The sequence below is a fragment of the Stegostoma tigrinum genome, chromosome 10 (assembly GCF_030684315.1).
Source record: "Stegostoma tigrinum isolate sSteTig4 chromosome 10, sSteTig4.hap1, whole genome shotgun sequence".
Classification (NCBI taxonomy): domain Eukaryota; kingdom Metazoa; phylum Chordata; class Chondrichthyes; order Orectolobiformes; family Stegostomatidae; genus Stegostoma; species Stegostoma tigrinum.
In genome coordinates, this window is record NC_081363.1 from 47096988 (window position 1) to 47169076 (window position 72089).

At 41.2% G+C, this 72089-nt stretch overlaps 1 protein-coding gene across 4 annotated transcripts; it reads right to left on the bottom strand.

Moving 5' to 3' along the window:
- Positions 1–13961: 13961 nt before the first annotated feature.
- On the bottom strand, positions 13962–26830 carry bmp4 (bone morphogenetic protein 4). 4 transcript variants are annotated; one of them, XM_048538247.2, is made up of 4 exons: positions 26602–26830; positions 21229–21345; positions 20254–20612; positions 13962–19618 (listed from the first exon to the last, which is right to left on the bottom strand). In XM_048538247.2, exons 2-4 carry the CDS (start codon positions 21255–21257, stop codon positions 18786–18788), a joined length of 1221 nt encoding a protein of 406 aa, XP_048394204.1. In that variant the 5' UTR covers positions 21258–21345; positions 26602–26830; the 3' UTR covers positions 13962–18785. The 4 variants fall into 4 exon arrangements, with proteins under 4 accessions (XP_048394204.1, XP_048394208.1, XP_048394205.1 ...); XM_048538251.2 differs by having other exon boundaries at positions 20254–20560; positions 21225–21345; XM_048538248.2 differs by lacking the exon at positions 26602–26830 and adding an exon at positions 21780–21960.
- Between the last annotated feature and the right edge of the window lie 45259 nt (positions 26831–72089).

Consider the following 72089-nt stretch of genomic DNA (forward strand, 5'->3'; position numbering starts at 1 on the left):
CCAACTTTCTGGATTACCAACACAAGCACTTTTGTGCTGCATCTGAGGCAGGGGACTGAATTCTTGAAGCGAGGTTCATTTCCTTGATCTTACAATTTCCAGGCAAATGGCCCATAATCTATGCTTCCCTGAAGTACAAAGTGTCAAGGCTTTATTCCTACCTTTTCAATAAAGATGACGAAAGCGGACACAGTATTTGAACAGAGGTGTTGCCAATGCTTGGGTCTTACGCCATTATTTTACTTGTTATTGCCTTTTCACAACATTGTTGATGAATCTCAAGTGATATATTTACTAAACTATTCTGTGATGCCATTTCCTGAAGGCTGATGTATTTTCAGCATTCAGTCTGTCCACATGTACGACACTTCACTTTGCCAAGTTAATCATAATTTACCTGTCGTAAGCCCAGTCCAGTACATACCATAATCTACTTGAAGTAATTGGATGCCTTTCTTGCACCAATCCTAATGTCACTTAAAAATCTCCAGGTCATTCCCCCACCCTCTGTATTCATATTATTAATAAAAAATAGTAAAGAGAAATGTTTCCAACACCAATCCAATGGAACACCATTCCAAAAAAGTCAAATACATGTCTATGTACTTTCTGTTCCAGCTTTTCACCTGTATATATTAGCTTTAATGGCAGAGTTTTTGATCTCATAGGGAAGGCTATTGCATGGTCTTTCTTTAAAAGTTTCTTGAAAGTCAATATCTGCTAGGTTTTGCTCACCCTGGTCTTGGCGACTTCTGGCAGAATTTAAGACATGGCTATTTTTTAAACCAATTTATGTAGCCCTAGTATGTCCCTTAGCACTTAAATAATTATATACTGCTTTATTAATGATTCTTTCATGTGTCTTTCCTGTTTCTGATTTTAAACAAATGTGTCTATAGTTATTTGTTTCTGTATTCTTATCTTCCAATGTATGGGAAAACGTGCTACAGTGCAATGAACTATTGAAAACACTTGCAAAAGGCTTGCACAATCAGTGTGTGATCACCCCTTTGATACCATCCAGCTCTGTTTCTCAAACTATTTTTGGGTTCTGATTTCTCTCTATAACAATTTGTCTCACAGAATTGTTACAGTGCAGGAGGAGGCCATTCAGCCCATTGTGCCCACGCCAGCTCTTCAAACAAGGACCATTTCCACGTCCCAATGGCATTTTCACCATACCCTTGCACACTACATCTATCCAACTAATCATCCAATGCTGCCTTGAAAACCTACATAGTAATGGAATGAGTTCATTTGTTGTAAAAGTAGAAAAGGCCTTATTCTGTTGTATTGCTGCTTCTAACACATCTCGATTGCCCATCCTATTTTTAGTTCAAAATTATAAGATTCCACAAACTCAAACTGCCGATTAGAAATCAACGCTGGCTAACTAGTGCCAAATAATTTATCCCCATATTAGTTTTATCAATAACTGAAGTACTGTTGATCTGTAATGCCCTGACATACTGATTTGTTTAATTTATATAAATTTACATTTGACACCTTGCAAAATAATTCACATTGTTGAAAATTACATTCAGAACTTAGACCATTCCTTCCTTATTGTTTTCCTGAGGATTCAGATGTTAAGCCTCAGATCATGGAAGTATATTTTCTTAAGTGTTTATATCCAAGTTTCATTGAATAATTGCCTCTACTGGATATTTTTCACTGATCTCTGATAGTGGGTACACGTTGTCGACCAGATGTTAACGGAGGCATATATCTAATTAGTACTTATTATATCCATTGACTTTTTATTACAAAATTGCCAACCAGTTTAGCATTCTGCTCTTTTATTCATTTTCTGTCAAAGTAACTGTAAGAGGGGTTTTAAAAAATCTTTGTTCTTGTGTCGACTTTATAAACTCTTCCTTGGGCTTTTAAGAAGAAATGCATTGTATATAATCCTTTAAATCAAAGAATCCCTACACTGTAGAAACAGGCCCTTTGACCCAACAAGTCCAATCTGACTCTCAGAGCATCCCACCCAGACTCAACCCCCTATAACCCACCCATGTGTCCCTGAACACTACAGGCAATTAAGCACAGCCAATCCACCTTGCCTGCACATCTTTGGACTGTGAGAGGAAACCCACACAGACATAGGAAGAATGTGCAAACTCCACACAGACAGTTACCTGAGGGTGGAATTGAACCTGGGTCCCTGGTACTGTGAGGCAGCAATACTAACCACTGAACCACCACACTGCCCCCATATGCATGCCAAATATATATCAGTCCAAATGTTATTATCTCCTATCTTTTTAAAAGTCAAATTTGATCTAACCTCTCTTTTCATCCATGAAACTCCAGCTTTCAATGCAAGTTTTGTTTTGCCTGAAGATGTTGACTCTTTGAGAAGGAGTATTACCTGGTTGGGCTTGGTACACAACTTTAATTATAATTGCTAAGTAGAAAGACACATTTCGACAAACTGTTCATCTTGGACTCGTCAGGAAAATTCTCAAGAGCACAGGTGCAGTCAGAAAACCAATATGTATACTGTATTAAAGGAGAGTGATTTTTTAATATTAGAAATACTGTATATTCCGAATATCATATCTTTAATGTGCTTCAAGTTATTTTAACATAGCAAATTGAGTAATTAATATCTGTAACAAACACAGTCAATAGTTAGTGATAATGGGAACTGCAGATGCTGGAGAATCCAAGATAATAAAATGTGAGGCTGGATGAACACAGCAGGCCAAGCAGCATCTCAGGAGCACAAAAGCTGACGTATCGGGCCTAGACCCTTCATCAGAGAGGGGGATGGGGTGAGGGTTCTGGAATAAATAGGGAGAGAGGGGGAGGCAGACCGAAGATGGAGAGAAAAGAAGATAGGTGGAGAGGAGAGTATAGGTGGGGAGGTAGGGAGGGGATAGGTCAGTCCAGGGAAGATGGACAGGTCAAGGAGGTGGGATGAGGTGGTAGGTAGGAAATGGAGGTGCGGCTTGGGTTGGGAGGAAGGGATGGGTGAGAGGAAGAACAGGTTAGGGAAGCAGAGACAGGCTGGGCTGGTTTTGGGATGCAGTGGGGGGAGGGGACGAGCTTGGCTGGTTTTGTGATACAGTGGGGGGAGGGGAAGAACTGGGCTGGTTTTGGGATGCAGTAGGGGAAGGGGAGATTTTGAAGCTTGTGAAGTCCACATTGATACCATTGGTCTGCAGGCTTCCCACGCGGAATATGAGTTGCTGTTCCTGCAACCTCCGGGTGGCATCATTGTGGCACTGCAGGAGGCCCATGATGGACATGTCGTCTGAGGAATGGGAGGGGGAGTTAAAATGGTTCGCGACTCGGAGGTGCAGTTGTTTATTGTGAACCGAGTGGAGGTGTTCTGCAAAGCGGTCCCCAAGCCTCCGCTTGGTTTCCCCAATGTAGAGGAAGCCACACCGGGTGCAATGGATACAATATACCACATTGGCAGATGTGCAGGTGAACATCTGCTTGATATGGAAGGTCATCTTGGGGCCTGGGGTGAGGGAGGAGGTGTGGGGGCAAGTGTAGCACTTCCTGCGGTTGCAGGGGAAGGTGCCGGGTGTGGTGGGGTTGAAAGGCAGTGTGGAGCGGACAAGGGAGTCGCGGAGAGAGTGGTCTCTCTGGAAGGCAGACAAGGATAGGGATGTATCCGGAGGTTGGTGGGGTGGTATGTGAGAACAAGGGGGATCCTCTGGGGGCGGTTGTGGCGGGGGCGGGGTGTGAGGGATGTGTTGTGGGAAATGCCGGAGACACGGTCAAGGGCGTTCTCGACCACTGCGGGGGGGAAAGTTGCGGTCCTGGAAGAATGTGGACATCTGGGATGTGCGGGATAACCTCCGGATACAAAGTATCATCCTCCGACACTTCCACCATCTACAATCCGACCCCACGACCCAAGCCATTTTTCCATCCCCATCCTTGTCTGCCTTCCAGAGAGACCACTCTCTCCGCGACTCCCTTGTCCACTCCACACTGCCCTCCAACCCCACCACACCCGGCACCTTCCCCTGCAACCGCAGGAAGTGCTACACTTGCCCCCACACCTCCTCCCTCACCCCTATCCCAGGCCCCAAGATGACATTCCATATCAAGCAGATGTTCACCTGCATATCTGCCAATGTGGTATATTGTATCCATTGCACCCGGTGTGGCTTCCTCTACATTGGGGAAACCAAGCGGAGGCTTGGGGACCGCTTTGCAGAACACCTCCACTCGGTTCACAATAAACAACTGCACCTCCGAGTCGCGAACCATTTTAACTCCCCCTCCCATTCCTCAGACGACATGTCCATCATGGGCCTCCTGCAGTGCCACAATGATGCCACCCGAAGGTTGCAGGAACAGCAACTCATATTCCGCTTGGGAAGCATGCAGACCAATGGTATCAATGTGGACTTCACAAGCTTCAAAATCTCCCCTTCCCCTACTGCATCCCAAAACCAGCCCAGTTCTTCCCCTCCCCCCACTGTATCACAAAACCAGCCAAGCTCGTCCCCTCCCCCCACTGCAACCCAAAACCAGCCCAGCCTGTCTCTGCTTCCCTAACCTGTTCTTCCTCTCACCCATCCCTTCCTCCCACCTTAAGCCGCACCTCCATTTCCAACCACCACCTCATCCCACCTCCTTGACCTGTCCATCTTCCCTGGACTGACCTATCCCCTCCCTAACTCCCCACCTATGCTCTCCTCTCTACCTATCTTCTTTTCTCTCCATCTTCGGTCCACCTCCCCCTCTCTCCCTATTTATTCCAGTTCCCTCTCCCCATCTCTGATGAAGGGTCTAGGCCCGAAATGTCAGCTTTTGTGCTCCTGAGATGCTGCTTGGCCTGCTGTGTTCATCCAGCTCCACACTTTGTTATCCTGTTATTCTGTAAATAGTTAATTCTACTTCCAAATGCATGGTTTTAAATCATTTCACTTCATGAATATCAAGAAATTACAAATGGATGCTTCACAAGAAATAAGGTATAATTTTATTTTTCTGTAAGACTTGAGAAGTATAGTATGTTAAGTCTTCTGAGCAACGGTTCCATATTAGACAGGGGTTCACCTGCACATCTATGAACATGTATACTGCATCCGCTGCTCCTGATGTAGCCTCCTCTACATTGGTGAGACCAAGCAAAGACTCAGAGACCACTTTGTAGAGCGCCTGTGATCTGTTCATGACAAACAACAACACCTTCCAGTCACAAACCATTTTAACTACCCCTCCCACTCCCTGGACAATATGTCCATCCTGGGCCTCCTCTAGTGTCACAATGGTGCCACCCGCAAATTGGAGGAACAGCATCATAGATTTAAACATTTTCAAAATCTCACACTTCCCCACCGGCCTCATTCCATGACCAACCCTCCCTGTCATCCCTGCCTGCTTGACCTGACATAACCTGTCCATTTTCTCTCCCACCTATCCACCCCTCCTGCCTCACTGACCAATCCTGCCACTGCCTACCCTCAACCATTCATCACTATCCCACCTACTTTCCCCAGCCCCACCCGTCCTCTTTCTATTTGTTTCTGAGGTTGCTTCCCCCTGTCCATTTCTGGAGAAGGATCCCGATCGGAAATGTCAACTTTCTGGCTCTTCTGATTCTGCCTGACTTGCTGTGCTCCTCCAGCTCCACACTGTGTTATCTCTGACTTTCACATCTGCAGTTCTTACAATATCTGAGTGGTTGATATAACATTCTTGACAAAACTTATGGACTTACTGCATTGCAATGCAAGTACAAGTGGAGCTTAGAATTCATGTTTAGAATAAGTGCTTCATAAATTAATAAAGATGGTCCAAGAATAAAAGTATGTGAAACAATTTTCTGTTGAAATAATGTAGAAACTGAGGAGCATGTTGATGGACAGAAGGCAGATTCTGATTGGTAGAGGCATGGCTGTGGACAATTGATGATGACTGACTGTTAACTACCAAGATATGTTTAAATTTTAAACCAATTGGTTAGACCAATTTTCTGAGAAATGTATCATTGGATGGCTGTCACCTATTTTGTTGAAACCGTTGCAGTGCGAGCGCATGTTCTTTCTTTCTGAACAGAAGAGGGACCTGTGGATTAACCTATGTAGCTTCTAATAGATGCAAGTGTGCCACAATATGAGGTCAATAGATAACTTTAAATTATCTGTTGACATAACTAATTTATCATTATTAACTTTTAACTGTTGAGATTATCTTTCGAAGATGAAGACAATGGGAAGATCAAATTTAATACTTCCACCATGCTCACTAAATTTCAATGACCTGTCCTTGATCATCCTTCAATGGCACCAGTCAGTTATTCACAATCTACTTGTTATTCCCTTTAGAACTTAAAGGTTTTTCTCATTACTTCAACAACCGTGTGGTTTCACCGTTCTATTATCAACCTAACTTATTTAAACGTTTCCCTATTTTCTTAACTATATTTGCTCATCTTTACTTACACAAAAATTGCTGGAGAAAGAAAGATCACTGAGCCTGAACCATTGACTCTGCTTTCTCTCCACAGATGTTTCCAGACCTGCTGAGTTTCTCCAGCAATTTATGTCTTTGTTTCTGATTTATAGCATCCATGCTAATAGAGTCATTGAATGATAAGAGCTGTACAGCATGGAAACAGTTCCTTCTGTCTGATTCGTTCATGCTGACCAGATATTCTGAAAAAATCCAATCCCATTTGCCAGCATTTGGCCCATATCCCTCTAAACCTTTCCTATTCACATACCCATGCAGATGCCTTTTAAATGTTGTAATTGTATCAGCCTCCATCACTTCCTCTGGCATTTCATTCCATACATACACCACATTCTGCATGAAAATGTTGCTGCTTAGGTCTTTTTTAAATCTTTCCCCTCTCTCCATTAAACCTATGCCCTCTAATTTTGCAAACACCCCCAATCCTAGGGAAAAGTCCTTGTCTATTCACCTCATCTATGTCCCTCATGATTTTATAAGCCTCTGTAAAGTCATCCCTCAGCCTCTGAATCTCCAGGGAAAATAGCCTCAGCCTACTCAGCCTGTCCCTGTAGCTCAACCCCTCCAACCCTGGCAATATCATTGCAAATCTTTTCTGAACCTTTTTGAGTTTCACAACATCCTACCTATAGCAGGGAGACCAGAATTGCACGCAATACTCTAAAAATAGCCCAACCAATGTCTTGAACGGCTGCAACATGTCCTCCCCACAACTATGCTCAATGCACTGACCAATAAAGGCAAGCGTACCAAACAACTTCTTCAGTATCTTATCTATTTGTGACTCGACTTCCAAGCAACTATGAAATCTATGGTCTCCTTCTTTCGCGACACTCCGCAGGACCTTACCATTAAGTGTATAAGTTCTGCCTGATTTGCCTTTCCAAAATGCAGCACCTCACATTTATCTAAATTAATTTCCATCTGCCACTCCTTAGCCCATTGCCCATCTGATCAAGATCCCATTGTACTTGGATGTAACCTCCTTCGTTGCCCACTACACTGCCAATTTTGGTGTCATCTGCAAACTTACTAACTATACCTCTTATGTTCACATCCAAATCTTTTGTATAAATGGCAAAAAGTAGTAGACCCAGCAGTGATCCTTGTGGCACACCGCTGATCACAGGCCTCCAGTCTGAAAAGCAACTCTCCACCATCAGCCTCTGTCTTTTGAATCCAAAAATCTAGTCCTCCTTATATTCTACGTGATCTAACCTTGCTAACGAGTCTAAATAAGGAATCTCATCGAACGCCTTACTGAAGTCCATATAGATCATGCCCACCACTCTACCCTCATCAATCTTCTTCATAACCTTTTCAAAAAACTCAAACAAGTTAGCCAGACACGATTTCCTGTGCACAAAGACATGTTGGCTGTCCTTAATGTGTCCTTACCCTTACAAATACATGTAAGTCCTGTCCCTCAGGATTCCTCCAACAACTTGCCCACCACTGATGTCAGGCTAATAAAATGTGAGGCTGGATGAACACAGCAGGCCAAGCAGCATCTCAGGAGCACAAAAGCTTTTGTGCTCCTGAGATGCTGCTTGGCCTGCTGTGTTCATCCAGCCTCACATTTTATTATCTTGGAATCTCCAGCATCTGCAGTTCCCATTATCACTGATGTCAGGCTCACCAGTCTATAGCTCCCTAGCTTTTCCTTATCACCTTTCGTAAATAATGGTACTATGATAGGCAGCCTCCAGTCTTCCAGTACCTCGCCTGTGGCTATTGATTATACGAATATCTCACCAAGGGTCCCAGCATTCACTTTGTTATCTTCCCACAAGAGTTCAAGGGTACACCTGATCCAAGGGTCCCACCTGAATGTATTTTAAGACATCCAGCATGTCCTCCTCTGTGAATGGATATTTTTCAAGAGGTTGCTATTTATTTCCCCATGCTCCCAATCTTCCATATCCTTCTCCACAGTAAACACTGATGCAACATACTTGTTTAGCATCTCACCCAACTCTTGTGGTTTCACACATAGGCAGCCTTGCTGATCTTTAAGGGGCTCTATTCTCTCCCTCGCTGCTCTTTGTCCTAACTATATTTATAGAATCCCTTTTGATTCTCCCTGTCTCATGTCCCCTCTTTGCCCTCCTGATTTCCCTCTTAAGTATACTCCTACTGTCTTTACACTCTTCTAGGGATTCACACCAGCTCCGCTGTCTATACCTGGCAAGCGCCTCCTTCCTATGCTTGACTAAAAACCTCAATTTCTCTAGTTACCCATCATTCCCCACACCTACCAGCCTAGCTCTCCACACTAACAGAAACATACTGTCTCTGGGCTCTTGTTATCTCATTTTTGAAGGTTTCGCATTTTTCACCCATTCCTTTACCTGCAAACATCCACTCCCAATCAAATTTAGAAAGTTCTTGCCTAATACTCTCAAAATTGGCCTTCCTCCAATTTAGAACTATGACTTTTAGATCTCCTCAACCACTTGAATGTACACCTGATAATTCAGAAAGGACATCCCCTTGCTTCTGTTCTTGGGAGAGATCATCCCACTGCAGTCCTTCAGGTCTCGCCACAAGACGTCCCGGTGAGGGGAAGGGTACAAACCCTCCAAGGTCTACTTTGCAGACATGTGGCCGCTGCAGTCTCAAAGATTAGTTGATCCATCCTAATCCACAAAGTGATTCCTTAAATCAGAAATCTTTCCTTTGGCTGAATTGACATGGTGTCCTGATAGACTCCATAATTGGAGAAGAGCTTGGAGACATGGTGAATGAATCAGGTTTCAGTTAAAACCTCAGCAAAGTTCGAAATGTTGCACACATCAACAGGCTCCAGCCCTCTAATGGGGCCATCACTTTGACAGGGACTAATAGGAGGTGAGTTTAACCTTTCTCTCAGCACCACACTGTGAATAATGCATCATCAACTAAACCAAGGTGATAACTTTGCACCACGTATCAATAATTTTTAAATCTTGTTGATACAAAATATTGCACCTTCCAGAACAGCATATTGGAGACAAAGTGAATAGATTTACGTATTGCCACTGGGAATGATTTCAATACATTTATCATTATTTCTGGCACTCAGAGCCTTCAGTGTTACAAGCTTTATAGAGCAAACCCACAAATCAAAAATTATGATGAAAAACTGAATAAGAAATTATCAACAAATAATATTTTGTTTGAGGTACGTAAGAATCATTGATACACTGATGCTTTCAAGAGGAGATAGTGACTAACACCGTCCTACATACATACAAACATCCTGATGAATTAAGAGTAGAAGTAGGCCATTCTGCCCCTCATTCTGCTACACTACTCAATAAGATCACAGCCAATCCGAATCTTGTTTCAACTCCACTTTTCCTGTTTCCTGTCTACAACCCTTGATTTCCTGGATAATGAAGGACTTATCTATCTCTGCCTTAAGAACATTTACACTCCACTTTCACTCCTTTCTGGGGAACAGAGTTAGACAGATTTTTAAGAAGCAAGCAAATCAAAGGATTGAAGAGGAAAGGCAGGGAAGTAGAGGGACTGAGGATCATCAAATCAGCCATGAAGTCACTGAATGGCCAAGTGGAATCAATGGGCCAAATGGCTGACTGTAAATGCAACAGCTATGGCACCATTTGTGGAAAGAGAAAGAGTTAAAATCCAAAGATTTCCTCGGAATATACTTTGGTAACATGGCTGGTAATTCTAATATATAACCTATAAAATATGAGCAGCATGCACAGAATGAAAGACACGCTACCTTACAAAGTACAATCGGTGAGCAGAAACAATGCCTCTACTCCCTGGAATATTCTGGAACAGTTTTCGATATTCGGCTGAGAGAGTGTTATCATTTGTTAGGGTTGACTGCATGTGAATAACTTTGCTATGATGAGGTGTCAACTGTTGCCGCTAGCTCTGCGGCAAGCAGCTGAGAAGCTGGAGCTTGAAGCCAAGAGGCGGCAACATCGACAGCCCCTTCTGACCATGCTGTCCATAAATCATTTTCCGAAGTGTGATACCAGTAACGGCAACTTCAATATTCTGTACACCACCACTCGACAACTCATCTTCCCTCTGTCGCTGACCATCACAACGTTCACTTGGCCATAATGCAGAAGTAAAAGTCAACACAAAATGAACATTCCAAAGCAAACTCATAATTCCATCAATGTCATTATATTGGCAAGTGCCAACTTGTGCATTCCCTCAATGTCTGTCTTCCCTGTGTCTCCTGCATTCCTGCACAATGTTTGCCAAGTGGTTACAATGTGGCTAGTGGAAAGCAGGTGAATGTCAGTGTGGTGGTTGGGGACTGCAAATAGCTGCAGAGCATAACTTCATGCAGCCCTGAGCTTAGAAAGCCTGGGTTCAGACAATAACATGTAGGAGTGGAAGTAGGCCATTCAGCCTGTTGTGTCAGCTCCACAGGCTGTACTGTCTTGACATCAATGGAAGTAATCTGCAATGGCTGGATGGCAGCCCTGGCAAAGAGGCAGGGACAAACAGGACTGCAACCATGGAGCTCTGCCACCTCTCCTCTCATCAATTCCAGTAATCTGGTGGTGTACAATGAGCCAGATGATCACACATTTTGGAAACTATATTACAAAGAACACCACCAATAAATAATCTCACGTTTACTGAACGCTGAGATTAAACCATGTTAACGAGTGGGAAGACATGTAAACTTTGCATTACAGAATCTCAAGTCTTTTTCAAGCAAGTTTCAAGCATTGCATTTTATGTGCAGCCAAAAAAGCAGTATTTTCATTTGTTGAGAATTTGTTTCGTGGTTGTCCCATTAAGATTTTGTTGCAATATAATGGAATGTAAAAGCAGCTGCGGATAAACAAATTAATCATGCCTCATCAAGCCCTGATCCATACAGTAGTTGCAGGATGAACTTGCTTCATAATTTTAACTTAAAATTGAATGGTGCTGGGGATGTTGAGTATCTCCAAAATTTTCTCTTATAATTTCAAATTTCCACCATCTGCAGGATCCTGCTGGAAAAGAGAACTTGTTTGGTTTATCATCGCGGGAACTTGACATTACCTCAAAGACATAGGCTCTCTAGATCCAAAGTGATATAAGATGATATAAAGATCTTTGCTTTTTCTCATTATTTAACTTTATTTGTATGACTATTCAAGATGCCTTTAAATTGTAGAAACTTTTCTTTACACCTTAGTTATTTCTGGCAATAATATCGCAAATGACTTGGAATTGGAAGCGATGCTGTTTTAACCTGCTCCAATTGTTTTGTCTACAAACAAAATCTAATGTAATGTGATACATTTCCGAGTTATGATGGTGAGTGGCTTGGAGGGGAACTTGTAGGTAGTGGTGTTCTGACAAACCTGCTGCCCTTGTCCTTCCAGATGGAAGCAGTTGTGGTTTTGGAAGGTGTCGACTAAGGGTTTTTAATGGATTTCTGTAGTGTATCTTGTAGATAGTAGCAGCAGTGTGTAATGAGCATTATTGGTAGAGGGACTGGTTCTTTTGGATATGGTGCCAATCAAGCGGGCTGCTTTGTCCTCGATAGTGTCAAGCGTCTTGAGTGTTGCCGGCGCTGCACTCATGCTTGCAAACACAGAACATTCCATTACACTCCTGGCTAATGATATATAGATGATGGACAAGCTTTGAGTTATTCACTGCAGTATTTCCTAGCCTCTGACCTGCTCTTTTACCTACTGTGTTTATGTGGCAAGCCCAGTTGAGTTTCTGGTCAAGATTAACCCAAGGATGTTGATAGTGGGGAAACTTGGTGATGGTAACACCATCGAATGTTAAGGGACAGTGGTTAAACTGTCTCTAATTGGAGATAGTCATTGTCTGCCATTGGTGTGGCATAAATGTTACTTGCCTTTTGCCAGAGCACGCCTGGATATTTTCCAGGTCTTGTTACATTTGAACATGGACTGCTTCAGGTTCTGAGGAATCACAAATGGTGCTGAACATTGCGCAATCATCTTTGAACATTCCCACTCTGATCTTGTAATGAATGGGAGATCATTCATGAAGCTGCCAAAGATAGTTGGGCATAGGGCACTACCCTGAGAAACTTCTGTAGAGATGTCCTGGAGCTGAGATGACTGACCTCCAGCAACCACAACCATCTTCCAATGAACAAAAACAGGAGTTGCTGGAAAAGCTCAGCAGGAAAAGATGGCAGCATGTGTAAAGAAAAAAATCAAAATAACCAGTTCTGAGGAAGGGTCACCGGACCTGAAACGTTAACTCTGATTTTTTCTTCACAGATGCTGACAGACCTGCTGAGGTTTTCTAGAAACTTCTGTTTTTGTTCTAGGTTTACAACATCTGCAGTTCTTTCAGTTTTTATTTAGCATCTTCCTATGAAGATGTGTCTACTTACCACACATGGATTGCAGCAGTTCAAGAATTCAGCTCACTACCACTTTATCAAGATCAGCTAGGGACAGACAATAAATGCTAGCCAGCCATGTCCCACAAGAGAATTAGAAAAACAAAACTGAAACTGACAGCAGTAGTGCACCGGTACATTAGTTGAAACTAACAATACTCAGCAGAAATTTGCAGTCTAAATGGGACACTCTGAGCTGCATGGCACCACGCTAAATACTGTGTAAATCGATCATTCCCATTCCTGATGTGTTTTGATAATATTTTCTCAACCACTTTTAGTTGTTGGGTAAATAACAATTCCCTTGACATGAGATTGCCCTCTTAAAAAGAAATGCTGCTATTTTTAAACTCGACTTTCATGTAGGAGGCAAGTGTGTACAAATGAATATTCGAATATATTTACAGCTGGATAATTTCAAAGGAACTGAATGTAATTTATCTGTTTTGCAAAATACTGCAGGAATACCCTTAAGAATTGTAACACTTTACTGTGAACATCATTATGTACCAGTAAAGGAATGCAGAGGCAGTCAGTCCACATAAACAATTCTTGCCAACAACGAACTGAATGGCTCTTGAACATTTCACTGAGTGATTGCAAGGTAGTTGATCTAACAATCCAATTCAATTAAAATTGAGGTGTTACCTAACTAGAAGCTACTGTGGGCACACCATGATTGCAGAATGGGATCTGGTACAAGTTAAAGAATGGTGGCCAAAGTTCCAGATGACCTCAGATTTATGGTGGATAGGATCTGGGCAGTCAGCCAGGAGTGCATCAGAATAGTCACGCCTGGAGGTAACAGACAGAACAGAACTTTTTTTCCCAGTGATTTTTCCTTTTAAAATATCAAATAGTTATTATGAACAGTTCTTTTATGTATTACAGATTCTTCATTCTCCAATATTAATTATTTTCATTGCCATTACAAAGGAACAGCCATTTTCATAAATGGGAGAAAAGTATTTCCCTTCGCTTCACAGTTATCCAAGGATGCATTACAAATGTTGGGGTTTGGTTTGCTGGATGACAGCAAGGATCTATGAAGAACTACGTACATGTTTTAAGTTTACTGCCAGCCATCCACTATTATTCTACATAAATTTTTAAAAGGAAAGAAGTGTCAAAAGACAAATGGTGCTTACTTTTTGTTAAAATGGCTCATTTATTTACTGACTCATAAATATGCATGTCATCAATCCACACACATACTTTCCGAATCCATTTTTTTTACCAAAACAAATAATTGCAGGCATTTATAATCAATCACGTGGATTTGGATTGACCAAATGAGAAATTTTTAAATAGCAACTACAAAAGTAAACATTTTATTGGTAATGTGTTAACCATTTTTCATCTTTAAAGTATGTATCATTGGCGATGCTCCATGAGATTTCACTTGAAATTACCTTCTCTTAACATTTTGTAAGTTATCACAAAAGCAAAGTGCTAACAAATTAATTCAGGTAGAGAATTTTGTAAAAACATAGCAGAGGGGATCTTTACACTGAAGGCTAATGAAAACCAATCTCAATGTACCTCTGTGCAGACAGCTGCTTCCGGGTAATGAGAATAATATGTTGATGAATAATTGTGACTTGAATTCTTGTACTACCATTTCACTGTAACTGTCAATCTATAACTTGTACGAGCAGTATGATATCACATTGCTAAAACCAAATTATTCGGCACAGGAGAAATCTGGCACACTGCATAAAATGGTTAAAATTTCAAACAGATAGAGCAGCAAGATCGAGGTGTCAGGATCACCTAGTTATTTAAATTTATTGTAGGTAGTTTTGAAATATGCCCCAAAAATCCAAATCCAGTTTTACTGCTGGTTTGATATCACACCATATGTACCAGGCCTAACTTTATATTTTAGCTGACTTGAAAATTGCTGTCTAACCACAAATAAAAGTACATTGCTAATCTTTGAAATAAAATCTAAAACTTGATGTTAAATGGAAAAACTTGACAAATTTATGGTGGGACTATGATACTTTCCATCTAAAGGAAAAATTAAATTGAATTGAGTTTGTAGTTTAGAAGATCACAGCAATTTATGCATCAACAAAAATAATCAGAGGGTTAGATAGGGTGGATAGGGAGAGCCTTTTTCCTAGGATGGTGACGGCGAGCACGAGGGGGCATAGCTTTAAATTGAGGGGTGAAAGATAAGGACAGATGTCAGAAGTGGTTTCTTTACTCAGAGAGTAGTAAGGGAATGGAATGCTTTGCCTGCAACGGTAGTAGATTCGCCAACTTTAGGTACATTTAAGTCGTCATTGGATAAGCATATGGACGTACATGGAATAGTGTAGGTTAGATGGGCTTCAGATCGGTATGACAGGTTGGCACAACATCGAGGGCCAAAGGGCCTGTACTGTACTGTCATGTTCTATGAATTGATGATATTTGAATGTATTTGTTACCTAGAGTTCTCAGGTTTAAAATCTGCAAAATCCCAAATGAAGTTTGAGAAAACATCTCAAATTTTTGTACAAAATTTTCATACCTTTTCACCTTCACTATCATTATTCCTTAAACTAAACTCAAAACCAAATCATACCTTTTATGTTAAGCAGAAGCTTATTATTTTGTGGTAATCAAACTTAATAAAGAATACAGTAAATTAAAACATTTGACTGAATTTTCCTTTGAGCTTCATGGCAGCCCAGAAGGGAATCCAAGTGAGTTCCCAGTTTCTGCTTCAATGCAGCTCATGAATTCTTTATTGGAAATGTAGCAGTTTTACAAGGCTGCTCTTGTTTGTGTTTGAATGAAGTTCCAATTTTAGAAAGAGTTCCTTATTGTATTATGTGAAAGTGATTTGTTGCTTATCATTTATTAATTATGCAAATTTACTTATACATGATGACTGTCATACGCCAAAAGTATTCAATGTGCCCTTGCAATACAAAACTGAACATCTAGCATGTAGTGAAACAAATATTTTCCCGCAACAGCCTACTGTGACAGTTTATAGTAGGCTTGAAATGAACCAGCTTTCTACATGTTGGAGCCTGTTGAATGGAACAGATTGGAACAAAGAAGCGATTTTGAAAGTGAAGTGTTTTAACAAAATAATGATTTGATTTGGGTGTACGTAGTTCTGCAAGCAAGACTTAAAGAAAATGAGACTGGTGCAGATATATTTTAACCAAAGACTAAAATTGAAATACAAAAGTGTAATGTTACAATCAGTTAAATAGCTTCAAACGTTTGCTTATGGCGCTAAGAAGTCTAGAGAGGTATGCACATATGCAGGAAGGCTGTCGCTTCATTTCCTGAAGCGTTTTAATAAATGTGTACTTGTTTTCCATGTAGCTCAGAGAATTGAGTGTTGGGAGTAATGAGCAAGCAGACAATTACCATTCCAGATTTTGTAATGGCAGGGCGATGTTATCTGCATGAAGCCTATCAGTTGAAATGTGCGTAATTGCGCTGTCAAAACAGCTGAAGAGCACTCCCCTTCGGCTTATGCCTACTTCAAAATGAAATTCTTTCTTCGGCTTGGTTATGCCTGATATGCAGGCGTCAAAGAGAAGGCAGCAGATCGCCGCCTCGGGCCAGTCGCCTTCTCTGAGAGATAGGACAGGTACAACGATTGTTGGGCAGAAGGGAGAATTGATTTCCTTTGCTGTCATTTTGGAAGCACAAGGACTGTAATGTGGGGGCCGGATTCCGAACACAGCAAGAGGGACCTTTCCGGTACGGACAGCGGGAGACGACAAGTTTGACAGAGGTTTTCTTGTGTTGGAAGTATCACAGGAGGCTGAGATCTAGGGAGGCGTTGCTAGCCCTGCAGCTGTTACAGCTGTGGCAGACTGGGTGTTCTTGCTGCTCTCATTCAATGAAGCGGCACCTTCTGGATGCTTTCTTATTGTTTTGGACAAGATGATGGATATAATTGAATCAATATGGAGCCGGGGCACCAAGGAAATTGGGCCAAATTTGAAGGACACCATTACATGAGAATCAAAGCTTTCTATAAAATAGAACTGAATTTTCAAAAGTAGGTAATTCCCTCAACCATTCATTTTCCAAATCGAGTCAAAATAATTTCGCTCCTTTAAAAAAAAATTCTGGGCAGAAACATTACAAAAAAAGGACATCTACGACAGTAGCAGTTCTGCGGAATGATTCCAATCAAGGTTTTGAATCCAAATGTAAAATTTTCTATCTGGCCATGAGAAAGGTATTGTCCTTACGAATGTGTATTCCAGAGGCATTCATCTCCAAACAGAAATGATCCGTCTGTTTACTAAATATTTATAATTCAAGGATAGAACACAACGGTTGACCACAGGCAAACTTCCAAGGTAAAAATCAGGATGATTTCGAAATAGGAAAAGGCGTCTTGCCTCCACGTGGTATTTTGGTGTAACATCAGTCCCAGACAGCAAGCGTATACTTGACCAAACCAACTCGCCATTTAAATCCTTTCCTACCTCATTTCTGTCTAACAAAGGCTAACATTTGAATTCCTCTTAAACACGACAGTTACATGTATAGTTGCAAATGCGATTGTTACATTAGGTTTTCTTTAAGTCGACGTATAATTCTGAAGCTACGTGACAGAAGTGTAAAGAAATAAATTTGGCATACAATTCTATACTGTTTCTAGTCATTTTTTAAAAAAAGGAACAAAGTCACTTGTGTGGAGCGACCCAAGGCAGACCAGACTACTTGAGGGCTGGAATAAATTCCTAAATATTTCAGACATGAAAGTCGCTTACCCCAACCCCCATCATGGTATACAGTTTAGGAGATATGATGTGGAACGAAAACAAATGTTTCCTGAGGGAATGCAATCATCAGATCCCTTTTAAAGATTTATCCAAGTTGGCCACAGTTGAAAACTAACAGGGCCGTGAGTAAATTGCAGAGCATGGATGAATTTTGCCTGAGGGCCTGATCTGCTTTCTCCACCTGCACACTCCAGGGAGCACAGGCCGAGGCAACTCTTGCAGCTTTCTCCTGGAGTTTGGACCTAAGCAGTCTGCATTTCAACATCCCCAAAAAATTAAAGCTGCATGCAGCCTTGATTAACATCTGCTAACCCTCCCGCTACCTTCCTTCCATTCGTTTGACAATGATTTGCTGGAAGGCAAAACCTTTTTCCATTTGGAAGGGGGATGGGCTGGGGAAAGAGAGGGCACAGATGAAACGAGAAAACCGTAATACAGTAACCCCTGGTGACAACTATATTCTCACTAAAAGGGGATTTCAGCAAATTAAAGTTTAATCACGAGAGAAATTTGACAAATGTTAGTCCAGGGTTTGGCGCAAGGAGCTATTTGATCTGCGTCTAGGTGTTCCTGCCACAGGGTCTGAAATGCCAGGGACATGAAAGACAAACTGTAAAGGAGATCCAGCCGTTTACTGCATCTTTTGCAAGACCACCCTCTCCTTCCCAGCTATTCACTGTCCAATAGTTACTCAGCGAACCAAAGAGACCCATACACAGCTATTAGCATAAGAACCGGGTTTGTTGACATTTTTCATGTCTGCTAGCCTCCGTTCAACCTGTTTTAAAAAAAACACAATTCAGCTTCCCAATAAAGGGACGACAATGCTCAGAGCATTTCCTTTAAGAGAACTCAGTCTTAGATCGATAAAAAAAATCTGCAAAACACTTCCACACTGTGATTTTAACTGAAAAAGTGAAAAATAATAAATAGTACACTTCATGAACATTTATGAACAATATTCTATATTCCAATTTAAACATATACATTCTAATATACAGTTAACAAAGACGTTGTACAGAAATTTATTTTACGTTTAAAATATGACTCATTTTTATTTTCCTTTTATATGTAGTTATAAATATATTTTGTCAAAATATATGATCATATGGTCAACATTTGCACATAAGTCATAAATAATGTAATGGTGAACGCTGTTATGAATAGTGTCCAGACATTTTTTTTTTAAAAAAATCAATTCTTGTTATTTCTCAGCGGCACCCACATCCCTCTACAACCATTTCCTGATAGTTTTTCAGAACAACTTTATCATACTCGTCCAAGTAGAGCATTGAGATGGGACTGAGTTCCGTCGGGACGCAGCAAGCCTTGGGGATGTTAGCATTGACAGAATTGACAAGGGTCTGCACGATGGCGTGGTTGGTCGAGTTTAGATGGTCCGCCAGTGGGAACGGGCAATCCCCGTGACAGTAAAAAGCTTGGTAGCCAGGCGGTGCCACTATCCAGTCGTTCCAGCCCACATCGCTGAAATCCACATAAAGAGAGTGCCTCCTGCAGTGCGACTTGTTTTTCTTGCGTCTCTGGCCCTTGCTGCTCCGTTTCACCCTCCGGGTTAGAGCGTGTCCTTTCCCATCGTGGCTAAACGTTACAAGCAAAGGTCGGAGCTGGGACCAGTCGCCGTGCCTCTGGTGCAGCGATCGGCGGATCCGGACATGCTGGCTTTTAGTCCCGTTCAAGCGGGTGACCTCTACGACTAGCCCGTGGTTGGGCTGTTTCTGCATGGTCCATCTGAGAACCGCCGGGCTCACATCGAAGCTCTCCCACCGTGTCCTGTTCTGGTGAACCAACCTGGTGTCTAAGAGTCTGGTGATCAGCTCCCCCCCCGTCTCGCTCGGGGCTCTCATGATCTCGTACACGTTGATGCGATGGAAGCCGTCGGCCCGGCTCCAAACGCTATCGATTTGTTCCCGGTATAGCCGCAGCTCTGCGGAAGATAGCACCTCGTTGTCGGGCACCACGCTGATATTAAACACAAACCGAAGCTGCGAATCCTCCCTCTGCCCTGGCATCAGCTCCAAGTGTTCTGTTACGCAACAGAAATGAGAGACAACCCTTAAAAATCTCGATTCGCCCACGGATAAATTTGAAATGGCTCGGGACCAACATAAGGTACCCATAATTTAAACCAAAATAAACAGCCTGAGACCAGACCGACTTTACAAAACATGCGCTCGCCTTTTCAAAAAAAAACTGCTGGGTAAGAGGGAAATTAATGCTACCTACTGTTCCCTGCTAAACGCTAATTGCGAATGGCGGCTGTCCTCAGAAAATATTTCTGTCACCTGCCAGAAATCCCCTTTCCACCCCCCTCCAGTAATCACACCGAGCCATGAATTCTAACCAGTGCCATCTAGAACTCCATATAGATACTGTAGCCATCAATTGATGTCAAATAAGATTTTAATTTAAACATTGTAATATACATAATCACGTTTTAAAATTACATACATGGTGTCCTAAAAGAAACACAGGAACAAACAGCGGCTCCCGTAGCTCTAACGCTGAACACAAACTCAATGCAAGGCGATAAATTGCTTATGCATACATTTTACATTAATCTCTCGCCACGTTCTGTTAGCATTGATCCAGCTATCATTACTGCCTCTAATCAATACAATCAGCTCAATGATTCTGCAACAGTGATTACAAGTCCAGTACCTTCATGGTGAAAGCTCCTTACGGTGTTGGCCCGGCTCGTGGATCTCTCAGGATATTCGAAACTAATGTCGTGAGTGACCTCGTCCCCGGACTGCAGTCTATACAGATCCAGCATGTACTGGGGGACAACAGCGGATTTGCTAGGCTGTGGGCGCCGTTGCAGTCCGAACATGTTGAGTAAAGTGGCCTCAAATTCCCGTAGCAGTTCATGGTTTTGCGGAGAGCGACGTCCACCCGCCTGGTTTTGCTCGGTAAACTTTTTCCTCCCTTCCTCTGGTATCAGACTAGCATTACCTCCCAGTAAGACCTGGCATAATAAAATTACCATCAGCATTCGGTTACCAGGAATCATGGTGTCTCTGTGGAGCAAAACAAGCAACAACAAAAAAAACCGAATGAGAATTACGAGTAATCTTCAATCAACGCCCCAGAGAGAGAGCGCACGACACAGAGAAAGAGAGTGAGAGAAGAGATATAATTACTTGGTCTCAACTCGGTTACAGTTAAATAGCCCATAATCAGGCAGATAGCACCATCCTGTTAGTCTTTGTGTTTTCACTATCTTAGTAATTATCTTAGACTGGTTTCTTTGGAAGAAACATGTTCAAAATCTTGCAATGGGCATCTCACCAAACGCCTCGATTTTTTTTGAGAAATGGAGAGAAAAAGACACAATTCGTGCGAAGAGTTTTTTTAAAATTTAAAATGTGTTCACTTTTCTACATTGACTGCTTTTGATTGTTACGGATCTGTCGATTTCCTTCATGACAAGCAAGGTACAAGTGCACCCCCTCAACCGAAACAAATTCTCACCCAACACGGAGCTACAATGTAGGGAAGGACCGCAAGTACATGTTTGAGAGAAATCAAATAAATGGATAAAAAAAAACCACATACATATCGCTACAGTATGAAACCGGGAGTGTGAACCTCTCCTTATTTATTAGAAAAGTATAAAAAGGTCTACTCACTGACAGAAAACAAGGCAGATGAAAACAGTCCATGATTCTTGACAGCCGATCTTGGACAAGTTCTTGAAAAGCTCAGGGACTCTAGAGCTTAGCTGATCGGCTACGTATTATCGAATCCCTCCTGGAACAGTATTTGAATATAATGAGCAGGCTCTCCGTTTCCCCTCGGCGACGTCAGACAGCCCCACCCCAGATGCCAATCAACCCAAATCCCGCCACCGCCACAAACGCACCGCCCCGACGGCCGAGGCCGGCCTCTGCACGGCACTGGCCCCGCCTACAGCCTGCCCCGCCCCCTGCCGTAATACACGCCCCGCCCCAACGATCCAATTTCTAGCCACACCCCCTCCCACAGGCCACTCAGCCGCTGCCCACAGGCCACGCCCTCTGCCGCGCAAATGTCAGCGTGCACCTCCCAAAGCAGCTCAATCACGATGGCCCGGCCCCATCCTGCCCCGCCCCTTTAACTCCCTCCCGGCCGGATCCACACCCGAAACGTCAGCTTTCCGGCTCTTAAGATGCTGCTTGGCCTGCTGTGTTCATCCAGCTCCACACCTTGTTATCGCAGATCCACGCCGCTGCATCTGCCAATCAAACGCAAGTCCCTCCCACTAAAAGTGCCCCAGCTGACGGCCCCGCCTTTACGGAAACCCAATGCGCTGGCCAGAGACGAGCCCTATTGTACACCGTGCTGCCAATCAATACAACCACCCCGCCCAGAATGCCGCCCTGCACACTTTTATCCGTCTACTGATCAATCCAAATCTCCAGTCTTGACGCAACCACCAATCAAAGCCATGACCCACCCTCTGCCAGATCCTCACCGCCCACTCGCTCCCGTCGGAAGCCCGGTTTTTGGCCCTGACACCCATAACCTGACTGTCCTCCATAGGCACGCACCCTCATAGCCTTGCCCCACCCCCCCGACAGGGCCATTTTCCGACCTCAATGTCAATTACCCTATAGACATATGTCCTCATTGTCAATCACCCTATAGGTCGGCTTCTTCACTGTCAATCACCCTACAGGCTCGCTCCTTCACTGCCAATCACTCTACAGGCCCGCTTCTCCACTGTCGATCACCCAATAGACCGCCTCGTTCAGTGTCAATCACCCTATGCGCCCGCTTCTTTAGTGTCAATCACCAAATTAATGTTATAGTTGACAGTGGATGAAGGTTATCTAAAGTTACAAACACTTAGTGATCAATTGGGTCAATGAGCTGAGGAGTGGCTGATGGAGGTTAACTTGGATAAATGGGAGGTATTCCATTTTGATAGTTTTGTGGAACGGAGAGACCTCGGGGTTCAGATACATAATTCTTCGAAATGTGAATTACAGGTAAATGGGTGGTTAAGGCGTTTAGCTTGTCTGCATTTATTGCGCAGGCCTTTCAGTATGGGAGTTGAGACGTCATGTCAAGGTTGACAAGGCCATGGTGAGGTCTCTTCTGGGGTACTGTGTACAGTTCTGCTTGCCCTGCAGAGGAAGGATATTATTAAATTGGAGTGGGCTCAGAAAAGATTTATGAGGATGTTACTAGGAATGAAAGGTTTAAGTTATAAAAATAGGCTGGGACTTTTTTCACTGGAGTGTAGGAGGTTGAAGCGACCTTATAGAAGTTTATAAAATCATGAGGGGCATAGATAAGTAGCAAGGGTCTTTTCACTAGAGACGGGAGTTCAAAACTAGGGACATATTTTTACGGTGAGGGGAGACAGTTTTTAAAAAAGGACTTTAGAGCAGCCTTTTTATACAGTGTGATTTGGGTGTGGAGTAATATGCCAGAGGACATTGTGGATGCAGGTGTAGTTACAACATTTAAAAGACGTTTGAGTGAGTACATGAATTGGAAGTTATTGGAGGCATATCGGCTAAACACAGGCAAGTAGGACTAATTTAGTTTGGGAACACGACTGGCATGGAGGGTAGCAGAATCTAAAACTAGACGGCATAGGTTTAAGGTGAGAGGGGAAAGAATTAAGAGATCTAAGAGGCAATTTTTTTCACAGAGGTTGCAGCGTGTATGGAGTGAGCTGCCAGAGTAAGTGGAGGAGGCTGGTACACTTACAACATTTAAAAGTTATTTGGATGGGTATATGAATAGGAAGGGTTTAGAGGGATATGGATCAAATGCTGGCAAATAGGACTAGATTAATTTACGATATCTGGTCACCATGGATGAATTGGACCAAAAGGACTGTTTGTGCTTTATGACTCCATGACCTGATAGACCCACTCCTTCACTGTCAAACATCCTATAGGTCTACTCTTTCAGTGTCAATCGATTTGATTTTATTGTCACGTGTAGTGAAACACAGTGAAAAGCTTTGTTTATAAGCAACACAGGTAGATCACAGCAAACAAAGGATGAACAAATCAAAAAGACTTTGAGGCATACAGGTTACATTATTTCAGGCTAGAGTCTATTCAACAGCCTGATAACAGCTGGAAAGAAGCTGTTCCTGAACCTGCTCATGCCTGTGTTCAGGCTTCTGTATCTTCTGCCTGATGGAAGAGGCTGTAGGAGGTCATGACCAGGGTGTGATGGGTCTTTGATGATGATGATGATGGCTGCCTTTCCACAGTCCATGGATGGAATATTGGCTTCTGTGATGTTCTGGGCTTTGCACACGACCTTCTGTGGTTTCTTACAGTCCTGGGCAGAGCAGTTGCCATAACAGGCTGTTATGTACCTAGACATTATGCTTTCAATGGTGCACCTGTAGACGTTGGTGAGGGATGTTGTGGCCATGCCAAATTTCGAGCCACCTGAGGAAGGAGTCGTTATTCTGCCTCTTTGACTGTCACACTTATGTGGAAAGTCCAGGACAGGTTGTCCGTTATCATCACTGAGGAATTTAATGCTCTTCACTCTCTCTGGACCTCAGTTCCCTTGATGTAGATGGAGACGTATTCTCCTCCTTTCTTTCTGACATTAATGATTGGACCTTTAGTTTTGCTGACATTGAGAGACAGATTGTTTTCATTGCAGCACATCACCAAGCCTTTTATCTCCCTTCTGTATTTTGAATAATCGTTGTTAGCTATCCATCCTAGTATGGTGATGTCAGCAAACTTGTAGATGGCATTCTTTCAGGATTTGGCAACACAGTCATAGATGTACAGGCTGTACAGTCGGGGGCTGAGGACGCATCCTTTCGGGGGCTCCAGTGTTGAGTGTTATTGAGGAGGAGGTTCAGTTAGCTATCCTCATTGATTGCGGCCTGTGGTTCAGAAAACTGAGGATCCAGTTACAGAGGGCAGAACCGAGATCAAGATCACTAAGTTTTGAAATAAATCTGGAGGGGATAATGGTGTTGAAGGTGGAGCTATAGTCCACAAGAAAGAGTTTGCCATAGATATCCCTGGCACATTTAGACAACAAAGATGAGTGCAGGGCTAGGGATATGTCATCCTCTGTGGGCCTGTTATGTCAGTAGCCAAACTACAGAGAATCAAGGCAGGTCAGGAGATTGGAGTTGATGTGGGTCATGACCAGCCTCTCAAAGCACTTCATGACTTCATAGTCACACTTTTTCACCGTCAACAACCCTACATGCCCACTGATAAAGTGTGAAGCTGGATGAACACAGCAGGCCAAGCAGCATCTCAGGAGCACAAACGCTGACGTTTTGGGCCGAGACCCTTCATCAGAGAGCAGAGATGCCCACCGCCTCACCATCAATCAATTAATCTATAGGCCTGCTGCTCCACTGTCAATCACCCATTAGCCTACTTTTACTGTCTATCCCCTTTGTAGACCTACACTTTCACCATCAATCACCCTACAGGCCCATTTCTTTAGTGTTAATGACTCCACAGGCCCCCTCGTTCCCAGTCAACACCCCTGGGCATACTCTTACACTGTCAGTTACCCTACCGGCCCACACTCGCATTGTCAATCACAGTACTAGGCCACGCCCCCACCACCAGCCGTCGCCCGGGCTCCTCCTCCATTGTCAATCACCAGGCAAGCCCCGCCCTTTCAGCGCCCACAAGCTGCGAGCCAGTGCATGGACCCCATTCAAACCGCTGGGCGAGGAGGCTGAGCACCTGTCAATCACTGCAGGGCTCGTAGCCTCAGGCTGCAGTGGCCGAATTCGGCATCGCGCCGAATATGAAAGGGAACTTAACACATGGCCTTGCGGTGCTTCAGCCGGGCATGCGATTTTCACATTCCGCCAGAATGAACCCACGGGAATGCTATAATAAACACGGAAAATGCTAAGAAACACTCACCTGAAAAGTAGCATTGTTATAGAAGCACTGTGCATTACACAGGGCCACATTCAGTGAAGGATCGTGTGCATTTTCAGTCTGTATAACAAACGGCTAATCGATGCGACAGAATTGATATCACTATGGTCGCATTTTTTTAATCAACCATAACACCCATGAAACTGGCGACACCATTTTTATGTCGGTGTTTCACTGCACAGAAATATCACTGGCAATTTTCGTGTACAAATATTGCCGTCAACCTCCCATAAGGAAACGGTTGTAAGTTATTTAATGGGATATTAAAACTAGGAACTCCGGTATCGTCGTGTCGAGACCCCACAATCATGCACGATATTAAATCGCACACAACAGCATTCCTACAACTTCACAGCAAAACACAAACTCCCAAATAAGTACTAAACGACCCCATCACCAATTTTCACTAAAAGCGTCATGAAAATGTTTCTAAAATGCATTAACGATGCACTGCAAATTACACAAACATTTCACACAGATCACTAAATGTCGGGTAATTCTTTTGAACTTCCAGATAGAGTGTGAAAATTGGTTTGCCGAGGTTTACAGTGAGAAAACAGGCATCTCACCTCAGCATAAAAATGCAACTGGCCTGAACCGCACTCATCCGTTTTGTCTTACGTACTCGTTAATCTTCAATCACTCTCCCGGCTGATTTAATCAAAATCGAAGCAACGATTTCAATACAAAGAGAATCAAAACACGTACGTTGCGAGTGTTTTACACACGATTTTAACACAAGTTGTCTTTCTCCAAAACTATTATTCATAAATTAGCATTGGCAGTTAAATCTAACTCGATACTGGCAATGAACTTTCAAGGAATGAAACCAGCTAAATATTATACACAGGAAAATAAGTCAGTCAATGTTCAAAATACCGCCAATTTCGATAAATACATCCAGTGGATATGTTCATTATAAAGTGAATTTTGAAACTCCGGGCTGACATTAGCGCCCTCGAGTTTTGGTAACTGGAGCACGTGAGATTACACGTATAAGAAGCCAATGTGTAGGTGAAATAACTATTGCCGATTTTTATTGAGTAATTTTCCCATTTGCACAATACAGCAATCTCAGGTTTACCACATATAGCAGCACGAGTTAAAAATGACTCACCATGCAAGTATCGCGTCCGTATACTCCACAATAATTGTATCTAATGCCTCTGCATCTGTAGGTAGAACTTGACAGAATTTTTGAACCAATAAATTCAATTTATCTAAAACGGATTGGATTGAGGTGCCAGAGATGGACGCGCTTGAACAACCCCTCATATTCGACCCATTTTAAGAAACCAAACTGGAACTATCAATTAATCCGACTAATAAAGTGGCCGCCCAGTTTCTGCAATTTGTTGGAAAGTACGTACGTCATTGTGGTATTTTAACCCGAGTTCATAAAGCCTCACTTATGCGATCTCTATGATATTCCACTTCCTTCCTGCAGAAGTGGCTAATAGCAGCATATCGAAGGCGATACGGCGCGTGAACACCGTATATACATAATAAGTAGCATTTTCCTCTCTCACGGTTTTCTTTAAACTAGCCCCGTGGCGTTTCTCTTAACTTTGTTGTGCACAGCACGTTAACTGGTGGCTTGGGAAGCATTGCATTTTATTCAGAATACGCATATCTGTATTCGAGTTCTTCCGGAGCGACAGAAATTTCCTGTGAGCAAGGGAAAATAGGTTTGAAAGAAAAAGGAATAGCAGAAAATGCAGTTACAAAGTTAATTCGTAGTGTTGGGTGGGGTATAGAACCAGAGCACGACGACGATGTTTTAAAGTTAGTTTTGGTCAGTACCAGCTAGCAGCGAATAACTAACGAAAGGTTAAAAGCTTTTAGACGAGACGAAAGTCAATGTTTCGAAGTGCCCTGATTAGTAGGACGTTGGAAAGGCTGCATTGGAAGGATTGTCTCCACAATATGCACAATATCTACACGAGTTCAGTTTAAGGTGCGATTAAAAATACCTACAAAGCAGAGACAAATAGGTGTCAATTTTCCACCAACATCCTCACTTTAAAATCTAGGCCACGTTTACGCAGTCATTCTTGAGGGAGACGGTGTTGTCAGTTCTTGCCACCAAAGGAAAAGAGAAATGCGTGGAAAGCTAGGAGAGGAAACCATGACGAGAAGGTAAAATTTTGAGGGACACAATGTTTTAACCTTAATGCTTGGTAAACGAACTTCACATTTATCGAGGCAGAACCTTCAGCATTTGTGGCTAATGTTCTGCAAACTGTTTTACGTCATTATTCAAACGCTGAGAATAAATGCAATTTTTGACACTTTCTTACGAAAATAACGATGCCTTTACACTGCAGCCTTGAGAGGGTTTATTACAGAGCAGCTGTTTGGAAACCAGGACCTAGACTTCCAAGTGAGTAATACTTTCTCAATTTATTTGGACACTTGGAAATGACTTTGTTTAGTTTGGATAACAATGGAATCAGTGGGATCCTGTTCAAAATGGTGATAGGTGTATGTACCAGGAAGATAATTTGAATTAGGCTGCTGGTGGCAAATTTGAGACAACAGAACTTGCATGTAAAACTGAAGATTAGACGTAGATTAGGAAAGTAAGTGCAATGCTAAAACAATTATTGCTATGTTGACATCTTTGCAAAATAGCTATATAGGTATGGAGTTAGGGGTTGAATTAACATAAGGATTTATCAATAGCTGTGATAAAATATTGTGCACAGCATGATCATTCTTCAGATACTGAAATGATGGAATTGAAATCAACTAATCAATGATAAATGATGTCACTATAGAGTTGGATTTGCCTTATGCCTTGGAATGTGGGAACAGTGACAACATGCACAGAATCTTTCATCAGGACTTTCATCAGGAAGCTGAGCAAGTTCAGTAATTGAGCTGAATACATGAAACGGTTAAATATACCAAATACTTGTATTTACAGTGACAATTTATACTTAGATGGAGGATTTAAAATAGTCACGCAGGGCAGTCAGTGCTGAGTGAGAAGACCATCAGGTAAGGTAACAAAGTGCATATTAACTAGCTAGATTTTGAGTAGGCTTCTAACATTGAGGAGATGTTTAATGATATTGGAGGGATTTAGCAAGAGAATTGCAGGAGTGTAGAGCTATGAGAATGAATTGACAGGAAAAGGGACACAGAGTTCCAGACTCAGAAGAACAGAAGAATCTTGCAGAAGTAGCATAGAGAAAGTCAGTGGATAGCTTCAGTAAATTATTTATGCTTTTTATTCTTTTGGTAAAAGTCATTCCTCAGCTATGAAAGTGGGGAGGTAACCTTCTCCTAGCAGCCTCCATCTGTTATAATGTCTGATGCTCCTTCATCATGATGCCATCTGGGTGTCTCAGCGCAAGTTGGATAAATAGCTCCTTAAACCTGCTCAACTATTCAGTAACATCCTGGGGACCTTCGACCTCAACTAAACTTGGCCATTTCTGGTCTTCTATTTTTTTCTCTTAAATAAATTCAGACCTTTCCATACAAAGAATGACGGATTGTATATTGTATGTATATTTTTCCTTTGTACATGTCATATTCATTGTCCTACCATGCCAGCAATTCATCACATTGTAAACAGAGACATAGAGAAAGCTGTGTTTAGTGTCCTGACAAATATAACCATGTCATTGAAGACTGCTTTTCTCTAAATTGATTTTCAACAATAATTCAAAATAAAAACTGCAGGGTAGTGCAGTGTACAGCAAATTGCTGAGTCAACACATACTACTTTTTACCCCTTATGTCAACAATTACTCCACAATGAAATTAAAATTCTAGCCTTATTTTCAGAGCAAATTTGCCACTTGTTCACATCAATTGCTCAATGCTAGCAGAAACTCCTAAGGCAACAAATGTTGAAAAACAGGGATTATCCAAATGGGAGTGTAGGCTGGCCTAATCGCCAGTGCTATTAAATACATGGCCTTTACTTTCAGCAAAATATTAACATAAAAAATTGATGAAAATGCTGCACAAAGTCACCCTATCCCATCAATATGATCTCCTAATGCACGCTAAGTAACATTTCAAATTTGCAGTTTCTAAAATTTACTTTACAAGAAGTGGCTATAGAGACCCGTCCAACATGAAGTTGTCAGGATTATAAGTGAGACAGCTGTGGAGAAAGTCAATAGAAAAGTCAATGTTATCACTAATAGTAGATTTTAAGAATAGATGAGAATTTGAATGAGCTCAGGGGTGAGAGAAGATTGCTTTTTTCTAGAGGAAGTAAATAGCAAAGGAGAGGTAAAACGTTTGGTTTTGAGACATTTTGAAGGAGCCAGAGAAATGTGCAATAGTCCTAGGTGAAATTTCACAACACCTCTAAGTATGGGATGTTATGAAATGTGAACCAAGAGAGTTTTTCTCGAATGAAAGGAAAAAATCAACAGCAGTGTGCCAGATTTCAGTCAAGCCCAGAATGTTAATTTACTCCTCCAGGATAAGGATATGAACAGGGAGTCTTGTTCACAAATGAGCAAATATTCTGCAGGCTGTTGTAAAGTGGAAGCATGTTTAGACATTCAATTGATGAGCAGAGTTGGAGGATAAAGACAAAGGTAGACTCACTGGGGAGCTGATGTGGTGAATAGCTACACAGGGAGGAAGCTTTAGATTATTGCCAGAGGAATAAAGTGAGTTTAGGAAGTGTTAGGATAGACAAGTGAGATAAATAAAGAAAATGATGTGCGGCTTAAAATTTCCATTACTGTCAACCTCTTGTCCAAGACTTGTGGTATGCTAAATAACGGTCTGCTTTGCTCTCAATTTCAATTAATTAATATTAAGCCAAATTGCTAATATTAGCACAAATACATCACGAGGTAAACACATTTAATTTCAATTAATCTCACTTTGGAATTCGGTTTTGGTCTTCCTATATCATATATTTCAAAGGATAATATCTGACCTTTTACAGTTAAACACTTTAATATTCTGTACAAGTTCATTTAGCTTGCTATTAGTGAAGGGGCAATTATTAGCCGCAGTAAAAGTACTCAATGAAAAAGTAATTCAAAATTAGAGACTGTTAAAAACAGATTATTAGACTAGTTTAACCAAATGGCAGCAGCCTTAACTGTAGGAGAAGCTCACAGGCTCAATTCCCAATGCATGAATTTAAACAAATTAAATAGGCAGGCACTTCAGCATTATGCTGAGGGAGGGCAGCATTGTCAGAGCTTTTCATCTTTCAGATGTCTACCTTTTCAGATCAATACACTATTTTAAACTATTACCAAAGGGTTCGCCTGATGTCCTGACCAAAATTTATGCGTTAACCAACCCCACCATAATAGACGAATTCCTCTTTTTGTATTGTTGATTTTGTACAAATTGACTACTGTGTTTGCTGATGTAACTGTGAACACAATCAAAGTAATTCATTGGCTGTGAAACACTTTCAGACAACCTTTAGACACGAGTAGTACTTTGTGCATGTTTTTTGTTTTAAACGTAGTCTCTTTTTCTAATCAACCTGTTCAGAGATGCTATTACGCACATCTGGAGCAGAGAGGACCTGATCTGGGGCCTCCCAGTCCGGGGGTAGAGATACCACAGCTTATACCATAAGAAGCTTATGCATGTTATGTGGAATCAAAAACCTAATTTAGACTTCAGATACAAAATGTGAAAATTGCTACATGCAGACATGATGGTAAGTGCAATTCAACATCAATGTGTGAAGTGATACATTTTGTTTTAAAATCAACAGTGACTGTATCCAGTATGCTCAGTGTTCTGGAAGAAGTGAAGTATTTGGGCAATAAGCTTACAGTTTATTAAAAGAAATAAACAAGATTAATAAGGAATTTAAAAGGCAAAGAGAATTATAGATTTGATCATGCGGTATATTTAAATTAAATTTTAAAATTGAAATACTATGTGGTAATGAAAAGTTATATAAAACATTCAGAATTGTGGGTAGTATTGCACACTCCACACTATATAAACAATATTAAAGTTTTAGGGGGTGAAACTCAGATTCCCTAGGGTTATTTCTGGTATGAGCAAATACAACTGTGAATACAGACCTGAATAACTGTATCATTTACATTAGAGCAGCACAAATTATAGGATGATATAGTAGTGCATACAATTACGAAAGAATAGAACAAGCTGCTGAGGACTCTTTTCGATACCTGTGGGTGTGGAGTTTGCCATGAACTAAAGATCTTGATCTTTACATTTTTAAATTCAACTTCTACCTTGGGAGTTTGAGAATTTAAGTTTTATATTAAAGGGTCTGGAAGTAAAGAGCTGGTACCAAAAGTGACCATGAAACTCCAAATAGTTGTAAAAAAAACCAAGCTAACATCCTTCTGGAATGGATTCCTGCCTGCCTTATCCAGACTGATTTATGTGACCCTAATCCCACACCACCATGCTTAACTACTCTCTTAAGTCAAGATCAGCAATTCACACAGTTGTATAAGACAGGTGCAAAGAATCAGACAGTAGTTCAAATAGCTAGCCACCCGCCACTTTCTTAGGGCAATAAATGCTGACTTTGCTGTGATGCCTAGAGACGAACATCTTTTCTAAAGAAGATGGAGGGTTTAGAGATACAAAAGTCCATGCAAGTGGTTTTGAATAGAGCATAAGAGAAACCTTTTTACACATCAAGTTGAGAGGCAGTGGAATTCACTCAGTGACTGAAGCAAAAACTATGTCAACATTCGAGATTGAGTTGAATAGATGAATGAACAAAAAGGGCATAAAAGAAATTTTAAAGTATTCTACTGTCACAAACACCAGAGAAACTGATAACTTTTTTTAAAAGAAGGGAATCCCCCAGAAGCCAACAGAAAGGAAACCAATGGAGAAAGCTTCACTTTTTATAGCTTTAACGTAACAAACCAACCATATCAAACATAATTCAAGCAAAAGTTAACTGTCGAAGGATAATTGAGACAAAGGGGCAAATCTTGCTTTAAATGATTAGTATTACGAGCAATACTTCCTGGACAATTGTTGTACCAAGTGCAATCTCACAGACTTTCCAACTTGGCCCCCACCTCTGAAAGATTCCCATTCCATTTCCCATTCAATTGTTTTGGCCCATGAGTCAAATCCATATAGCTGTCTTCCATCTGAAGTGCCTGGACAGAGTCAATGCCATGGTTGTCTCTGATCTCTCGCTCACAAAATCACAATGACCTGATGGTAACAGAAAGCAGTCTTTCAGGATTCTGTACAATTTTAAATGATTTGGTGGTCTTTGGCAACACAGCAACTGAACAGCAGCAACAGTTATTGTCCAAGACACAATCCCTTGCCCGTCCTGTCTTCAGCTCTCTGGTCTCTCTGCTGGATAACACACACAGCAATGGTAAAGTTGCCATGGTCTTACCAGACCACAGGGCTGTTCTGTCATTGGGGAAATAACTACATCTCTCACAAGGGGAGAAGTTGAGAAGGAGAGGCCTTCATGGTTACCTCAGCTAGTGCATGAATTGAAACCATGCTGTTTGTATCACTCTACATCATAACTAGTTATTACTAAATTGAAATCCTCGAGCTACACGGTAATGTGCACTTTGCTCTATTCTCAGACACCTGCTTCATCAGTCGGATGTGTAGAAATAATACCAATGAAAACTGTTTCATTTTGAAAGACACTCGCTTGTTTCCTTTTCTTATGAACTCTCTGTAATCTGAACAGCTGAACAGAAAATACAGACTGAACTTACTCCACTCCAACCGTCATCCTCCAACACTTCCGCCATCTGCAATCCTACCCCACCACCAAAGATACTTTTCCCGCCCCAACCTGGTCTGCTTTCCGGAGGGACCACTCTCTCCGTGACTCCCTTGCCCGCTCCACACTCCCCTCCAGCTCCACCACACCCGGCACTTTTCCCTGCAACCGCAGGAAGTGCTACACCTGCCCCTGCACCTCCCCCCTCACCCCCATCCCTGGCCTGAAGAAAACCTTCCACATCCAACAGATGTTCACCTGCACATCTGCCAATCTGGTATTCTGCATCTGCTGTTCCCGTTGTGGCCTCTTCTACATCGGGGAAACCAAATGGAGGCTTAGGAACTGCTTTGCGGAACATCTACGCTCGATTTGCAACAAACAACAGCACATCCCAGTTGTGAACCATTTCACCTCCTCCTCCTACTCCTTAGCCGACATATCCATCCCAGGCCTCTTGCAGTGCCACAACGATGCCACCCGAAGGTTGCAGGAACAAGAACACATATTCTGCTTGGGAACCCTGCAGCCCAATGGTATCAATGTGGATTTCACAAGCTTCAAATCTCCTGTCCCCCAACCGCATCCCAAAACCAGCACAGCTCGTCCTTGCCTCCCTAACTTGTCCTCCCTCCCACCTACCCACTCCTCCCACCTCAAGCACCACCCCCACCTCCTACGTACTAGCCTCATCCTGCTCCCCTGACCTGTCCGTCCCCTGTGGATTGACCTATCCTCTCCCTAACTCCCCACCTACACTCACGTTTACTGGCTCCACCCCCACCTCTTTGACCTATCTGTTTCCTCTCCACCTATCTTCTCCTTTATCTATCTACTATCTGCCTCCCCAGTCTCCATATTTATTTCAAAATCCCCTTCCCCTCACCCATTTCTAAAGAAGGGTTTAGGCCCGAAACATCAGCTTTCCTGCTCCTCTGATGGTGCTTGGCCTGCCGTGTTCATCCAGTTCTACACCTTGTTATCTCTTGCTCCACTGCTATTAACTTTTTATGTGCCCTTTGCATCTTGGCTGTTTGTCCCAAAGGCAACCTCAGACCACACTTTGACACTTAATGTGATTTCACACAAAACAAATTATCAGCTTTCCCCTAGCACACAGACCACCACACTTTGATTTTTGATTCAACAAATCAATAAATGTTTGTAAAGAGAAGATCAGTTTCAATTAGGAAAGCAATTTTGGAGAGAACAGCTTGAAGTATGTAAACATTTTAAGCTGTGGTGCCTAAAGGACTTGAGTTTGATTTTATATTAGCTCGCTCTTCAGCATCACCTTGCTCATGAAATTTCATGATCTATGTGATGGAACTGATGATATGCAACATTTTTCTACAATGGCCTTCAAAAGATATGATTCTTCCACAGGACATAGGGACTGCTGTTATATGCATAATTTAATTAACATGTTATTCTTATAATACCTGGATTCATTTGGTTTAACCAAATTGTGGAATTTCTATTTTGGCAGCACTTATTGGGTTTAAACCTGACACCAGAAGGCTTATGTATAAATCAGTTGAAATTAGAAATTTGTAAAATCAAATAAAAACACAAATTCTAAATTGTTTCTTAAGTTTCCTAAAGTATTTCATGCTGATCAAAACTTTTTGCATTGAATGAATTAAACTTAAACTTTCACAAAATAACTTACAAAAAAGAACTGTCATGTCAATTCTTCATATGAAAACCAGGCAAACAGAAGAAGTTGAGAGAGGATGTAGAGAAAAAAATAAGACTCCAAAAAGAGAACGTGAAAATATAAACCTGATGAACATTATGCAACTAGCAGAGAACATCCCCACTTCTGACCTTACGATGGAGGGAACGTCATTAATGACACAGCTGAAGATGGCTGGGCCTAGGACACTACCCTGAGGAACTCCTACAGAGGTCTCCTGGAGCTGAGAGGCCTGACCTCAAACAACCACGACCATCTTCCTATGTGCCAAGTACGACTCACAGCAGTGTAGAGTTTGCACCTGATACCCATTAATTCCAGTTTTGCTAGGGCTTTTTGATGCCACACTTGGCCAAAAGCAGTCTCAATGTTGAGGACTGTCATTTCACCTCACTTCTGGAATTCAGCTCCTTTGTCCATTTTGAACTATGGCTGTAATGAGATCAGGAGCTGAGTGGTCCTGGCGGACCCAAACTGGGCATCACTGAGCAGATTATTGCTGAAAAGGAGCTGCTTGATAGCACTGTTGATGACATTTTCCATCATTTTACTGATGGTCAAGATCAGACTGACGGGGCAGTAATTGGCCAGATTGCAATTGTTGAGCTTTTTATGTACAGAACATATCTGGGCAATTTTCCCTATTTCGGGTAAATGCCAGTGTTGTAACTGTACTGGAACAGCTTGGCTAGGGGAGTGGCAAGTTCTTGAGCACAAGTCCTCAATACTATTGTCAAAATGTTGTCAGGGCCGTAGTCATTGCAGTATCCAGTATCTCCAGCTGTTTCATAATGTTACATGGGATGAATCAATTAGCTGAAGGCTGGTATCTGTAAGGCTGGGGACCACAGAAGCAGGCTGCGATTGATCATCCGCTCGACATTTCCGGCTGAAGACTGCTGCGAATGTGCAGCCTTATCTTTAGCACTAATGTGCTGGGCTTTTCCATCATTGAAGATGGGGATATTTGTGGAGCCTCCTCTTCCAGTTGGTTGCTTAATTGTCCATCACCATTCATGCCTGGATGTGGCAGGACTGCAGAGCTTAGATCTGATCCTCTGATTGTGGGATTACTTAGCTCTACCTATCGTTTGCTGCTAATGCTGCTACGTACACAAGTCATCCTGTTTAGTTGCCTCACCAGGTTGACACCTCAAATTCAGGTGTGCCCTGGTACTGGTGCTGCTCCTGGCATGCCCTCCTGCACTCTCCATTGAACCTGGGTTAACCCCCTGGCTTGACTGTCATGGTTGAGTGGAGGATATGCTGGGCCATGAGGTTACAGATTGGCGTGGAATACAGTTCTCTGCTGTTGATGGCCGACAGCACCTCATGGATGCTCAGTCTTGAGTTGCTAGATCTGTGTGAAGTCTGTCCCATTTAGTACATGATAGTGCCATACAACACATTGGAAGGTATTCTCAATGCGAAAGCCAGACATCATCTGCACAAGAACAGTGCAATGGTCACTCTTCCCAATACTGTCATGAACAGAAAAATCCGCAGTTGACAGATTGATAAGGATGATGTTAAGTATGTTTTTCCCCCTTGTTGGCTCCCTCAACACCTGTCGCAGACCCAGTCAAGCACCTAGGCCCTTCAGGCCATGATCAACTGGATCAGTAGCGTTGCTGCCAAGCCACTGTTGGTGGTGGGCATTGAAATCCCCCACCCAGAGTACATTTTGTGCCCTTGTCACCTTCAGTGCCTCTGTAAATGTTGTTCACTGTGGAGGAGTACCGATTCATCTGCTAACGGAGGACGGTATGTGGTAATCAGCAAGAGGTTTCTTTGCCCCATGTTTAACCTAAAGCCATCAGACTTCATGGGGTCAGAGTCAATGTTAAGGACTCCCAGGGCAACAACCTCCCAACTGTAGACCACTGTGCCGCCCCCTCTGCTGCGTCTGTCCTGCCGGTGGGACAGGATATATCCAGGGATGGTGATGGTGATGTCTGTAAGGTGTGAGTGTAACTGTGTCAGGCTGTTGCTTGACTAGTCTGTGAGACAGCTCTCCCAATGTTGACACTAACCTCCAGATGTTAGTGAGGAGGACTTTGCAGGGTCAACAGGGCTGTTTCTGCCGATGTCTTTCCCGGTGCCAACTAGTCTGCTTGTTTTGAGTTCTTTGTGGTGATATCATTTGACTTTTGTCTTCATTTCACCTGCCTTCTCATTTTAGTTGTGATCTTTCTATTTACTATTACCAGATTTACTTCCTTCCGGTTTGAGTCATCGCTTAGGTTCCAATCATCTGAAAAACTAGTTTAAACCTTCCCCAACTGCACTAGCAAATCTCCCTGTGAGAGTGTCAGTCCCAGGGCAGTTAAAGTGCATACAGCTTCTACGAACTGCACAACTGGTCCAAATACCTAAGAAATATGATGCACTCCTTCTTATACCAAATCTCTAGCCATGTGTTCAGCTGATCATTTCTCCTGTTCTTATACTCACTAGCGTATGACACTGGTAATCCTGAGGTTACTGCTTTTGAAATCTTCCTTTCTAAGCTGCTTCCCAAGTCCCTAAAATTTGCTTTCAGGACCTTGTCCCTCTTCCTGTCTATTTCTCTGGTGCCAATGCAGACCATAATGTCTGACTGTTCACTCTACCCCAGAAGGATGTCTCATGTCCCCACACCACAAAATCCGAGAGTCGCATCTTCGGAAGTCAACATAGAAGTGCCTGTTTAAGTGCAGTTATACAAAGCCTTGGTAAGATGGCACATGGAGTATTAGCTGCAACTTTGGTCTTCCTACCTAAGAGAAGATATAGAGGGAGCACAGTAAGGGTTCACCAGGCTGATATTAGGAATGGCAGGGCTGTTGTACGAGGAGAGATTGGTTCATTTGTGCCTGTTTTCACAGGAATTTAGAGAATGAAAATGAACCCAATTGAAATGTGATTCTAACTGGGCTAGAGAGACTAGATTCAGGGGAGGATGTTTTCCCTGGTTGGGGAGTCTAAAACCTGGGGTTACGATCTCAGGATACAGGGTAGGCCATTCAAGATTGAGACGAGGAACATTTCTTCAGTCACAGGTGGTCAACTTACAGAATTTCTGACCACAAAAGGCACAGAGGCAGGGTCACTAAGAAAGAGATGGACAATCTTATTGGAAATTAGAGGCATCAAGGAGTTTAGACAGAAACCAGGAATAGAGGATCAGCCGTGATCATACTGTTTGCAGCAGGCTGTAAGGGCCAAATGGCCTTCTCATGCTCCTGGTTTCTATGTTTTTAATGTTTCAGAATCATCTCCAATTTGCAAGACATATCATTCCTACATTTGGAAATAATCATTTGTAGCTTGAGACTCCCAAGAGGACAGCAGAAATGCTGTAGTTACATTCTCAAAGTATCCGTAAATGGTTTAAACAAATAGACTGCCTCGTGGGAGTCTCAGATTCTGACCAACCTAAATGGAGAAGCTTTTTCCAGAAAAGCACCAATTGCATTGAGAGACTTTGTCGGGAACATACCTGTGAAGATGTGTCAGAGACAGTTGACAAATATCCAAACAACTCATTAACCTGACTCCCCAGGCTTACCCACTCGCCACATGGCAGAGACTGCCAATTGTGCATTGGACTTATCAACAATTTCATGACCATTGAACCAGTGGTGAAATTTATCCTCGACCCCAAAGGACTGGCCCAAGAGCATGAGATTTGTGTGTAACAATACATCTACTTAGTGTAATAATCAAGCTTTAAACTAATGGGGCTGGTGGGGGTCAGGTATGTTTGGTCACAGAGAGGGAAGTTTAGAAATGCAGGAACAAAGTTGATATGATAGAGTAGTCTCGTGAAGTGGTTAAAGACAAGCAGAGTGGGACAGAAACAAAAATTGCATCGAGGAATTAGCTCCATTGCAAACAGCTAAAGTAAGGAAGTAGAATTAAAGGTTCTTTATCTGAATGCGCAAAGCATCCAAAATAAGATATGAACATGTAGATTAGATGTAATCACCACGAGATCATCAAGTATGTAAGGTGCATATGTTAGGAAATAAGTATTCCAAAGTATACAATATTTCAAAAAGAAAGACGGAAGGGATAATGAGGAAGAATAGCCCAGATAGTAAATGATGACACAAGCAAATTAGTGGAAAAAAAATGATCTTGGCTCAGAAGATCACATGGAGGTCAGCAATAGTAAAGTTCAGAAAATATTGGTGAGAAGTATTGTCAGTGGTCATACCGTTTAACAGAGCATTGACCAAGAAATTATCAGAGTTTATAACAAAGGAAGAGTAACAATTGTGGTGCAATTTAGTCACCGTATAGACTCGACCATCATATTGTCAAAGATGCTCTCTGCTCAAATCAATTATTAATGTAATTCTGGGCTCAACAGCTAACCTCTTCATTACCAACTACACAACAATTTTTTGTGTGTCATTTGCAAATTTCCCAATCATGCTGCACATGGTTAATTTCAAATCATTTATTATGACAACAAATTGCAACACTGAGCCCTATAGAATGTCAGTGGAATCTACTTTCCATTTGCAAAAACACTGCGGCCATTATTCTTGGCTTCTGTTACTGAGCCAAGGTTTTAATCCATCTGTATCCCAGGGGCTTTTATGTTTCTGACCAGTCTAAGATAAGGGCCTTGTTAAATGCTTTACTAAAATCTGCGTAAATGACGTCGATTGCACTGTTCGTATCAGTCCTTCTTGCAAATTTATCAAAAATTCAATTAAGTAAACAAGACATAAAATTACATTATTAAAACCATGCTGAGTGTCCCCAGTTAATCCATGCCTTCTTAAGTGATAGATTTCCCTTTCTCTCAGAATTAGTGCTCACTATTAAACTGAGACTAACTAGCCTATAATTATTTGGCCTATCCCTCACACTGTTTCTAAACAGTAGTGCGCTACTTGTGGACCTCTAATCCTCTGCTACCTAGCTTGTGTGTTGTGAAGATTACAAAATGATCTTCAGACCATACTTCTTTTTTCCACCCCAACTTTCTGGAATAGTCTGACCTACAATCCATCTGACCCTGGTGACTTATCCATCATTCAATGATGTCAGTTCCTCTCACATTATGCCTATTGTATGTAATATTCCACACGTCTCTCTTTAAACGGACTGTCTGTACCATTCTTGTTCTTTGTGAAAACAGAAACATAGTGCTTATTAAAGAACCATGGCTATATGTCTCGTATCTACTCATAAGTTATGTTACACACTTCTGATAGGCCCTACCCCTTCTTTAGTAATTTACGTGCACTTAAAGCAATGATAAAATGTCATTGGATTTGCATTGATTTTACCAATGAAGTTTTTCATATCTTTAATTTTTTTTCCTAAGATCCTTTTTTACTTCACCCTACACTTTTCTATTCCCCTCTTAACTTTTTCCAGCATTAACTTTTTAGTGAACACCGAAAATGTTTCTTTTTCCATTTTACCTTACCTCATGTGCTTCTGGATAGCCAGAGGACTGTAGATTTGGCAGTGCTACTCTTTTTTTTACACCATACTGAAAGAGTCTCACTTTTGAGTACTTCCTACTGATTTGTCACTAATTTTCCTTCAAGTAGCTATATCCAATGTGCTTTTGCCAGATCACCTCTCAACTTCATAAAATTTACCTACCTCCAGTTTAAAACTTATACTCGTGTTCTTTCTTTGTCCTTTTCGATAATGATGCCGAAACTAATTATATTATGGTCACTATTTCCAAAATAGTCACCACTGATATTTCATCCACTTCTCCCAAGACTAAACCTAGAATTGCATCCTATTGACTGGGCTTGGTGTGTGCTGACTAAAGAAAGTTTTCTTGAATGCAGTTCAAGAACTTTGTGCCTCTGAGCCTTTCACACTGTTTGTATGCTGTTTGATACTTGGATGGTTGAAGTCCACAATTATTATTGTCCTATTGTTTTTGAAGTCAGAATGTAACCTACTTTTTTGCTCTGTTATCTCCCTCTGACTATTTGGAGATGTATGATACACTCCTTGAAGTATAGCTGCCCCCTTCCTTGTTTTTAAGCTCAACCCAAAAGACTTCATTACATACTTTGTTTAGGATGGTTGTCCCTCCTAACAGCTATAGTTGATTCCTTTATCAATGATGCTACAGCCACATCTCTCTTATTTCACTTTCTATACTGCTTGAAAACTCTATGCGCAGGAATGTTAAGCTGCCACATTTGCTTTTCATCAGGCCACGTTTCTGCTGTAACCGTGATATGCTACGATGTGTCTATCTGTGCTCTCAGCTGATTGGCTTTATTCACGATTCCCCTTGTATTTGTATTCGCGCATGTGCTGTCCATTTTTAACCTTTGCGTCCTGAGATCACAAGATCACATCGTGTTGGAGCAGAAGTAGGCCATTCAGCCCATCAATTCTGTTCCACCATTCATTGAGGTCAGGTCTGATCTGAAATCACTGAACTCCATCTTCCTGCCTTTTTCCTATAATTCTTGATCCCCTTACGAATTAAAAATCTGGCTGTCTTAGCCTTGAATATACTTAATGACCCAGCCTCCTTAAAGGTTGTTAATCTCTGCAGTAAAGAATTCCACTGATGCATTACCCTCTGAGAGAAAAAATACTCCTCACCTGCGTCTTAAATGTATGACCCCTTTTTCTAAGATTATGCCATCTGCTCCTAGACACACTCTGAAGAGGAAAAGCCTCTCTGCAGCTACACTGTCATAGAGTCATGGAGTCATATAGCACAGAAACAAACCTTTTGGTCCAACTCATTTGCGTAAACCAGCTATCTCAATCTGACCTAGTCCCATTTCCCACCTTCTGGCCCAAATCCCTTTCAACCCTTCCTATTTATATATCCATTCAGATGCCTTTTAAATGTTGTAATTGTAACCTCCTCCATCACTTCATATGGCAATTTGCTCCATGTACACAACACCCTCTGCCTGAAAACATTACACCTCAGGTCATTTTTAAATCTTTCCTCCCTCACCTAAAACCTATGCCCTCTATATTTTGAACTCCCCACCCTAGGAAAAATACCTTAGCTATTCACCCTATCACATGAATTTATAAACCTCAATAAGGTCACCCTTCAGTCTCCAACACCCCAGGGAAAAAAGCCCCAGCCTATTCAACCTCTACCTATAACTCAAACCCTCCAGTCCTGCCACCATCCTTGTAAATCTGCACCTTCCCAAGTTTAGCAACATCCTTCCTGTAGAAGGGTGACCACAATTATATGCAGTCTTCTAAAAGTGGCTTCACCAATGTCCTGTATAGCTGCAACATAATGTCCCAACGCCTATACTCAGTGTTCCTGTTTACCTCTCAAGCTACTTTCAAGGAACTGTGTACCTGCACCCCTGGATCTCTTTGTTCAACATATTTCCCTAGGGCCCTGTCACTAACAGTATAAGTCCTGCCTTGGTTTGCCTTACCAAAATGAACACCTCACATTTATCTAAATTCATCTCTATCTGTCACTCTTTGGCCCATTGGTTCATCAGGTCAAGGTCTTTGTACTCTGAGATAACATTTTTTCACTGTCCGCTACACCACCTAATGAACACCAAAAGAATTGCAGTTGCTGTAAATCAGGAACAAAAACAAAGTTACTGGAAAAGCTCAGCTGGTCTGGCAGCATCTGTGAAGGAAAAAAGAATTAACATTTTGGGCCTGGTGACCCTTCCTTACAACACCACCTATTTTGGTATCATCTGCAAACTTACTAACCAGGCTGTCTATATTTACATTTAAATCATTCATATAAATGTCAAAAAGCTATGGACCCAGCACTCATCCTTGTGGCACAGAGCTGGTCACAAGCCTCAAGTCCAAACAACACCATTGTACCACCACCCTCTGTCTCCTACCTTCATGTTAATTTTGTATCCAGTTGGCTAGCTCGCCCTGAATTCCATGTGATGTAACCTTGTTAACCAGTTTACCATGTAGAACCTTGTTGAAAGCTTTGCTGTAGTCCAAATAGACTATGTCTACCTCCCTGACCTCATCAATTTCCTTTGTCACCGATTCACAAAACTCAGTCAAGTTAGTGAGACATGACTTCCTATGCAAAAAGCCATGTTGACTATCCTAATCCATCCTTGTCTTTCCAAATGCATGTAAATTCTATCCTTCAGAATCCCCTCCAACAACTTATCCATCACTGATATAAGGCTCACTGATCTGTAGTTCCCAGGCTTTTCCTTACAACGTTTCTTAAATAATGGCACCATATTAGCAAACCTCCAGTTTTCCGGCACTGCATTGTTGGTGAGGCAAGTATCTCAGCATCCATGGAGATAGAGCAAGCTAACATATCAAGTGTAGATGATGCTTCAACAAAGCTGATGTGAAGTCAGTTCTGTTGATGAATTATCTCGACTCAAAACATTAACTAGCTCCCTCTGGATGCTGCCTGACCTGCTGTGGTCGCTAACATTTGTTGTTTTCAGTGCAGATTCCAGCATCTGCTCCTCCCTTGGACTGCTTGTTGGTTACCCATTCCTTTTCTGCCATCATTCTCCTGAACTGCAGTGTGACCACCTTTCTGAATATACTGTGCCGTGCTGCCTTGAGGCACAGTGGTAGTCCCAACCCCTGGACTAGGAAGCCTGGGTTCAAGTCCCACCTGTTCCAGAGTTGTATAATAACATCGCTGAACAGGTTGATTTGGAAAAAAGATATAGCCTCTAGGTTCGTGTATGCACTGCAGAGATTCTAGCAACTGCTGAAGCTCCAAAACCCAGACTTCAGCTCTTTGCGGTTGGTGACACTTCTTGCATATGGTTGTCTAGGTGACTGATAATATCCATATATTATAGGAAATGTATTCCGCAAGACTGAGCTGCTGTGCAATGTCCTGACTTTATCTCATTTAATTAAAGATTATTTTACTTGGTTTACTTGTATTATTTTGTTTCACTTGAGCCTGACTTCACTTCCCCAGTTGACGGTGTTTCTTACTTCAATCTAAGTTGCTACTTCCTGAAAAATAAATCATCTTTCTCATATAACTATTTGACGACACTCCCTAAGAGCTGTTTCTCATCTATCAGTGAACTTATTGTTTTCTTGTGATGTCACCTTTTCCTATTTTTAGTTGAACTCTGCCAGCTTCCAAGTATAGCACCGTCCCACAGGTCCAGTTCCCTGAGCTAACCTGATGCAATTGTGTTTGCTGAGATGTTTCAACAATAGAATTGGAAAGTGACTATATATGTGCTGCATAGCTATTGTGGAAATCCAATTTCATTTTGTATTGTAGATGGGTAGTCCTTTGTATGCAGCCCATGTAGATTCCTTATCAAAAAAAAGTTACCCTCTATATCAAAGCAAGGGATGACCAAAATGTGAGGGTGATATTCATTTTTGTTCCTTTCAATCAGCTCTATCACATCTGTAAGGTATTTCTACAAGTATGTTTTTCAAGTTTCATACAATACAAGAGGAACTCTCAGAGAATGTTGAAGAGATCAATGAGATTATGTTATCGTGGTTAACACACAAATGAAATCTGCTGGTAAACTATCTCTGCATGACAAATATCCCAGTGTAGCATGTTTTGCTGTCTATCTACCACATCAGCAAAATAATTACTTAAGTAATCTATTTAGAACATGTGTTTGCTGGAAGCATCTTATGTTTTGGCATGGTGGTTTCGGTGAAAGACCATTGTTCTTTTAGTGCATTGTACCCAGAACCAGGACTTACCAAAACATCGTGTTTGCTTCAAACACTTGACATTCATGTGAGAGAAACCATGATGATACATTGCATGCTTCACAATTGTACATTAAAGAGTTCAAGGCACTAGCTTAAAATGCTTTCAAGTCACATTTCAGGTACTACAGGTTCGAACATTTGCTTCTGGCTAACGACATTTGGTTTGGCCGTTTCAGAAATGAGTTTGCTGAATAAATAGGATGCTTGCCTTAGAGGGGGCGGAGAAATACACAGTAGTTAGGGTGGAATCTGGTATGGTTCTGTAAACCAGTTGAACCACCTAGGTTATGGATTAATCAGAAGGTTAACCTATTCGAGGAATTGTTATTTGAAGTTCAATGGGTTGGAAGCAATCCTGTTCTACTATTGCCAAATGAGATCATAAATGAAGCTTCTCTGGATGTTGAAAATCATCTTTAAAGTGTAGAACTCCTCTGATTTTCTTGAGATATCTGATAGGAATGAGGATCAGGAATATTTTTTGACTTGAATCTTTACCTACAAAGATGTTAGTGATGCTTATAATAACAGGAATTATCACTGAAGAACATAAGAATCAAGAACTGTACTAGGTTACTCAATCTACAAAATCTGTTTTAACATTCAATAAGATCATGGCTAACTCTGTCTCAGCAATGTCCTCACACATTACCCCCTTAATCCTGCAGTGACAAAAAAATCTAATTGATCTCTGTGTTGAACGCACTCTATTATTTAGTATCTCCAACTCTCTAGACTGAGAAATTGAAAGATCCGCTATCCACTGAGTGAAGTAATTTCTCCTCATTTCATTCCAGAATAACTCTGTTCTGAGACTGACCCTTCCTAGTTTCATGTCATCGCCCTTTCATCAAAGTCAATTATATAAACTGTAAATAGTTGAGGTTCCACACACCACTCCTTACATCCTGACAACCTAGAAAAGATTCATCTATAACAATTCTCTGCCCCCTTTTTATTTATTGATGGGGTGAGAACATCACTGGTTAAGCTGGCATTTATTGCCCATCCCTAATTGTTAGGAGTCAACCACATTGCTATGGGTCTAGAGTCACTGGAGCCAGACCAGGTAAGGACAACAGATTTCCTTCCATAAAGATCATTAGTGAACCAGATGGATTTTTTCCAACAATTGTTTCATGAACATCAGTAGATTCTTAATTACAGATTTTAAATTGACTTCAAATCGAGCCATGGCAGGATTTGAAACCAGGTCCACAGAACATTCCTTGGGTCTCTGGATTAATAATCCAGTGATAATACCACAAGGCCATTGCCTCCCCTAGCCTAGCTTCTATCCCTGGCGATATGCTAACACAACGCCATGTGCGTTTACTTCCTGCATAGTGACATTTCAGATGTGTTCTGAAAATCTAAATGCAGTATACCTACCAGTTTCCCTTTATCCATGGCTCAAATGTTACTTCCACAAGCCCTTGAAATGGTTAAACTTGATTTCCCTTTCACAATGGCGTGTTTCCTTTGCCTGATTATCTCAAACTCATCGAAGTTCCCTGCTGTATCTTCTTTAGTAACAGTTTAAAACATTTTCCCAGTCACTGACATTAAGCTATCTGACTGGTAGTTTCTTGTTTTCTGACTTTCTTTTTAATATAGGAGTTACATTTGCTATCTTCTGTTTATAACAATCACAGGGAGTTTGGGAAATTTAAACCAATGCGCCAACTATCTCACTAGCTACTTCCTTTAAGACCTAGGATGAAGTCCATCAGGACCCAGGCACTTGTCAGCTCATAGCAACTTACTCAGTACCAGAATTCTGGTGTTTGTAATTTCCTTGTGTTCCTCCATCCTTTCCAGTTCCCGATTTATCACTGCTTCTGGGATACGTGTTATATCTCTTTGATGAAGACTAATGGAAAATATCTTGTCAATTCATCTGTTCCTCTGTATTTTCCATTATCTGTTCTCTGGACACACTATAGGAACAAACCTCACTTTCTTAATTTTTCTTTATCAATATTTATAGAAAATCTTATCCTATTTTAATCTTCCTGGTGAGCTTTTTCTTGTATTCTAATTTTGTCCCTTTTTAAAACAATTTTTAAAATATTCTGTCTAATTTCCTGATATGCCACTTACCTTTGTACAATGTGTTTTTCTTTTAGTTTGTTACTATTCTTGGCCTTTCTGATTAACCACAAACAGTGGGTCGGTCCCTCAGAATTTGTCTTACTTGTTTGAAAGTTTTACGGTGAAAGATTCCCTTAAATATCTGCCACTATGTCTCTATTGACCTGACCTAATTGCCAATTTCCATTTATGCCCTCAGAATTGCCCTTATTTAAGTTTTAAAACATAGTCTAAGATCCACTCCTCTTTTCTTGAAAATTAATGTAAAATTCAGTCATGCTGAGGCCCACCTCCACTGTGAGATGATCATCAATTCTATCTCATTGTGCAATACCAGAAATTATACCATCTAGTAGTCTCTAGAACATGCTGTTCTAAGAAACTGTGTCAAAAACCCATCTAGGCTGCCTTCACCCATCTGATGTTTCCAGTTTACATAAAGGTTGAAGTCTCCTATAATTATCGTTGGACCTTTCAAATGAGCCCCCATTATTCCTTCCTTTATGCACCATCCTAGTGTTTGGTTAGTGTTAGAAGGCCAATACATCACTCCTACAAGTGACTTCTTGCCTTCATCATGTCCCAGCTCAACCCAAACTGTTTCCACATCCTGGTTTCATGCATGTAGGATATCTCACTATATTGAGCTAATACCATCATTAACTAACAGAGACACTCCTTCATCTTTTTGAAGCTCTTCTAAACATACTGCAACCTTCAATACTCAGGTCCCAATCCACGACACCCTGCAGCGATGTCGCAGCAAAGGCTAATAGATTGTACTCATTCATTTCTATTTGTGCTTGTAGTTTATCTGCTTTATGCATTCAGCCACAGAGGGCTAGATCATGCTATTTTTTGGCTGCCAGTTTTGTTGAGTTTCACAGAGGGGCTTTCTCTCTCCATGAAGCTAAGTGAGATTCTTGGAATCTTATCAAACTCACCTCATTAACAACCTACCCTGCCCCTGTGGCACCTCTGTCGTTCAATCCCAGCCCCTCCCAACACCTGCCATTCCTGGAAGAAATAGCAGAGGAGGCCACAACCAGCAACCCTGGATCTTCAATCAGGAGGAATAGTCAGCGGTGCCACAAGAAAGTCAATGAACCTTCTCCGCTCTTCTAGGGTAAGTGCCACAGTCCTGTGAACCGTCTTACCACCATGGGTCATGCTCTACCACGGTCATTATTGCAGGCAACATCTTCCCTTGTTTGCTCTTGCTTAGTGATCAGCAGCATCTTGGGCAGGGAAATGTACGCCACCATACATTCAAATTGCCAGTGAGTTGGAATGCCAGGTCTGTTTACTGTATAGGACAAGCGAGTGGAATGGTCGTGTCTCCAAAGGGCCTTACATTAGTGGGTCTTGCATGCCCTTCACCCACAGGTCGAGACACTTCCACCCACACCAGACGTGGTTGCAATTTTACAACTCGATGGAAGGTGACAGCATGCTTACTTCTGGCAGTGGTTCCCAGCTTCTGGTCCCACATGTCAGTGAGGCGCAATATGTCTAGATCTCCTTCTTAATAGCCTTTCCCAGGCTGTGCAGTTCCCTCGGTCCCCACCAACCCATCTACACAACCTTCCACTTCTACACCTTCCCCCTACCCCCAGAGCCTGATATGAGATGCCTATACCAGCTATAGTCATTCAGTGTATATCACACCACCACCCTCGCCCCAAAACACTTGAAGTTCGGGTGCTCCTGACTAAGACATAGACCAATCCCACATTTTCCCCTCTCCATCTATGTTTTACTGTCTCTCTCCCCTTATAAATATTGTTGACCCCGTTCACCACCATGATTATTCTCTCTTTGTACTGCTTTGTTAAAATGTGTTGACACAAATCCTAATAGACGCATTCAGTTTTGGGACTAGCAAAATAGCTAAGCATCATGTAGTCAGCTGCATGACTATTAAAATAAACCTCTGCAGGTGAATGGACTCCTTCTCAGACTGTAACTTGTTTTTAAGTGAGTGTGGAATTTTCCTAGGCTTGAACAACAGAGGTTTTGGGCATCTGCCATTATTGAGCAGTGTTCAGTTTCCCCAGGTCTTACAAAAGATTCAGGACTTGTTAGTTAATCTCATTTTCTGGTTCGTGGCTGACAACTGAGTGTGCACCAACAGTTGGGTTGTCCTACATATATTCTTGCTGAATGAACATGGTTGATGGTGGATTATGTCAACAATTTACAGCAGAACATAACAACTGTGAGCAAGAGTAGACAATTCAGCCTTTCCAGCTTGCTCTGCCATTGAATATGTTCATGGCTCAGCCTCAACTCCATTTTCCAGCCTACTCTCCATAACCTTTCACCAATTATTAAATAAAAATCTGTCTATCCCGTCCTTAAATTTACTCAACACATCCACCACATTCTGAGGTAGTGAATCATTTTGAGAGAAGTATATTTTGCCTCATTTCTGTTTTCAATCTCTACCCCAATCCTAAAGCTATGGCCTCTTGTTTCAGATCCTCCTACATGAGGCAATATCTTCTATAAGTCTGCATTGTTGATCCCTTTTAGCATTTTATATGCCTGAATCGGATCTCCTCTCATTCTCCTAAACTGTAGAAATTATAGGCTTAAAATACTCAATCTCTCTTCAAAAGACAAGCTCCTCTGTCTGGAATCAATCTAGTGAACTTCCTCTGAACTGCCTCCAATGCAGCTACATCCCTCCTTGATTAAGGGGATATAAAAAAATATAAAACATTTTATGTAAAAAATTCCACAAGCTCGCTCAGTAATACCTTCCACAGTTGTGGCAACTCTTGTTTATCTCTGCCTTCATGTTCCCTGAAGTTGATCTTTGACCTTAAGGCTGCTCCCTCCTGGGCCTTGTAGATGGATGGATGAAAGCTGCAGGTACACTCTCTCAGCCATTTAATGCCACCCACAGCCTCAATGTCCAATTTAAAGTGTGTACCGTAATTGCTGCTAGCAATATTTGACAATCCAACTCTGTGACCTCCTAAAGAGAAATGATTTGCTGTGCAGGAGTGCCCTCAAAAACAAAGATAACTTGGGCTAAATTTTACCATATTTTGGCTACATGTCATTTTTGTTGAATTTTACAGAGGGCATCTCTCGGAGGTCTAGGGTGTTTTCTCTCAGTATTGCCCCAAGCTCACCTTATTAACTGCTTACCCCATTCCTACTGTGACACTCTCGTCCAGTGCTGGCCCAGTCCTTCTGTACACCATGGTCAGGATATCCTTGGATATGGGCTGTCTGTGGTGCCACATTAAAGGTCACAGTGCACCTGATCAGGTGCACTTTCAATCCAGAACCGGTTTGTACGTTTCACAACATTTCCATATCTGGTAATGTCGGATTGGAGGAAAAAGGCACTTTGCTTTGCAGGCAAGGACCTAGTGGTGAGTGGTGCAGAGTATGAGAGACCTCATGTCCCAGGACTGGCAGGGGAGATCACGATACCAGACTGTGCCAGCCTGGTCCAAATGTTGCCACTTGGGTCACTGTGGTCTCAGCTATTTGAAGGAATGTCTAGCACTTAAGGAAGAAGATCAATAATCTTCTCCACTCCTCCAGGGTAAGTCCTCTCTGTTGCCGCAAACTCACTGTATCTCTGTTACTGTACTCCTCTCCGAACAAGGCTCATCCCCAACCACTCTCACTATCCTCACTCGGTCTCACCCATTTCCCAAACCGGTAAACCTGCATTGGCCGCTGTACTGCCTGTTCACTGAATTGAGGCTCCTCCCCAACTTTTCCCAACCTGCACCAGCATGAACAACTGTGTCACTTACTTTCACCTCTCCTAATAATTTGCTTTCTCTCAGTCCAGGAGAAAACAGCCCATATTAGGTAGAAAGAGCCAAGATGGGTGTCTGCCCAACATTGCTCTCCTCTCACCCGATGAGGAAATAATGCTGATGGTGACAAACCAAAGCAACTATCTTGTCATATCTAAGCTCCTGAACTCCTATCCGAGGCTGCCATTGTCTTATTGTGTCAGGACCCCTTGACTGAAGGGTGCCTCCCTTGACTTTACCAAGGACTTCTGACTATAGTGACAGCCTCCTGGCTTTGTGTCTGTGTTCCAAGGCAATCTAGAATTACCGTGAGCCTGGTAGCTTGGGCTGATAGGTTATATACCCCAATAAGGCAGGTCAAGGCAATGCTGTGAGCATCCAGGTAGTCTAACTTATACAGCAAGTAGTCAGCTCTGAGATACAGCCTGGTCTGGCCCATGAACCGCGTTCTGCCTCCTGTGCAGTCACTGTCCTTGTATCCTTGGATTACATTGACAGTGAACATTGCACCCTGAGATTTACAGGGTCCTGCAAGTGGATCAGAGATGTGCCAAGATGGGTGTGGGTAAGTTGGCATGTGTCATGCCTAGGTCGGTGGACATGGAGTACAAGCAGCACTGCTCATGGAACATTATCTGAAATATTGGTGTCACATGCCTGGTATGGAGGTGCAACAGAGTTAATGCTTAGCCTGAGTCATCAGGCACCTGCTCTGAAATTCATTTTGGGAGTTATTGACATTTCTTTATGCTGGGTGCAGGATAGGAAGTTGCATGGTGTGATTTGCAGTTAATGAGGGTGATAACAAGCGCTAATTGTCATCTCACTGCTCCCTAGCAAGTATTTCATCTCGATGCCTGGAACTTTGTTAGAAAATGCAACTGCACAACATTCAGCACCACTCACTATTCCTCACACACTAAAGTGGTGCATGGCTAAATGCAGCAAGACCTGGAAATGGCACGTGACGTTCATGCCACACAAATCACCAGCAAGACGGAATTTAACCATAACATATCCAGTGCCTCCAGCTATTCCTTGATACTGGGTGGAGTGAATCAAATTGGCTGAAGACTGGTATCTGTAATACTGGGACCACTGGAGGAAGCCAAAAATGGATCAAGCACTTGGCATTTCTGGCTGAAGATTGCTGTGAATGCTTCAGCCTTCTATTTTGCACTGATGTGTGGGGCTGTTCCATCATTGAGGATGGAGCCGCCTCCTCCAATGAGTCATTTAATCGTCCACCACCATTAATGACCAAATGTGGCGGGACTGAGCTTAGATCTGATCCATTAATTGTGGTGTCACTTGGCTCTGTCTATCACTTGCTGCTTATGTAGTTTGGCACATAGTCCTGTTTGGTAGCTGCACCAGGTTGACTCTTCATTTTCCTGACATGCCCTCCTATATTCTCCATTGAAGCAGGGTTGACCCCCAGGTTTGATGGTAATGGTTGAGTGGGTGGTACACCAGGCCGTGAGGTTGCAGATTGTGCTGGAGTACAGATCTGCTGCTGTTGTTGGCGCACAGTGCCTTATGGATGCCCAGTCTTGAGTTTATGTTCAAAGTCTGTTCCATTTACTGATACCGTCATGAACAGATGTATGCAGCTGGCAGATTGGGTAAAGCGGAAATCAGGTATGTTCTTCCCTGTTGTTGGTTCCCTCATCATCAGCCATTGACTCAGTCCAGCAGCCATGACCTTTAAGAACCAACCAGCTCAAATCAGCAGTGCTACTGCCGAGCCACTCTTCATGGACGTTGAAATCCCCCTACCCAGAGTACATATTGTGCCCTTGCCACCCTTAGTTCTTTCTCCAAGTGTTGTTCAATGTGGAGGAGTACTGATTCATCAGCTGAGGGAGGACAGTACATGCTAATCAATAAGAGGTCTCCTTGCCCATGTTTAATGTGAAGCCATGAGACTTCACGGGGTCCAGAGTTATTATTGAGGACTCCCAGGGCAACTCCTTCCCAACTGTATACCACTGTGCCACCAGTTGTTGCTGTACTAGTTTGTGAGAAGCTCTCCCACATGTGGCACTGGCACCCCAGATATTAGAGAGGAGAACTTTGCAGTGTTGACAGGGCTGTTTCTGCCCTTCTCTTTTCCTGGTACCTAGGTAGATTCCAAGTGGTCTGTCTGTTTTCATTTATTTGTCGAAACTTTGTCGTGATTAATGGAACTGATTGGCTTGCACAGGCCATTTCAGGGCACAGTTGAGAATCAACCACATTGCTGTGAGTCTGAAATCACATGTAAGCCAGACCTGGTGAGGATGAGATTTCCTTCCCTCAAGGGCATTTGTGAGCCAAATGGGTTTGTCCACCCACTGACAATGGTATCATGGTCATCAATAGATTCTTAATTCCAGATTTTGTTTTCAATGAATTCAAATTCCACTATCTGCCATGGCAGGATTCAAACAATAGCTGAGTTTCTGGACTAAGAGTCTAGCAATCATACCATGAGCCATCCCTTCCCTGGGATTAAGAAAGACAGATTACTTCTTTCATTGGAATATCTATCCTGGTGGGGTGATCAGCATTCCTTCTGTCATAGTTCCAGCATTTTTCCACCAGATAACTGGATCACTGGAATGTTCTCCATGATCTTGGTAATGGAAGAGATATGGGTGGAACTTGGTTCACAATGAAAGGCACAATGATCAGTCTGGTTCAATCCTGGTAAGTTTAAAGGAAACAAATTAATGGAAAGAAAGTGTTGCACTGAGTAATTGGTAGAAATATCTTGTCTTAATCCTGTTCACTTTGGACAAACCTGTTAGATTTGCTCCCAATCATCTGTCATCTACTACTTCACTGAGTGCTTCTGTACTGAGTTTCTGCCTGCCTATTCCTTCCTGCCATTTGGATAAATAAAAGAATACAGCCAAAATAGATCCATGTAACTCTTCCAGTAGCCTTAGTGCAGGGATAAAGATTTGATATTGCTCAAGATCTGGCCATCATTTGAAGGGTGAACAAAACCAGAACACTTCAATTGAATCTTCCGGGGAATAGTTGAAGAAAGTTGATTGGCTTCTCTCTTTCTAACAGCCTCTTGTTCAATTGCAACAATTTTTAAAGAATTTCTTTTAGCAAGTAGCTGTCACGCTGCAATTAAAAATTCTTCACCAGATCAAAATCGAAGGAGAGCCAATTCTAAGGTTTTTCTGAGTGAGAGAGATGCAAGGGTTATTGCTACTTAAAACTGACACATATAAGGCAACGCAACATCACATATGTACGCACAAATACAGATAATAAGGTTTGAAAACTTGGCTTTGAGGGGTGCACTTATTGGCCAAGGCTGTCCATACAGACACAAAGGTAATAGCGGTTGCAGTTTTAAATTTTGAGAAACCTTGAGTTGCGAGAGAAAAACCTGAGCCCCAAATATTTAGCTGCCATCCTGTTTCCTCAGAAGCGTCAAAGATGGCAGTCCTTGAGTTCCTTGTAAACAGTTGGCATTCCAATTGCTTTTTCACTAGATAATGACTTTCCATGTGGGCAGAGAGAGAGAGAGAGAGAGACAAGGGTCCATTTGTATATTCTTGAGTCTGTTCAATGCTTTTCTGAGTGACACTCTACAACCTCTTATCTCAACATGTAACTTCCAGAAAGGTGGAAATCAACCTGGTTGATCAGTCTGTTAAGAATGATGTCAGTTTTAGATTTGTTTACTGCTGTCTCATGAGCTTAGCTCAGTGTTGGTCAAGTGATCACAACAGCCATTTTAAGCCAATATTTATCCTTTATAAAATCATGTTTAGACAGTGAAGGTCTCAGATATGAAAATTAGATGACCAAAGTTGATTATAAGTTGTCCATGTTTATTTTTAACAAGAACCATGAACCATTTAACCCATGAACAAGAGAAGTGTAGAGGAGGATGGTGTTGCTAACCATATAAAAGACAACAGAGAAGTTAAGGAGAGAACATGTCACAGAAATTTGCACTATTTTAGTGCTGTCTTGAAGTGCAAATGTGATTGTAGAAATTCAAAAGTGGAGCTTTGCAAAAAAATGAGCATGTATTTAAGAGGCAACAACATGTTCAGTGATTTTGGATGGGAAAAAAAAGTTGGAATGAGTGTTAGTTTAGAAGGCATCAAGAAGTCAGTGTGGTTCATTTTTGAGTAAGTGCGTGATGGCATCAGTTTTGAAATAGAGACAAACAGAACCAATAACATTTTCTGGACCTAAATAACATTGGGCAAAAAGGACAGGACTTACCATCAGGAATTTGTGGCACAGTTTGTAAATAGACGCAAAGAAGTTAATGTGTTAGAAACATATTGGGCAGTGATGTAAAACAGGTACTAGTGAATTTACTGTCCTCAATATGTTGCTATCATTGTAGCAGCCCTTTCTTCTAATTGGATTTCCCTATAAAATCGTTAATTCATAAATGAAATAGCTTTGTCTTAAAATGGATTTGGATTCTTTTTATGGTTAATACCATTCTGGAAACTCCAATTATTCATGGCGTAAAATGTTATAAAAGCACCTATGAAAGTTCTAAAGCCTAGTGGATCTCCGAGTCTGAAGAAAAGGTGACTGGACAGCAAGATGGGTCCCTTTAACTCAGCAGTCAATTGCAGAATCTGCAAAGAGAACATACTAGCTTTGGAGACATAGTAAAGTAAATACACTGAGTTTATTTTGGAGGTATTATCTTATGAGCACAATGGATGGGCTTTTCTAGCACTTGCCAGATATACCTGATATTTCTTTGAAAAAGTTAATTATCTGGCCTTCATCCAGAAAATTTGTTTGTCATAAAGTAAGTGATCATGCCCTTGTAGCTGAATGGGTGCTTGAGGAATTGGGGCATGTCGACAGAAATTTTAGCTTGCTCATAATTTTTCTTCTCCAAAACAGGTGTTGTGATAAAGGTTTCTTTGTTTGGCTCTTATCATCACTTTGCTGAGTTAAGGAAAAACAAAATAGACACTGTTCTCAGATACTTGACCATAACCACACTACAAAGTGGAAAACCTTTATAATTAATTTGGTCTGTTTTCAAAAATAGCCTGACACTTCATTTTGGGAGAGGTATATATTCTAGTTTGCACAGTGATCTTTTTTTACATTGATAATGAGCTATCAACATTGGAGTACTATACTTCGACTGCAGATAGCAAGCCCAGAATATTAAGCAGACAAATTTGTTCACTTCAGATCAAAATGTTCATAGGTACTAAGTTTTTAATTTGTTCATTCGTGGGCATTGCCAGCAAGGTGAGCATTTCCCCCCATTGTTATGAATGTCTAGTTTATAATTCATATGTTAGATTATAACTTCTAAATTTGCAACTTTAGCTGTGGAAAATAGAGGCATGTTGTCAAGAGACTGATAGGCATCTGTGAAGTTAATACAATTTAAGTGAATTTTGAGTTTCTTACACTTAAAAATTCAGAGTCAAGTTACTTAAAGAGTTCTTCACCAAACTATTTATGCAATGACAAAGTTAAACACAAGTTAAGAAAATTCTTCAGAAACATGCTTGAAGTAAATTGATTGAAAAAAATTACAAATAAAACTTGTTCTTTAGAATTCAAAGTTTCAGTATCATGAAAGTTAAGCTTCTTTTGATGTTGAATGAAAAATTGCAAATATTATTCAGCAATCAATTAGTTCTATCAATTTTGATTGCTAAAAGAAACTGGAGATAAAAGAAAAGAACATAAATGTAATTACAGTGTTGGATTTAGCACAAAAATACTTCAGATATGGAAAACATGTCAGTGTGAATGATGTCATGACAGCCATCTTTGATACAGATAGAAAAACTGTTGAATTTTATTGAGGAAGTTACCACACACAGATGTATTAAACTTTCTTCACCCATTTCAGGAAAGGAATATGTTCATTTTTTTTATTATTCACTGATGGGATGTGGGCATCATTGGCCAGGCAGCATTTATTTCCCACCCCTAATTGCACAGAAGGTAGTTCAGAATCAACCACATTGCTGTGGGTCTGGAGTCACATGTAGGCCAGCAGTTTCCCTCCCTAAAGGACATTTGTGAACCAGATGGGTTTTTCCCAACAATCAACAATGGATTCACAGTCATCATTAGATTCTTAATTCCAGATATTTTATTAAATTCAAATCCCACCGTCTGCTGTGGTGGGGTTCAAACCTGGGTTCCCAGAACATTATCTGGGTCTTTGGATTAATGGACCAGCAATAATACCACTAGGCCATCACCTCCCCATCTTTCTCATGATGCTGTATTGGTAAAGAAAAAACAAGTTTTACATTGAAAACAGCATTTACAGCATCAACAACTTTAATCAGCTAAGTATACAACAAGGCAACAAAATGAGTGCAGTGCCAGGAGATTAAAATCCTAACAATGCTCATCTAGATCAAGAAAATATTCAGCACCTTCAAGTGTCCATCAACAATCAACCAATGCAACAAAGTTTACCTGTACCAATCTTTCTTGCAAAAAATTCCATTAATTCTGTTTGATAGATCAGCAAATTGGCAAAAGTGGAAAGCACAATTCCCAAGATTTCAACAGCTTCAAGATGAGACGCCAAATCAAATGTGGAATAGGCGAGCAAATCTCTCTGCTATAGGTACTGAAAATCTGACCATGTATTGAATAGACAACAGATTGAAGAAAAGCAAATTACATTTGAGTACCTCCTAACAGCTTTTGATATTTCAGTTTCAAATATTTCAATATTTCGCTCCATGATGACTACAGAGATCACACTTCAGTAGCAGATATCAACTCCCAGGAGATTCTGCAGACAACAGCTTCCTTTAATGACCTGTATGTACGGTCTGAACCACGTAACAATGGAAACTTACAGCAAGTGCTCATTTGCTATAAAATCATCATTGGTCTGTTGGAAACATTAGCTAATGAACTTGCTCAATCAAAAAGGGATCAGACTGTAGAATGAACAATGCAGATAGCAGTGCATTCATAGGATGGAGTTTTACAGGGGTCTATGAGCAACATAGAACATGGTGAAAGTGTGTCAGGAAAATGTGAGAAGTCCAGCGAGACTTATCAGAACACGAGGATCAACTTGATCCATCTGTTAACAACATTCCAGGCTTTGAGGCGAAGTAGGGGAAAGTTGCTTATGAAGAGGGATGATTGCTTCATAATGATTTTATTAATGAGATACCTCACCTCATTAATATGCAAGTTCCTATCCAACTACAAGTTGCAAGCAAACTAGATGGCAAAAATTCCTGGCATGGAGATCAGAATGACTACCTGGCAACTCCAGCATGCCAAAAAGAACTGCTGATGCTGGAAATCTGAAAGAAAAATAGAACAAAATCGGCTGGAGAAACTTAGCGTATTTGGCAGCATCTGTAGAGAGAAAGCAGTCACAATATTTCATGCCCAGTATCTTTCATTAAAACTTTAAAGTTCTGAAGAAGATTCCCTGGACATGTAACACGTCCACAGATGCCACCAGGCCTGGTGAGTTTCTCCAGCAATTTCTATTAACGTCAGCTTGCTACTTGGTCCAATGGACCTCCGTTTTGGATACCAGGCATCAACAATTTCAGGTATGCTGCATGGGCACTGACCACATGCACCTCATGCCCATAGACACTAGCATCTAAAATGTGCCAGCATTGAAGGACATCTTGATCCACTTACACAACGCTTTGTGCTCTTCACAGGGTGGCATGGTTGCTCAGTGGTTAGCACTGCTACCTCACAGCATCAGGGACCCGGGTTCGATTCCAGTCTCGGTGACTGTTCCGTGTGGAGTTTGCACATTCTCCCCGTGTCTGCATGGGTTTCCTCCAGATCCTCCGGTTTCCTCCCACAGTCCAAATATGTGGATGCTAGGTGGTTTGGCCATGCTATAGTGCCCAGGGATGTTGAAGTTAGGTGGATTAGACATGGGGAAATTAAGGGAATGGGTCTGGGTGGGATGCTGTTTGGAGAGGCGGTGTGGACTTGTTGGGCTGAATGGCCTGTTTTCCACACTAGGGATTCTATTCTATGATTCAATATTGCACCTCAGGGTGGAATTGCAACTATTGTGTAATTCCGCAGCAAGGATACAAGGACACAGAACCAGGCTTCATCTCTAGGCTCTTTTGGTGCACTCTTAAGGCTCACTCACTCGGATGCTCACAGCATCATTGCCTGACCTTGTATTTCTGCACCCAATTCCTCAGCCAGAGATACCAAGCTTATTACACCACAGTCTTGTTTTGCCACTTAGCACAGGCACATAGCCAGGAAAGCTATAGCTGTCAGCAGATCTCAGTTAAGTCAAGAAAGATGGCCTTCGCTCAGGGTGTCCCTGCACAGGAAGTGAAGAACAGCCTCTATTGCCAGTCCTGAGGCTTGTGCATGACTAGTCAGCTGTTTAAGGTGGTCAGAGTCAGGAGCCTCTCCGTATAAAGTGTCGGGAGCCAAATGTCAACCACCGGCCTTGACACTTTCTCTCCTTATTTGGTTTATTTTGCTACTGGAATGGGTTATTAAGGGAGGGAAGTGGGTGGCACAGCTATTACTTTTGGTGCTGAGTGGTTGGGGTGAGTGACAGTGAGTGAGAGAAGATATTGCAGGTATTTGTTAAAATGGTAGAGAATGAGCCCTCATGGAAGGTGAGTAAGGTATCCAAGATAGAATGGTTGAGTGATTTGAGGGAAGATGGTTATACTTGTGCTTGTGGATTAGAGAAGAATGTTGACCTTCTGATATTGCTGGTCTTTCCTCCCAATGGCTGAGACTGTGCTGACTTTGGTAGCAATCTCAGACCAGGCTGGTACGATCTAGTATTGTGGCCATCACTGCCAGTCCAGTGGAACAAGGACATTCTGCCTCCTCACCACCCTGTCCTTTAGGAGCTCCAGGTTTCTGCTGATTATAGCCCCCTGTCTGCCACGTCTGGGACAAATATCAGGAACCATACAGAGCAGCTCTGCACTAACAGTATTTGTCTGGATACACAAGGGTCTTTGAAAAATGGAGCCAGCAACAGGAATGTAGTGAGTTGTTATGGACAAAGTGTATGACGGAATCTGGCTAGAATTTGCCAAGTGTGGTGTCATGGGGTGGAGGATGTCGTTAATGGGGTGTGTTTGGCAAGATACAGCAAGAGATCTCATGAGGCCTCGTGGCAAAAAATTCTCAGTGAAACTCAAAAAAACTGATGTAATTTTCAGCTGAGATTCCAGAAACATTGTACAGTAAATGTTCTACCCAATGCAGAACATTCCACAAAGATTGTTGACTACTTAAAGCATGATAAACCACCTGACAAGAGGAGTCAGACATTTCATCACAAAAAATGTGACAATGTTGATTCAAAATCCTAGAAACTTTAATGCAACAGTACTTGTCACAGCCATGGTTCCAAAGCCCCACATCAGTGAGAATAAAACTGTCCGTCATTCTTCCAAAAATATCTTTGTAGGAGAAGACATCACTTCTTGAAGATGTGCTACAGTATGAAGGACATACTAGGCATCGAACTAAATTGTCTCCGAGCCAACATGTATATTCATGCTTTGGAACAGAATCTGGAAGAGCAAGTCAATATTGCAATAAACAAGTTCCTTTACACTGGGGATAAGTAGCTATGAATGAACAATGTCACTCTGTTCTCAGAGATGCAGAGGAAAAAACAATCCAACTTCCCCTTACATTCCTGCAAAAAAAGCACTGTTGATCAAACAAAGCCAACAGGGAAAAAAAAGTTCACCAACTTCACCTCACCTGTTTCTATACCTTCTCAGAGACATAGTAAACCTGCAGATTGACACAGCGAAATGAAATCAATGACAGTTTCAGCTTTGGGCCTTACGCAGCTTCCTACTCTTTGGGAGCAAAGAGATGAAGCCAGTTGTGCACATCAAGTAGTGTAGATGCTAGATCTATTGACCATGATGTAGCTTGCGGTTGGAACTGGTATTCAGTCTAAGACAATGCTGGAGAGTGAAAAATAACTGAAAGAATTGTTTAGCTGGAAGCTAAATAAAGAAATCATTTGTAATCCTCACTGAAAGACCATTAACCTTGTGGCAATGGAAGTTCTGGAAGTAATCGGTTTAGTAGTGGCTTGAAACGAAAGCAGCAGGTTATTGGAAACCAAATGTGCATTCTAATGTTTTAACTCCCTGCATAGGAGTCACCAGGAGGGCAGTGCTGAAGTTGTAGAATCCAAAGTTATGTGTTTGTCAAGAAATTGGAGCATTGTTTAGGCAAAAACTAATGGAAAGTCCCCTATGAAATCTTGTATCTTGACAGATCGCTGAAAGTGAACAGAAATAAGAATAAATTCCGAAGGGTGGTGACAAACCTATTGAATTGGTTACGGGAAAGCTGAAAAAAACTTATAAAGATTTCATAAGATAACAGGACTGTTTAAAGGTAAATTGAAAGTAGGACTGAGTATAAAGCGCAATGAACTATAAGCTATAGTGTTAAGTTAATTGAGCTTACTGTGTTTGATTATTTTTGATTTACAAAAAAGACTTGCATTTAGTTTAAAAACATGAAATCCTATGAGTAATTCTGTCAGTTGATTGCTAGATGTTTGAATTTCTTCTTTGAATGTTAATGGTCCCACAAAGAATCTTAACAGAATCAGCAAGAAGGTGGTGGTGAACTGGAGCTTAGCTGGTCTCACGATTTTCTCTGAGACAGAACCTTGTAAGTTTAAGTCCCACTCCAGTTCTTGAGCTCAAAATTTCAAGGCTGATACAACAGAGATAATTCCTTTTGAATGAAATGTTAAACTGAAGCTTGATCTGCCCTGTCAGGTGGGAAAGATGGAGAGGGCTGTTAACTGTGATCCTGTCTCTTCTTAGAAAGGTTTTTTGGACTCAAAATGTTAACTCTGTTTTCTCTGTACAGATGCTTTCAGACCTGTTGTGTTTCTCCAGCACTCACTATTCTTGTTTCAGGGTATCATCCCTGGAATCCTGTCTCTTTATCCCTTCATCAACCTCACAAGAATTAGGTTATCAGGTCTGTTTTTAGGAATCTATTGTGCACAATTTTTGGCCTACAACACAACACTGACTACACTTAAGTAGAAAGTCCCGAACTTTTTTCTATGCCTTCAAACCGGCAACAGTGGTGCACATAAGCAACAAAAAAATGGGAGAAAAATTACTGAATCTTACATGTCTGAATTCTAGTAATGTTATTGTACATTTCATTGAGTCACCTGACTATCGGTCATTATGAAAATAGTGAAATCAGAATTTACGAGTAACAGATGAAAGTAGAGTTTCACAGTCACAAGATTGCATGGTTTACATTTGACTTTAATGTAATACAGTTGTGTTGTACATCACGTTAGTGCTCATGTTGAATGTGCATTACAGAATCACTTCTTCTTGAGTGATGTTAGGATTTTTGGTAGCTGCTTCTTTAGAATTTCCACATTTGTATTAGAATAGATTCAACAACATGTTCATATAGTTGCAAATTACACCAACATTATATTCAGACCCTTCATTTCCCCAATTTTAAAGAATAATGTGGAACATCTCTGCACAGTTTTTCTCTATTTTCATTAATTCAAGGGGTCCCCTTACAAACCTGCCCAATTCATCTGATGTTCACAGGTCTCCAAAGCTGATTCCACTAGATTAGTGACCTATAGGCATATAATACAAGTTGATATTGCACATCACATTTTCTAAATTATTTGACCACAAACAATGACAAAGATTTACTATAAGTATGAAATTCAATTTTGGCTAATTTATTGCTGATACAAACTCTTATTTTACACCCCAATGATAACAATACCTATAAAACAATGCATGAAGGATTACCAAATGTAAATTAATTACTATTGGTCCAGCAAGTGGTATGATTCACAGCTAATTAGTGGAAAATGATATTGTCAGTATATATGTTTTCATTTTTAAGTGATTTAGCATTGAGTCTCTTTATTGTTTTTTTCTGTGTAGAGATGTATATTGCTCACTAACTGTAAGTATACTAATGATTATGACTCAAACTCTCATGCATAATTGAGCAATGTTAGCTACATATGATCATGGAAACATTTCTTGCTTTGCTTTTCAACCTGTGGTGAAGACCTGAACTTCATTTGGCATAGTTTCCAGTGGCATTACTAAGATTTCAAACTCAACCTGTATAATAGAACAGGAAATACCAGTGTTAATTGGCGAATATCCACTTTTCCCCTTTGATTTTCTCCCTTCCTTTGCTGAAGATCCAAAGACGCTAAGAACAAAATCAATTGCATTAACGACCTTTTGGTACCTCATCTCAGGTGACCAATTGTACTTGGGTCAGACTAAACCCATCTGGTGCACAGCATGAGAATACACTGAAAACAGAGAAATAAAAGCTACTGAGATACCTACTGAGAAGTTTATATATTAACAGTTTGATTTTTGCTCTCTGTTTTTCCTTCCGAGTCAGTTTCTTTTGTATCAGTCTGTATCATCATGTTTCAAACTCAGCTCGCATTCTGTCAGCTACTGATTTTCACTTGATTATAAAATGTTAACCATTTCTTGGGGGAAGAAAAGACATGCACGCATTTTAAAAAAAAATACTACTCACACAACCCTATAAATTCAGCATTTCCATATTTTCATGTACTTCTGTTTGCCTCAAATTTCTCTTAAATTAGCAGATCTAAAACCATTAAGCTCAGGCCTCAGCTTTTGAAAAGAAAAGTCATCTCATGCACAGCTCCATGAATTATCCCCAACATTACAGCCATATCAAAATTGATCCATCAAAATGAGCGATGAGCTAGATTATTGGATGTACTGCAAAATACAATCTAGAGAGATTTGAAAGCCATTCCACATTCAACATCTGGAAAAGTGTGTGGTAAATGGTTGTCTGTTTCACAAGCAAAAGAAGAGGTAACATCAAAACTTAAACTGTCCTTTGAAACTGACATTTAATACAAGGATTTAAATCATTTTTGGAGCTGTTATTTTTCAAGAATGTTGTTAAGTACTTTAAAATAAAACTGACAGAAACAGCAGTTGGAAAATGTTAAATGAGTTAATCACAAGAGATGAGGATGTTGGAAAGGTTTTTTTAAAGAAATACAAATAGCCCTTGCCAGTTTCTGCCTGCAGATTAAAAACAGAGATTTTAATGACAAAAAGAAATAGCTGAACAGTTATATGTAAATATTTTGCAAACATAATATTAACAATTTTTTTTTACTGTAGTTATAAGGTTGACAACTTCAAATTAATGTTTGAAAAAAAGTATTTTAATTCATTCCACTGTTAGCTATTGCTGCATCTCCATGTCAGTGATAACCCAACCAGTCAGCACCTTCTTCTCATGCTGCGTAAAATTGTGCCTTTTATTTTCAAGGATTTCTTCTTATGTCCTGGTTTTGATGAGTGCAAGACAAAAAACTTCAACTTCTAGTCTTCATTTAGCAAGGTCTAGGTTCCTCACTTTCATTAATAAATTATCAACAGGTTCCCTTGATCGTACCTGAGGCTTTGAAATTCATTTTAGTGGATTCATCTGTTAGAATTGTAATTTCTTATAGTACAAGGGGCACGAGTGCCCTGATTCCTTTTGCCAACATAGCTTAATTTAATCCCTTGTCAATGTGAGGAATACACATCTTTATAAGTATATGGCCATACTGGAGGGCCAGAAAATTTGTGTATGGTTTAACTTTTGTAACATTCTTCCATTGGTCCCCCTGTTCTTCCCTCAAGCTGCTTATATGTAAGGGCATTTCTAAAGGAAAATCTGATTGATACTGAGCTGGAAAGAACAGAAGCAAACTGAAAACATTTGCATGGAATAAAAAGATCAAAAAAAACTTTGCCGAACTGATTTAAAATCAATAATGAATATTCTTACATTGTACTTGTTATCCTAGTAGCCTTGGTGTCATTTACATTGTTATAAAAGGTACTTAACTTGAGAATTGGCATAGAGGATAATGTGACATTATTCCTTGTCCGTTTGAACATTATTCTAAAGCTTCGTCTGTTTAAATCATCTGATTGAGTCAGCTAAATTTATGTTTGAGAAGTGTGAGGTCCTAATCAAAGACATTAGTGTATAATTTGAAAAAGAAAACAGTTGGTGCTGGGAGCTAGTAATTAATGCAGACTATGTTTTCTGATCAATTAAGATCCAGTGATCAACTTAATAGATCTGATCAGTTACTGCCATTTAAATCTCAGTTACCATTTTTTGCAATAAATTATCCACCATATAACACGCTTTGCTGTCAAAAGTGTTTTAAGTTCATGTAGCTTGAAACTTAGTAGCACACCGGTAACTGAAGATTTGCTCCTGCTTCTGCTTTCACTTTAATAAATGATACAAATTTTAATGCATCATGAACACTTCTAGATGTGATGGAAATAACATTGAGTGGTTTTATCAGTCTATCTTGTCAGTATGGAATGGTTATGGGTGCATTCCTGACGTGAAATTTGCTATGGTTCGAGATAAAAGAAAGGAAAGAACTTGAATTTATATTATGGCTTTCATGATGTCTGAAAGCCCCAAATTGCTTAATAGCCATCTTTTGAAGAGCTATTACAATTATAATGTGTGGGAAACATGGTAAGCAACTTGCAAATATTATTTTTCCTTCACTCACAGATTATGGGCATCACTGGCATTTATTGTCCATTCCTAATTGCACTCAAGAAGCTGCTGGTGAGCTGCATATCCTAACTGGTGCAATCTATGCATTGAGGTACACCCACAGTACTGAGGATGGGGCTTTCAGGATTGTGTACTAGGTGACGTAAACAAGCAGTAATACATTTCCAAGCCATGATGATGTATAAGTTGGACAGAAGGTTGGAAGTGCTGGTATTTCAGTTCTCTAATTCTAGTGTTGAAATAGCTACATCTGGAATGATGGGCGCAGGCTCAAACCCCAAACTAGCCTACACCCTGAAAATCAGAAATCCCAGGAATGCAGTCAGAACCTGGTAAGAATTGACCATTTTTAACCTCCTTGAAATCTGCTTTCCTACCAATCTTTGAATCATCAGATGTGTGTAGATGTGGTGTATTTGGATTTAAAAAAGGCATTCAGCAAGGTGCCACATCAAAGGTTACTACACAAAATAATACCTCCAAATGATAGTGTAGGAGACAATATAAGGACTGAGGATTCAGCAACAGTAAGTCAGTACCTATATTAACGTTATTCATAACTAATTGAAACCTCATCATTGTTCCCTGTGGTACTCCACTGTTTACAGCTTGCCATGTTGAAAATAATCTATTGATCCCAAATCCCCATTACCTGTAAGTTAACCAGTCTCTATCACACTAACACATCATCCCCAACAACCTGAATGCTAATGTAGTGAACTATAATTTGGCATTTATCAAATGTCTTTTAGAAATTCAAATACACAACTTGGACCAGTTCTCATTATAATGTCAGAGGACTCTGAAATGAATGGATTCTAGCATTTTCCCAAAAGTAACTAGTAGGCTAGTTTGCTGCTTTCTGTCTTCTTCTACCATAGATGTTAAAATTTCAGTTTTCCAATTCATTGGAAATTTTCCAAAATTGAGAAAAGTTTTTAAGATTTCAAGATTCAACCAATCTCTGCCTCCTCCATTTCTTTTAAGCGGCTGGGCTACAGGCCATCAGGCCCAGGGGATCTGTCAGCATTCCATTCCAGATAGCAAGGCTTAGAGCTAGATGAACTCAGCAGGCCAAGCAGCATCTTAGGAGCCTGCTGCTTGGCCTGCTGTGTTCATCCAGCTCTACACCTGGATAGTGAGAATAATCATCCAGCCTCACATTTTATTATCTACACCTGGTTATCTCTGATTCTCCAGCATCTGCAGTTCCTATTATCTCTGATACAGCATTCCATTCCATGAGTTTGCATAGTATTTCTGCTGTATTGATCATGATTTTAAGCCTTCAAACAAATACAAAATGCTTGTTCAAAATGTCAGCCACACATTTGTTTGCCATTATTAAAGTCCTAGTCTCAATCTCTTCCTGTTTGAATACTTGTAGAAAATGTTTAGTCTTTTTGTTTTTCTTACTAATTTTCTTTAATACTCCAACCTTCCCTCTATTACTTTTAACCATTCATTCCTGTTTCTAAAAATATCCCAATTATCACTAATTTAACAGCATAGTATGCTTTTTTCTCAATTCAATCCAAAATTTAACTTTAGTTAGCCACAGATGATGCACTTTTTCTGTCTTTATTTCAATGAAATATATTTTTGTTGAGAATTATGAATCATATTATTCGATCTCTGCCACTGCTTCTCTACCATTTTATTCTTAAGCTATTTTTCTACTTTAGCCAATTTTGACTTCATTCCCTTTTAATGACCTTTATTAAAGTATCAGTCACTTGTTTTAAACTCGTATTTCTGACTGTGAGGTTCTATTATGTGATAATTGCTCTTGTTTAGAAATTCTTTACAATGGGGTTATCCATTAATCCCATCTCATTATGCATTAGCATGTTTAAAACAATCTGTTCTTTGATTGTTTTAGACTCCATTGTTCTAAAAAAAACTTGTCTTGAATGCACTGTATGAACTCATTCTCCAGGTTACTTTTACCAATGTAATTTATTGAGTCTTTATGAAGATTATATTTACCCGTGACTGTTAAAATTCTGTCTAAAGCACTAGTTATACTATTTGTGAGGACACTGGTCCCAGTGCAGACTATCCTAATGGTACAGCTCACTCTTTTCCCAGCACTGATAGCAGTGTCCTGTGAATTGAAATCGACTTTCCTACACCACTTTTGAGACAAACATGCAACTCTCTGATTTTATTTACCCTACACCAATTTACTCAAGTGGTAATCCAAAAATCATTAACTGTATGGTTCTTCCTTTTAATTTAGCTCCTGGTAGCTCATACTCAGTTCGCAGAACCTCTTTCTTAGTTGGTGCACTAACTAATATTGTTACTGTCCACCTGGATCACAACAACTGGCTCTATTCTTTCTCACTCCAGCTCCAACAAGCTGTCCTTAACTTGAGTTTTCAGGACACATGCTTTATCTTGCAGAGAACAGCATCTATCCTCTAAACTATAATGTCCCCAAATACTACCAGCAGATTCTTATTAAATTGCCTAATGGGAATGAACTCCCTATACCATGTAGCAGTGACCACTTTGCTCATACTTCCAGCAGTGTCTGCTCTCCTGAACACAGCTGAAAGCATAGCAAATCTGTTGATAAGTGCAAGGGCTATGGCCCTCTATTGCTCATATGTGCATCGCCATACCTGCCTCACTCACTAACATAACTCTCTGATCCTGAACCAAATCAGAACTCCCTAACTTAAAGAGTGTGTCTGCCTCATGAAACAAAGTATACAAGTAATTTAATCCTTCTCTGATGCACTGCATTGCCCAAAATGCAGACTTAAGATTATCAGCTCTGAGCCAGAATTCCTTGAGCTGCATACACTTACCACAGATGTGGTTGCTGTGACTTATGCAGGTGCTCACTGGTCCTACATACAGCTGCAACACATCACCCAGCCCTCTTCATTGTGTTTTATTTAACTAATTAGGTTAGACGTTTCAGTCAACAATTATTTGGAGTTATATTCAATAGTTTAACTCGTAAACCCTAAATACAATACAATATTTTTAGCTGCATCTTTCCAAATAAAACTCCAACTTAGTGTATTGATATTAATTTCTCAGCTGCTGCCACTGTCGCCTCCCTGCTGATGTCATTCTGGTCACTCAACAAAGTGTAACTTTTTCAAAGGATTTTTCCATGGGAACAAATGTTAAAAGTGTCAATTTCTCATCGCTTCAATTCACTCCCCCATTGATTGCAGGGGTGGTGGGGGGAGTGGGGTGGGGAGCAGTAGGGAATGCCTCAGCAATGTACCCCTTTGAGAAGCATAATTTATCTCCATAGCTCTTGGATTACCATATTATTCTGCACGGAGGGACTCCAGATGTTGCTGTCAACCTTGGTGGAAAAATGGCAGTGAACATTGACAGTTTCACTGTCGTGGATAAGGTGTAGTGGTGTATGCTAGGCTATGTCCCATAAAGAGTTAACAGTAATTGTGTGCGGTCAAAGAGGGAAGTGACATACACTTGGGATTTAAGAGTCAAAGAGGAAATAGCATGGAAAGAAATTAGTCTAAAGGAGAATTCTCATAATTGTAGAAAACTTATAATAGCTAGTGAAACAGAGTTAATGTTTCTGTTCTGAAGAAGAGTCACTGGACCTGAAAAGTTAAGTCTGTTTCTCTGTACACAGATGCTGCTAGAAGTGCTGTTTTCCAGCAATTCCTGTTTTTGTTTCACATTTGTTTCATGGTGGCTCAGTGATTAGCAGTGCTACCTCACAGCGCCAGGAATCCGTGTTTGGTTCCACTCTCGGGCAACTGTCTGTGTGGAGTTTGCACATTCTCCATGTGTCTGCATGGGTGTCCTTCAGTTTCTTCCCACAATCCAAAGATGTGCAGGTTAGTTGGATTGGCCATGCTAAATTGCATGTAGTGTTCAGGAATGTATAGATTAGGTGGGTTATAGGGGGATGGGTCTGGGTGGGATATCTGCGGGTCGGTGTGAACTTGCTGGGCTGAAGGGCCTGTTTCCACACTGTAGGGCTTTGATGATTTTCAACATCCACAGCTCTCCGGTACTTTTTTATAAAGACAGCGTCATGTAGTGAGCAGTTTTTGGGAATTATTGAAACTGCTCCAACCCAATAATGTAATTACCACCACAAATTCCAATCCATTCTCATGTACTTTATTACGAGTGCTCTATATTGTTGCACAGGTTTAACTGAATGTGTTCACCATCTAGTTAACAGCATATCCATTATGAAAAGTGCTTGTATGAATCATGACACATGTATATTTATCTTTATTTAAAGAATAAAACAACATTCTGGGTATTAAGTACCATAAATTAGAAAAACACTAAGAATGAAGTCTCTTGTAAAAATTCTGTTCCAGCAAACATTCATTTTTATTAAAAAGTGCTTCATAAATTGTTTGTAGGAGTGGAGGAAAAGGCCATCCAAAAGTTACATCGCAGTGAATTCATACTTAATAAATTGATGGGGTTTGAAGCCATTTTTAGTTATTGCTCAATGATGGCATTTTTACTATACTATATAAAATGCAATTCATTTCGATGTTAATATAAGAAGTTTAAACGCTGAATACAATGGCAGTACAACATTTTCAATAAGTGGAATATGAAAAATGTCGGCATTGTTATGAAAAGAAAATAAGAATAATGTTTTCGTAGTCGGTATACAATCATCTTGGATGCGTAACAGACCAGAGCTCACTGTCAGCAGCGAACTGGGAGTGCACTCTGCTCACTTCATTGCTTACCTTTCTACATTGGAGCTTTAGGACTTTCCAGTCCCGGATCCTGTTTGTATCCAGGCCTTGTGGTTAAGCAGAACCACAAACAAAACCACCACCCTGTTTTTGTCATGAAAAATCATTTCTAAAGTCATTTTTAGTAATCTAGCACAAATCAATTCTAATAGTCTATCAAGATCTTCTCGAGCAATCCAGTAAACCTTCTCAGAACTGTTTTCAATGCATGAACATCCTTCAGTAATTACTGTAACTAGTATGCAGTGTTCTAGTCACACCAATGCCCTGTATAACTGAAGCATAACTTCCATACTCTTCTGTTCAATTCCCCTCTCAGTTGAGCATAACATTCTATTAGCTTTCCTGACTGCTTGCTGTATTCTCTTTGTAACCCTCTGCAATTCATGCTTGAACACACCCAGGTCTCTCTGCATTTCAGACCTCTGCAATCTTTCTCCATTTAGATAACGTGTTTTTTATTCTTTCCACAAAAATAGACATTTTCACAGTTTCCCACATTGTACTCCATTTGTCAGATCTTTGCCCACTTACCTAACCTATATATTTCCTTCTGTAAGTTCCTTATGCCTGTATCTTTTCAAATTTTTATTATAACAATAGTGCGAGTAGGAAACTGCGGAGCTGTTGCAGTGAGGGGCTCACCAGGTTGTGGTGCACTCTCAGTGCTCGTATTGAGATGATGAGGGGATGCAGGAGGCAGCCTTGATGATGCTTCCTCTGAAACCTTGGTGCTCTTGGCCTGAGAGGGCGAACAGGTGGCTGCTGAGGGGACACAGCCATTTCCTCAGGGAGATGGTGCAAACCCCAGTGATACCTGCAAGACATGAGAAAGAGAAGGCATCATGGCCATTGATCAGGAATGGTGTGCTGGAAATGGGACTGTCAGCGCAGTTACTGTGAGCAGAGTGAAGAATGGGTACTTCTGTCACAATTTACAGCGAGGAGTTTAATGCCCAGAACCCCTCCACACGTATGAGCTCTCTCTGACCTGTTACGTGTTGTAATCTCCATTCATCAGAAAAATGGAGGGATTGAGATAGGTGACACTGAGTGTTAGTGCTGGTGCAGCTGGCAAAAAGTGGCGAGGTTCCCTGGGGTAATGAGTAGACAGCACAGAGGCTATGCAGAGTTAGTAATGAAGGTGGTTGTAGATGGTGGAAGTGAATGAAAAAGAATGTTGAAGACAATAGTGAGGGAGTCAGAGCATGAGCCTTGGTGGGAGGTGGGTGCAGTAGCACAGATAGAGTGAGTGCGTGGTAGCAGAGAGGAGAGTGCAGCATTTACATCGATGGAGCAGAGATGGTAATTGACCTTCTTATGGCAATCCTGGCCATTCTTTTGCACTGTGGAGATCTGGATGTATGCAGACCCAGCCTGCCAGAGCCTGGTGGTGTGGTCTCCTTTCCCTGTCTTCTGAAACTACACCCTTGACCAGGATCTGTTGGGAAATCGTGAAGCCATGTTCCCTTTTCTCAACAGCTTCAGATTCTGTTTGTCAACAAGCCGGGCAGCTTTGGAATGCCTGTTCTTATCACCATGTACTGCAGCCTTTTAAAATAGGTGAAGGCACTAGGGATGTCAGTCTTTCAGCAGATACCAGCTGGGTGGTGAATTGTTCTGAGAATGATGTATGGTTAGCTAGGAGCTAAACCAGCAGTGACATGTACTGTAGGCAGATAGAAACCAATATCTATTTCAAGCCCACCGACTCCCACAGCTACCTAGACTACACCCACCTTCTTGCAACAATGCGATCCCCTACTCTCAATTCCTCTGCCACTGCCACATCCACTCCCAAGATGGGGGATTCCACTGCTAAACATCCCAGATGTTCTCTTATTTCAAGGACTGCAACTTCCCCACCTCGGTGGTCAAAAATGCACTCAACCACATCTCTTGCATTTCCCGCACCTCTGCCCTCATATTCCCTCTCGCGACAAAACTAAAGACAGAATCCCCCTTGTCCTTACTTATCACCCCACTAACCTCTGGATTCAACATATCATTCTCCGCCACCTGCGACTGACCTCACAACCAAAAATATGTATCCCTCTCCACCAGGGACTACTCTCTCTGCAACTCCCTCAACTATTCCATTCCACACTCCCCACTAGCCCCACCACCCCCAGCACCTTTCCCTGCAAATACAGGAAATGCTACACCTGCCCCTACGCCTCCCTCCTCATCTTCATCCAAGGAACCAAAAAAACTTACACATCAGACAGAGGTTCACCTTCACATCAGCCAATGTGGCCTGTTGCATCCACTGTT

Excerpts from the sequence above, each read along its gene's own strand:
- bmp4 (XM_048538247.2), bottom strand. The coding sequence starts at position 21,257 with ATGGACTGTTTTCATCTGCCTTGTTTTCT. Across the intron at positions 20,613-21,228 it reads TTTCATCTGCCTTGTTTTCT|AGACACCATGATTCCTGGTA; the intron begins GTCAGTGAGTAG and ends TTTGCTCCACAG. Across the intron at positions 19,619-20,253 it reads AAGGAGCTTTCACCATGAAG|AACACTTGGAGCTGATGCCA; the intron begins GTACTGGACTTG and ends GTTGCGTAACAG.